This window comes from Pseudochaenichthys georgianus, chromosome 13 (assembly GCF_902827115.2).
Source record: "Pseudochaenichthys georgianus chromosome 13, fPseGeo1.2, whole genome shotgun sequence".
In the NCBI taxonomy this organism is placed as follows: Eukaryota; Metazoa; Chordata; class Actinopteri; order Perciformes; family Channichthyidae; genus Pseudochaenichthys; species Pseudochaenichthys georgianus.
In genome coordinates, this window is record NC_047515.1 from 18311303 (window position 1) to 18382922 (window position 71620).

The following is a 71620-nucleotide window of genomic DNA, read 5'->3' on the forward strand; positions in this document are numbered from 1 at the left end:
ACAGACAGTGGACGGCGATATTTCATCTATACAAACTGAAGTCAATATGTCAGCTGGCACAGGGGTCCCTGTCTGTCTTCAAAAGAAAGCGATTATAGCCGAGCCTTGATCTGTCCGCTGCTCAGGGTCCCGCTGGCAGGGCAGTCCTCATATTTCTGTGGAAATGGTGGAGCCAATTATTACCGCGGCGGATTCCACTTGATGTGCAGCTTTCATCTCCAAAAGCCATCTCTTAGGGAAACAATAACCAGTCCTTCCCTTCCTTTTGAACTCACATGGTTGGGGCAGCGGTGCCGATATGACCTGAACAGGTGACTGGGGGGGGGGGGGGTTTGCATTATCTGTTCATGCTCCCAGAGGCTGGTCTGTCAATACATATGGTAAATCTGGTGTCAGCTGGTTTAATGCATATGCAAAAGAGCCAGCCATGGAGGCTTCTTTTACATTTTAATGGAAAAGCTGGAAATGACAGATAAAGCCATTAACTGAAAAAAGAAAAGCAGCTTCTGTCACAAACCGGAAACCAAATGAGACATCTTCAGGCTATTGGATCCAGACTGCCCTTTGGAAACCAATCTCTTCAGACCCACTTAGCTTCACACAAGCACAAACTGCCAGGATATAAAAAGACCACAAGAAAACCAGGTATGATATGTTCACATTTATTGTGTAGTGACTTTTATATACATACATTTTATACACACAATTTCCATGAACAGAAATAAATTAATCTGCTAATGTTCTTAAACTCGTGTTGCCACTGACTGGGAAAAAGCAAACGTAACTCCAGGTGACACAGGAGTGACATGGCAGTAATGTGAGGCAATGAGACTACGTTTCATTAGTGTTATATCTTACACATTTAAAGAAGCAGTTGGTAAGAGATTTTGGGTTTTAGTGTTTAGTGAATATTTCTAAAATATTTAGAAAGTGGGTATCTATTTCATTTGTTTCCAATCAATATGTTTCAAACATAAGTTTATACAAGTACCAGACATGTTACTCTTTTAAGCACAATTTTGATTTCAGCTTTGTTTTAATATAAAATAATATCAAATGAGTGTTTTTTCAAACAAAACATTGTGAAAGTTTAAAGGTTGTGAACAATTCAAATGCTGACTGATGTTAGTTGAGACTAAAAATGTATTTTTTAAAAAGACTAGACTCCTACTTTAGACCATAGATGTATCATTATGCACCACTTACACTCATTTAACAAGACGTGTCACTTCTTAACATTCATAAATGCTTGTTTGTTTTTTTAAATACAACACTGTATTTTCTATGCATGTAAATACATTCCTTTCCATAATATGTGTTTTAATTGAGTGATGTGGTTTTGTGTCTTCTGTAGAGGTATTTGTATCTATGTAGTGGAGTCAGCTAGCCTGAGGAGTAAGTAGCTAACAAATGTCTAACAAACTGCATCTTTAATATTAGAGATGACTATTACTATTGTGCTACATACAGTATCGATCACTGACGGACACATAAAGATAGCATACAACTTGGTTAATTAGTGTTTTCTTTATAAAAAAGTAAATCTAACAAATTAATGTTTATATCATCTTAATCGTGTACGTTGTAATGTGTGGACACAATAAAAAATACATTAGATCAAGTGGCCCGGGGCCAAAATGTGGCCAAGGAAATACAAATAAAAATGTAAACCAGTGGAGAAATAATCTCTAGGTCTGCCATATACACAAACTGTAAATACAAACATTATAACCTGCTCTCATCTTTTCAGTCTGAAGGATCTGACAGGAAGTCTAACTTTCTACCGCTAGCTTATGATAAACACTGACACTTACTAGAGTGACATGCCTATGAAACACGAAACAACACGTCAACTCCAGCCTCCTCCTACCGTACGGAAACACAGAAGGAATTTACAGGATACATTGATGGGTCTTAAGCACTAAACTGCTGCGAGCAGTGAGAACTCTAAGCTATCAAAAACATGCAGCTTGTGGTGAGTTTCTACAGTACTATTCAGTAGTTGTTGATGGTAAACGGCTGTGTGAAAACCATGAGGTTGTATTTTTTACATCACTATTATTTCTAGCACACAATAATGGTTTTCGACATGGCTCTTTTGTTCCGTTGGCCTCACGCTCAATATGGCCAGACTCTCATTTAAAGTGAACAAATTAATCGCAAGGCAGCCGTCATGTCACCACACACCATACAGGAACATCTGATTATTGCACACTAGCACTGAACTTGCAAATGTCCATGCAGAATGTATGGGGAACACACTACACTCAGTGGCTGCTCACTATGTGACAGATGACCATACAGTTCTTTGGAAGACTAAAACACATAGTTTGGGAGGGTCAGGGTCATACTACCTACAGCGCTTGTATTACAACCTAGGGTGGTGGAGAGAGCGGTGCAATGGTGTTTTAGGAAATCATTATTAGGGTACTGACAACGACTTTGTGACAGTAGTAAAAAAATAGGAGTGTTGGAGATGAAAGTTGCACCAAGGAGGAAAAGGGAACGATTTCTGTGAGAGAATCTAGCAACCTCATTTTCAAGCAAATTCTAGCATCTGCATGTATATATATATATATATATATATATATATATATTACATCCATAATCCAACATTCATAGCATTGTTTCTGTTAAAACACAAAAATAGTTAAGACTCACAGAAAGAATCCCAGGAAAGAAAAAACAAAAGATGCTTGGGTTTCATCTGTTTGGAAACGGGAGTTCAAAACAGCCAATAAATGCAATCTTTTAACACACATATTTTCCCAACAAACTACTCCACGCACTAGACTAGTGACTAGACAAGTGAAACGCTCGTAAGGCGAAACTGTGGTAGAAGGGTGAGAGAGGGAGAGTGAGAAGGGGCTGTGGTGATGGACCTTGTGTTTGGATCCTCTTCACTCCAACTCAGGGGGACTGGGGGCCTGACCTGTAGCTCTTAAAGCTGCCCAGCAGACTTTGGACCCCCTTCTTCACCCGGCGGGCCACCGAGTCAGCAGGGGGAGGGGGGAGGCAATAGGCCAGGCTGGGCGGACGGGCATCCAAGCATTTCTGGTAACGAAGCTATGGAAAGAAAACACACTCAGCATCAGAGATGGGGTCGTTACTAAAAAAAAGTAATATATTACATATTACATATTACTTCAAAAAAAAGTAATATATTACACTACTTCGTTACTATCTACATAAAGTAATTCGTTACTTTACTCGTTACTTTACTCGCAGGGCCGGCCCGCCCCTCCCTACAGGCAGATCACGCAGACTGCTAAAGTTTCAAATGTTCTCTTTAGTTCAGTTTCCATTGTCGCATAAGACTGATCCAGATAGCTCCTGAATGTTTTCCTATCTGACCATGGCTGTCCTCTGTCTCCTGCTATCTGACCGTGGCTGTCCTCTGTCTCCTGCTATCTGACCGTGGCTGTCCTCTGTCTCCTGCTATCTGACCGTGGCTGTCCTCTGTCTCCTGCTATCTGACCGTGGCTGTCCTCTGTCTCCTGCTATCTGACCGTGGCTGTCCTCTGTCTCCTGTTATCTGACCGTGGCTGTCCTCTGTCTCCTGCTATCTGTATATTTTGCGCAGTCTATCTCTGCTCACGCTGTTGCGTCAGCGTGTTCTCCTGCGTGTTGGCCATGTGTTGCACTGGAGCCAGACTTCAGCCGAGCACCTACGAACTGCGCATGCGTGAGTGGCAATAACTCTCCTTACCAGCAGGCAGCGGTAGTGTGTATTCGTCATTCAAAACAAGCAACAACCGGAAAACAGAGAAGAAGAACTACGTGTGTGTGTGTGTGTGTGTGTGTGTGTGTGTGTGTGTGTGTGTGTGTGTGTGTGTGTGTGTGTGTGTGTGTGTGTGTGTGTGTGTGTGATATAAATAAACAACAGCTATGTGCGTTAGCTTCACCTAGCATGTGTTCTTTGCAGGTGTTTGTTGAGGTTTGATTATGACTGATTTTAGAAAGTAACGAAGTAACGCGTGTCGGGGAAATGTTAGTAACTGTAGTGTGATTACTGGATTATAAAAGTAGCGCGTTACACTACTCCGTTACCGACAAAGTAATATTATTACAGTAACGCGTTACAAAGTAACGCGTTACACCCAACTCTGCTCAGCATGAATGGTGTGCGTTCACAATGGTGATTCACATGTCAGCCAGTGTTGAAAGAATTCAACCTTTTTTACATCTCCATGTCATCTCTCCACCTGTACGGTTCATGTTTTTGTTTGGAACTCACCATGCAGGCAGCCTGTACGGACTCACTCAGACTGGCCGCGTTGGGTTCGCACCAAAACATGTGGATGGTGTAATCTCCGGGACCCTCGGCCATGATGAAAGCAAAGCTGTGGACGTCCTTTCCCACACCCATGAAGGAGAGGAAACGCACCCTGCACTCTGACAGCACGTCCTCAGTCTGCAGGTAGACATACAAATGACAGTAAATTATTTTAATTATAAATTAGATTGTTCCAGGTTATTCGCAGACATTAAAAAAAAAGATATCAGTAATGATAAACCGATTACAATCAATAACACAATATTACCGTTTAAAGGTCTCCTATTGTGCAATTTTTAGGAATACATTATGGGTCTCAGATACAAATATATAAAAAACATGTCTATGATGTGTTTTGCTCAAAATACCAAACACATCATGCATTTTAGACATCCCTCATATTCCTCTATTCCAGCCCTGTTAGAGAACTACAGGTTCGGGGTCCTTAGCTTGAAAAAAGATAAAAAAGAAGGTGGAGCTTGTGCCTGCTCAGATTTCTACGAGGTACAGCTAAATGCTGCCGTGATTAAACGCCATATCATGTTCCAAACCACTTCAAGGATTATTTCTGAAACAGTATGGAGCTCAAATGCTTTTACTCTTGCGGGTTTAACACAAGGGGAGTTACTTTTTTTTTTTTTCCTGCTTTTTTACACATACTCTCTCTCTCAGTACAGCTTAGCTCCGAGTGTTAGCGATGCTTGCTAATGTAAACAAAGACCATATTACTTCCAAAACACATCGCGCATTGATTCTGATCGGGCCGTGGGTCCACATGTCCGATATGACGTCATTTACGTCATATCGGACGCAGATCTAGATCAGCTCTGTTGTACCTGCGTTTTTAGAGATTTGGGTACGGAGGAAAAGAGAGGGTTTTGTTTTCTGACACTTTGTGAGTTCCCTGACACACCGGGGACACATATTTATGTATAAAGGACATTACAAAAAAAGTGGTTAAACATAAAAGACAGGCTTATTTCCACCTCCATTTAAAAATATTAGGTTTTGAGTTTATTAAGTGTTAATGCCCTAAAGCAAATCATCATGACAGATTAGCTCCTTATTAAAAAAACTAATAAATAATGTCAGTTACCTGTTTTGAAAGTATCGTGAGCGTGGCTGGTGCGATATTCACAGAGACAGCAGTCCACTCATTTTTATCTTTTCCAATAACTGCTGCCTCGAGCGAGTCATTAATTATATCCATACCTGAGGGACGTGATCATGAGACATACCCAAAGCACATAACAAAATCACATTAGAGATTAGGACACACAAATTACAGTCATGATTTAAAGATAGCTGAAGTAATAAAATAATCATTAAATGTGTTTCTTACCAACTGGCTTTGCCACAAAGTGACAACCAAGGTAATAAACATGGAAGCGCTGGAAGAGCTCGTTTTTCGGAGCAGGAAACTCTGATGAGTAAGATGGAAAGATTAGAGATCTATTTCTACACTCTGATTTATATCAAAGTGTGAAAACCCTAAAGGTTCTTTACCTTCAATGGGGATGACAGGTTGATTCGGGTCAGAGCTCAGCCGGCTCAGCCCCGGTTTGTTCGCCTTTCTCTCCAGCATTATCTAAAAATGAAGGCAAGGAAAATATGTGAATTCCAAGTACAGAATTCATGGTTGACATTGCACTGAATTCACCATGGTCCAAAATGATATGAGATGGTGGCTGACCTTTGAACACATCTCATGCAGGCTGGTGGCGATGTTCTTGGCAGGTGAGTCGCAGCGGAAAACATGACACTTCAGAACCTGAGTCAGGTTGTCTCGAGCCACATAGGCAAAATCCCTGCAGGTGATATCAGATGGAAAAGGTCACATTTACACAGGGAATCATTAACACAGCAGACGTGTAGAAATATATGCTTTTGAACAGATACAGCACACACAACAGGACTAAACTATAAATATTATAAAGATTTCAAAATAGTAATTGTTGACGTGTACCTTTCCCTGTTCATGGTGGAAAATGCAGCATGAAAGAAAAAACACCATTGTTAGAGAACAGAGACAGAAAGCAGGCAGAAACAGTCAGGTAAGCTTTGGCTGCAATGCTCTTATCGATCCAGCAGAGGGCAGCAGCGAGCAACAGAAAGAGTGCACGAAGGAGAACAAAGTGCACGTTATGCAGGATCAGGAATACCTCTGGGACATGAGTCATGATTACAAAAGGCGTTGTATTAGTTTAAACAGGAATAAACCATCCCAACAGGATAAAAGCAGAACATTCAACTGAGGGAGAAATGTATGTGGTCCAAACATAAGAAGTCAGAAGCCATCAAAATTATCCTAAAATCATCATATGAAACTACTTCCTATAGTTCATCCTATATTTTGATTTTAAAAAGGGTCCCTTGACGTCTCACCAGAATATTTGAATGAAAATGTAGTTCATGGATAGCCACTTTAATGTCCCCTTCATACACACACATGTCCTCTTTATGCTAATCCCATGTAATTTGGGACAAAAACATGACCGTGCAGTTAATTGTAAGCAAAAGGGTTAAGGGCCATTTGTTTTCTAATTTAAGTAAACTTATTTGATATATGTTTTCTGTTAGCTGAGCATTTTAAAACAAATGAAAAATGTGAACTGCAGTATGAGTAGAACCTTTTTTCCGCCCCAATTCAAATAAAAAATATATGAATTATGTAAAAGTATTCGAAATGACATAAAACAGGTTTTAAAAAGCAGTTGTTCAAAGTTAGACAAATAAGCTGTGTGTAGTTGGGGCATCTTCATTCTGTCCTGTGTTTACTGACCTGCCGTTGTCTCTGCCAACACCCCACACACGGATGCTACCGATGGGCTGAGTGTGAAGCAGAGTCTGGCCCAGAGGGTCGATCAAGTTCATCGTGTCGTTCTCCAGAACCATCAGCATGTCCTTACCCTGAGACCACACACACAACCTCTTAGTATGAGCAGCCTGGCTTAGAAACATTTCAACTATCAAGAGTCATTTCGCACTGCTATTAAAGAGTGACTGATGTTTTCCAACATGGACCCCATTTACCCGTGTTTTTTTGTCTAAATGACTAATGGAGACAGCAATTTGAGAAATTGCACCGGTATCGAGCGAGAAAGCTTTTGACAGCAGCCGCTAAACCAGCTGCGATGCAATTTCTCGGGGCAATTGCACGTCATCAAAGTCCCTCCACTTAAGGGCTGGTTTGGTCACTCACAGGCTCAGATTGTTATTATCATGTCTGAAAACATTATGGAAAGGACCCTCCGGAGTAATACCATTTCTTTATCTCTCACTTGATACGGTCTGACACAACATGTGAAAATGCCTTTTTCTGATTTGAGTTATTTTGCTTCAATTCCACTATGGATTTATCAAAGAAAACGTTAACGACTCAAAAGCACCTGAGAGGAAATAACGTCAATTTGTTTAGCAATCACTACTAAATACAAATAGTTTTTGATGTAGACATCCTACTCATATCAAATGTAGAGAGTTTGATGAGTAAATGTCATTTTCAAAACCATCTACATCACAGTGGACATCACAGGAATAGTAACATCCCCTCACCTCTCCCCAGATCCCAGCAGTGTCATGGAGGTTGTGTTTGTGATAGGAGAGCTGCCTGATGCAGTTGTTGACAGCAACACTGCTCTTTCCAGGCACCATGTCCTCTTCTGACATCTCCACCCAGCCCAGGGAACGCACTGCAAAACACTGACAATACACAAATGCAGCACGTTAGCAAAATCAGGACAGAATACTGGCCTTTTGTTGAGTTCATGCTGCTTATTTCCACATGTTTACAACTCTTCAGTCTTGTTGGTTACTTCATTGACAAAAATATCCTTGCTTGGCTACAAACATACAAAAGCAAGAAAAAAGGCCTCATTTGGTCTTAAGTTTAATGTGCCCAAAAGTGTAAAAATGTCATGTGTTTTTGCTTTTTTTAAGTTCCTGATGAGAAAGAATTAATGTGTTAAGTCATACTACAAAACCCTGTGGAAGAATTGCCACCTTTGTATTTGACCAATCGTAAATGTTTTAGAGCCGTTTTAAAAACCAGGTCTGTGAACAGTCTTTTGTATCAAGAGCAACAACACAAACACATATTTACCTTAGTTTCTAAATCTGTGCAGAGTGGAGCGAGCCTCTCTTCTTCCTCAGACATGGAGCAATTGTAACTATCAAGAGAAAGAAGGACATAAGGATCAGAAAGATAATATTAAAAACAGAACAGGCAATAAAATACTAACTATTATTTATCAAAAAATGTTATCAGCCCATACTTCAGGTTGATGGATGCATAGCGTAGAGTGGCCCCTTCAAACTCCTTCAGGCTCTGATCAGATGCAACCTCTCCCTCCTCCTGAAAACACAGAAACAACAAAAACGAGTTACCAATGGACATATTTTATTAACAATCCAATCCAACTACACTAAAAACGACACTATATTAAATTCTTGCCACAACTTACATTCCACAGTTCCCCCTCACCGACTCCATCAGTGCTGGAAAGGTGAGCCCAGGATTCCTGGAATATTAAAAGGAGATATTATTGTCTGTAGGCTCTCGTGCCATTTCCCCTATCCAAGCAAAGTTAGCGTGAGACCTCACCTCAGTCTCCTCGCAGGGTGTAGTCTCCAGGGACATAGTGGAGGACATCGTGGAGTCGCCAACTTTACCCAGGGGGGAAGGAGGCTCCCACTGGGTTGTGCCTGTGGGGATGTGCCAGTAGTATGTGCCCGATGTGTCTCGCACCCTCATCCATCCTGAAGGCAGGTCCGTGTCAGTCTCAAAGGCACTGGAGTCCCAAAAGGGATCTGAAAGGTGGGGAGCAAAGAGAAGCACGAGAGGGGAACAGTGTTCAATGTCTGGTTGAAAAAGATGGAAACATAACGAGGACAAAACAAAGATTCTGAAAAATAAATGTATGTATACAAACAAACAGCATTGAAATTGCTTATGTTTAAAATGTGAGATATGATGTCTGCAAAACACAGGGATAACGATTCACTGTGGCCAGCAGTCCTCCACCAACAATTAAGAACCACAGCTATATTTTGTTGCTACTAAATATATTTCAGGGTATTGAGTTAAACAACATTACCGAATAAACAGATAAAATACTGATGATTATATCATTACTACCATTGTACATTGTTATATTCAACTAATAACAGTACTATATACACAATCATAATGAATAATGAATACTAACAGAATTCACTCCAATGCAGATGTCAATGTTAAACCCAGTCCACCACATGGATGAAAAGGCAATATATCAGTTTAAAGACATTGCAATTAAATTGGGTGAAATGAGGGCCTATGGCTCAATATAGAAACTATGCCTATATATTGCACATAAAACCCAAAAGTGTTTTTGATCCTAAAGAATGCAATGCATTTGATGCACGCAACCCAATGTAGCATTTATTAGTGGTTTACAAACATTTAATAATTGGTTTCCTTCACATTGTTATGTGGTCTTTAACAGTAATAAAGACATCAAGGTCTTTCTTAGTAATACAGTGTTAATTTGTCAAAAATTAAAACTCCTCTGGTGTGTGCTACACCACAAGAGGAGTTGTAGTTGTTTTAAAGTACATTAATAATATACGCGTACTGTATATATGCTTAAAGGTGGGGTAGGTAAGTTTGAGAAACCGGCTCGAGATACACTCTTTGTTATATTCCATGGAATGCTCTTAAGCTGGTTTCTCCAAAATTACCTACCCCACCTTTAAGTTATAGTTTAATAAACCATGTAAATATGATATAATGCTTAGAAATGCTATAAAGGTGAACTGAAAGGTAAGTGTTGCCCATTTTTTTAACCTGTGTAATCTATGTGATGCTCAGTGCATACTTTTGTGTTATCAAAGCCCATAGTTAAGTTTTCACTGTGTGCTCTTGGTCTCTAATGGGAGGTTGTTTCCATACATCTTGTTGTATGTGCAAGCTCACATACAACTGCTAATTTGGGCATGTCAAATGTTGTATATGTGGCCTAAACTTCAACACATGTACTTCTATTTACCCTTGTTGCCATTTGGCGTGCTGTCAGTGGTGTTGTCCTGAGACAGTGGAGGCCAGCTGGCCTCTTCCTCATTGGGTGTCCCATTCATGTTGGAGAACAGGAGGCAGGGATTTCTCCCCACAACAGAGGCCTCTCTCTCAGACTCCACATCTTCTGTCTCCAGCTCTTCTCTGGTATCACCTGATTTATCTTCGTCTTCCTCTGATGTCTTCTCTTTATCATCTTCTTCTCTCTTTTTGTCTTTCTCTTCTGTAGACTCTGCAGTATCGATGAGCAGCGGCTTCTTGGACTCCTCCTGACTGAGCCCAGGGGTCATTGATATTTTGGGAGACTTGTTCTGCTCCTCGTTTCCTTGCTGTTCTTCCTGAGTGGTGTTCTGATGCGGGAAGTCCTCATTGTTCCCATTCTGGCTGATGTTGCAGTTGTGGTCCTGGTCCTGATGGTTCTCGGCTACTTTCCGCAGCTGGTTCTGGCCTTCTTTAACCCACTTAGCATTGTTGCCAGTAGACTCCTGTTCGCACCAGTGACTGCTGTCATTCAGCTTGTTCTTTAGCTCTTCGTCGTGTTTTTGTTTATTCACAACATATGGCATATCTTCATCATCATGGCCCCCCATGTTAACTTCTCATGTAACGTAGTAAAGTGCTGATGGAGGAAGAGGTTGAGATGTATTAGCATTACCGTTAGCATGCTAGCGAGCAGGCTAAAACGGGCACGATTCAGACAGAGTTACTCGTCAAAGTTCAAGGAAATGAATATTTTAAATGCGTTTACAACATCACTATCGCTTAAATGTGCGAGTTACACTGGCTGTGAAACAACTAGCAAGCAACATTAGGGTCTGGAAATTAAAGTCTGTTTCTGTTTCGACTATTCCGGGTAGGCCAACACTGCGGTTACTTTCACTGTAGAATTTTCCCAACGAATATCAAACGTACTTCTGCAGCTTCACCTTTCATTTGCCAACACGACCTCTTATCAAAACGATAGTAAGAAGCTAAGTGCATTATCTGTTAGATGATTTTTAACTGAATACAGTTTTAATAGCAGACTGCATATTGAAATACAGCAATAGTATTCTGATGCCATCGCCGCAGCTGGATATAACGGGATCCATCGGCCATCATCACCGTCGTCACCTAGGCTAGGCTAATGTTAGCCCTAATGCTAAATCACAGCAAAACGCAATGACAGTTATGTATCAACCTTATGTTAAGAATGTGTACTTACCAGCTCCACCAAACCCCCAGTTGTCGAAATATGCTTAACTGTGAGCTTACTACATATTTCCGTAACTCGCTAGGCCTCGCGTCGTTTCTAGGTGGTGTTTTCTGTCAGTGGGCTCGACCAGGGATGGAGGCTGAACCTGCGTCACGGAAACGTCACCGACCGTCTCACTGCTGCCTCTCAGGCACAGAGCAGGAGCGGGAATTCATGGAATGAAAGTTACTGTATGTTTTTGGACATTATTCCGGTGCTGCATGTATCATCATCATCCACCAAGCCCAATGCATTTCTTTCATAATACCATAGCATAATACATCATTACATTAGGCTACTACATTTTATATACCATTACATTTAGCAAAAATAATATCACAAATACATTTAGGCAATAATGAATTGATTAAATGGTATAAACATTGATATAACTGTTTTAACTTGCTTCTTTTTTAATAAACCTTTGTATAACTTCCCTTTGTTATGTTTCTTTGCCACTATTGGTTTATGCATTTGCTGTGTTTCATTTCAGAGGGAAAACTTGCACTTTTTACTACACTATACTTGTATGGCATCTTAAATTACTGGTTACTTATGTAAAATAGTAATTTAAATAGGCCGAATATATATAAAATATATTAGATTATATGTTATTGTTAACCCGTATTGCCATAAATCAGTGATTATTCATATTTCCTAAATATATCAGAAAAGCACTATTCCATGTTGAAGGAAATATCAAGGGCCTAGTTACATTTCATTGGCCTGATATTGTGTTTCTATTTTTAAAATGTGATGTTATATCCAATTATTCATGTGTTGGTTCACCTTTGCCAAACTTCTCAAAATCATCAGATTTACAATATGAATTCACACAATCAAGTTGCCCATATTTTTCCTTTTTAATATACTTATATATAAATACATACATTTGTGAAAGTCATTCTTGATTTTGGCTTCAACCTGTGATTCAGCACAAATAAGCAAGCTGGTGTAGGCACATGGACGATGCAGGTAGAACAAAAACCCACAAGATTGAAAGAAAGTCAGAAGTAATGTAGAGGACCAAAGAAATAAAAACACGTGAGAAAACAAAATGAAGGTTTGCAGGATGTTAGCACCCCCGCTCCTTGTCCCAGTCACATTCTGTTGGCAGCTTCTTCTGATGTCGCCGTAAAGTTTGTAAGAAAGGCAGTCCATTGCTCGAAAGCACAACATACTGTATCTTTGATATCTACGAATAAATTATCTCAGTTGCAGAATTCATTCCTAACGACACAGCCAGATTTCAGCAAGAAAAAAAAACACTTGTGAGTTGAGCACAAACACTTTTAGACATTTTGAGGAGATTATACTCGGTGTGAAAAAAGTACAGCCAACAGTATTTGATCGTATAAAAACGTTAAGATTTTGAAGGGAGTGAAATGAGAATAAGTAGATAACCTTTGAGTCTTCTAGTTAATTACATTACATGATAGCAATCAACAAGAAAATTAGCAATCTTGCAATCCATATAAAAGTAATCTGCCCAAAATTGCCATTTTTCCTGCATGAAAACAAAGTTTCTATGGGCAGTTTTACATCACTGTCAGCAGTTTACGGTCAGGCTTAAACACATCACAACACAGCCAAGCTGAAAGGTATCACTGATAAGTACTTTCACAGGCATCAGTCTTTCATAAACATTTTTATAATCTGATATATTGTTTAAATGCTTGGTTTCAGACATGTGTCATGCTTGCCCAGTTGCATACAGTTTGTAGCCAACACAACTACTTTTTCCCACAAGACAAGCTTTGAGTTAATATGTTATCTGATTTATTAGGGGCCAACATTATAGAGGAGCAGTTTCCTTACAAGGCAAGCCCACAGGTAAGAAAAACAAGGCCTTACATCCACCGAAGGAGTGCTGCAGTCTGTCATGCTGACCTCCACAGGTTATTCAGTCTATAAGAGGATATAACTCTGTCACATGATTACAGTTAGGGGATGAACAGTCAACACAAAGCTCCTGTGAAGACAGCAAATCAGTGACAAAGATGTAGACAGTGATAATAAAAACTTGATATCACATTGGAAAAAAAAGGAAAGAACAAAGGCGCACAAGACGTGACTGCTGCTGAATTCATCTCAGAAGCTGAAGCTACAGTGGTGTTGAATGCAGCAGAAAGCGAGAGTTTAAGGCAATACTGGCAAGCACCACACCAATATATCAGAGGGACATTTGGGACAAGATATCCTCTAATGAAACAGGTCAATACAAGAGGGCAGAGGAGGAGTTTCACTTGTCCTGCATTTTCTCCAGAATTGGCACAATCATGTCAAATTTGGGCCTCTTTGCTGGGTCCTCGTTCATGCATATCTTCATGAGCTTGCAAATGTGGGGCGAAATGCCGGGGGGGATAGTGGGCCTCAAACCCTCCAAGGCAACCTGATAGTAAAACAGACAAAATGTTTGGTTAAGCATAACATATATTCCTAATGGTATTAAAGCTATGAGTTATTCTACTCAGCTGGTAATATAATGAGTTGGAGAAAGATCTGCTAACCTTCATGCCAATCTCCATGTTGGAGAGGTCAGCGTACGGCACTTCTCTGGTCACCAGCTCCCACAACAGGATGGCAAAGCTCCACATGTCTGATGACCGACGGTTGATCTCTTCTGGCTTCTTCTGCAGGGCTGGGTATCACAAAAGGGCAACAAATGAACATCAGGCAAACACACTGAACTACACAACAGGAGCTGCATTCTCTACACTTCGATTCAGGTGAACACAGGTTTGTTAAAATTGGGTTGAAATGCAGAAATTCTACTGGAAAGTGAATGAAAACACAACTGGTTTAACATTTGTTAGGTTTAAAATGCAAACATCTGAAAAAGAGTACTTGTGATACTGCCATTATTATGAGCTAAGGAGGCTATGCGTTTGGCTCCGTTTGTTTGTCAGCAGGGAAATCTCCTTGCGAGATATTCATTATACTTGGTGGAAGGGTGTAGCACGGTGAACGGAAAAACCCATTATATTTTGTTCATCATAAAGCGTTACAAAGAAATGGCTTTACAATTTGTACATTCTTCAGTAACCTATATACAGTATATCTTGGTTACTGAGGAGGTGATCTAAGAAGTGGCAAATAACCACACTATCCACATGAGTTGGTTCTGTAGGCTTACCAAATTAAAATTAAGATTTTTAAATGCCATCGGCTATACAAAAAGAAATATTATGTTGTTGGCGCAGCAATACAAGTGACTGACAGACCTCAGTATCTTTGTATCAACATTGAATCTCAAGCTCCTTTTCCTGTAAAACTATGATTTCATCCCAGTAGGTGATATAAAAAAAATTCTATCATAGAACAATTTTGTTGGAATAATATATTGTTGCAATCTGTATAACTGTTACAAAGACATTCATGCTGAAGATAAGGCCTACAGAAAGTCTTCATATCAGCCAAAAATGTACATGTGTCTTATCAATACCACCACTCTCGGGCTCTCAATTTCACGGATCACTACCTACTATACCTAGACTGTATGTAGGTGTTGCTATGGTAACAAGACTCCTATATCTCATGCAGGAAGCGCCATCATGTTCCATGCACTGTTTTGTGAACATAAAACCTTTTCTGTGGATCCCTGGTTATTTTCACGTACTGTGATCAGTTCATGTCTCTTGGATTTCCCCGTATCTTGGGGGGAAATCTGCTGTATATTATATTTAGTTCTGAGAGTCTAGAGTATCCTGCATCCATCATACACCCTTGTGTCTTCAGCTGCCACTCTGGATCTGTGCTGTATGAAAGATGCCTACCCTCGGGGGCTACCCATGCAGGCAAGTACATCCTGCCAGGACACTGGAAGGAGAACTTGACATCTGCCATGCTGATCCTGGCTGTCATGTCTTCATCTATCTGTGGAAACAAGAACACAGATATCACTTTGAAGAGAAACAGAATTATGAGGGGGTTTTTTGGGAACACAATTGTTCTTTGAAAGGGCAGTTTATACATTTATGATAAAAAAAAAAAAACACCACTTCTTACCATAACACTTTTGCTGTTGAGATAGTGGCGAGGGATCATGGGTTCGAGTGTATGCAAGAAGGCCATTCCACAAGCAATGTCCAGCCCAAACTTCACCGCCTGTGTCTGGTCCACCACAAAGTCTGACAGCACAGTGAGGGACAAATCATAACAGATATTAGCGACCCTTACTTCAACAACTCAACAATATGTAATTGTTGGTACTACTGTACCAAAGTGATGGTGACACAATGACAAATGCTCAATAAATCACAAAAACCTAGTACAGGTATTGTGACCAGAGCAGGAATACTCACTGGTGCCTTCATGCAGCACGTTGTAGAGGGAGCCATAAGGCATCCAGTGTGTGATGATGATGGGGTGAGGGGCGGGAGGAGACTGACATGCTCCCAACATAGGAAGGACATTCGGGTGGGAAAATATCCTGGGATGGAGCCCAAGAGGGAGGGACAGACAGACAGACAGACAGACAGACAGACAGAAAGAAACCCAGAGGATTTGACATAAACAGACGTCTTGTGTGAGATGCAAGCCCTCCAAAATATAAGACATAACGGTCAGATCAACACAATGAAAACAGACAAATGAGTGGCCACAACATGTAGTCTGCACAAAATTCAGGATTAGATAATAACCTGAGTTTTGGATATTCCTCGTTGAAGTCTCTGCTTTTTCTTGTGGTCCAGTCACGAACTTTAAGCACTTTAACAACAATCTCATTTCCTTGCCAGCGTCCCTGCCACAGCTACAGACAAGAATTAAATAAAGAAAAGGTGAAATGAATGCTTGTACCTTGGCATAACAATTCAGGATAGTAAAATAATAAGATCAGAAGTACCTCTCCAGACTGGTTCTCGTTCACTTTAGCCAGGAGAGAGAGCTGTTTGTAGTCAATGCCTGCTTGTTTGTTCAGGGTGCCATTGCCTAAAAACACACAATCGATGTGAAATGTGAAACAGCACAATACAGACAAAAAGCAGTGGACATTTCAAACACCACATGTATATTGACAGTTAAAGAACAGGTTTGTGTGGTGGACTCACGGGGTCGAGTTCTGGTGGTGCCTTTCCAGAACGTGTCCTTGAAGGGAATCTTAGCCAAGTTCTGTCCCATTTTCTCAGCTTTTTCTGGTTGATAAAGGAATAGTGTGCAATGAGAAAATTGAACACAAAGACAATCAAAAAGAAAGCTGAAATTGTTGAAATGAGGGAGGTGGTAAAGAGGGGTCAGTATACCTCTGAGGAGTTCATGCAGGTGTGGTTTGGCTTTGTCCAGGGGCGTTTCCCCATATTTGTTACAGATGCTCACCTGAGCCCCATTAGTCACAAGGTCCTACGTGAAAGGAGGAATTGTTGTTAGCTACATTTTAATAGTTTGTTATTAGTTATTAAACATAACGTTTATTTAATTCCACCAGGGGGCACACTCACCTCAGCCACTTGGTCTTGGCCCCAGAAGCAGGCATAATGCAGTGGTGTGTTCCCGTGCTCATTGGCTGAATTAGTGTCTGCTTTGCACTGAATCAGCTGAAAGGGAAGCAGAACAAAGGATTAAAAGCAAAACAAGGCTGGTCAGATCTTGTTTGGGCTGTATACAGGGACGAGTGTTAATGCTGGCAACAACAATCCTGGAAGTTTGTCTCGCCTGTGGACAAATACCAGAGGTATTGAGACATACCTAACATTAAACTCAATACCTGAGTGTCAGCAAATCTAAATCAGACACCCCAGAGCAGAGGCTTCACATTCTGGCATACAAAACGCTTCATTACAATATCTCTTCATATTCTTTTTGGAGACTGAAGTCAATGTCTTCAAATACAAAAGTCTGGCAGGAAGCTGCGTTCAATGCACTGCATGTTGCATGGTTAAAAAGCCTTTCAACAGGTCATACGGTATACCAATGTGGAGCATGTTAAAAGGAGTCGTGCAGCTTGTGCAAACACAGAGCATCAGGGAATGGATCACCATATTGATTGTAAGAGTAAGTGGCTACTGCCTGAGATCGAATGCTGTGGTTTTATTAAATGTGCCAACTGCTAGGACTGTCTTAGGGAAGACAGCTTTTAGATGCGCAGCTCCTCTGTCTTGGAATAGTTTGCAAATTAAATGGAAACTAAACAATCTGGTGCCACTAAATGTTTTTAAAGCTCGGTTGGATGCTAGTCAATCAGAAGCTATTGGTACCTGTTTATGTGGATAATTATGTAAATGATGCTGGATGATGTCCTTTTGTTGTTCCGTTTATGCTTTTATGTTTCATGTGGAACTACTTGAACAGGTCTCCCTTGGAAAAGAGATCAATGATCTCAATGGGATTTTATCTGTATAAATAAAGGTTTGAAATGAAATGAATATTGCAGCTAATGTGCACAAATGCTGTTAAATGGTGAACTATTTAAACTTATCTTGGCGAATCAAGACTAGCCACAAAATCAGCTATAGATAACGTCTTCTCTTTATAAATAACTTGTTGACAGGGGTAAAAGTAAACTGTAGTTGCAGACACTGAAACATCAACACTGAAACATTGCTAAATCTCCCTCATCCCTGCAGTTTCACATTTCTTATGGTGGAACTGCAAGAACAGACAAGACCTCTGCATCTGCAATTGCTCTTGGGATGACATCATCTGAGGTTTCATAATATCCTGGGTTTATGAAGCAAACTTGAACAGTTATAAGAGCATTTTAAAGGATGACCAAAGGAGCGTGCCCCAGTGTGTACATGAACCCCACCTTTCCCACGATTTCGCGATGTCCGTGACTGGAGGCCAGGTGTAGGGGCGTGTCGTCCCCCCGGTTCATGACGTTAATGCGAGCCCCTCTCATGATGAGCATGTCCACCACGCTGGAGCGGCCCTCCCTGCAAGCCCAGTGCAGCGGGCTGAAGCCGTGGTCATCCCTACAGAGAGAACATTTATATTCAGCACAGGTTTCACCGACAAAAATACTTTTTACATAGAAAGGACTTTTCATCTTTATTCGCCTGTTCTGAAGTTCTTCCAAGTATGTCATGAGTCAGCAATAAGTACTTTTATTAGGTCTCCTCAGCATTTAATCCTATGCGCCATACAGCCACCAGATCAACATAGAGTTAAATCAGCACAAATGTTATAACTTTAAGGAAATAAGTATAAGACCGTATTAATAGTAAGCTAGATGTTCCTTAGATACTATCAGTTGCCAGTTTATATCTAGAACTACAGCATTATGTTGTTTTGCATTCATTTAAGAGGGACTCGGCTTTGAGATCACAAAATGAGGAATTTGTTCATTTGGTATCCTCCTCAGAAAAGAAGTTGATGCAACTCAGACTGAAACAGCACATAAACCATCAGTCCTCTTTGCCTCAGGACACAGGCAGCAACACAATAAAGGCTGAGTGAAAGAGAAACAATCGGACAAAAAAAAGTAAATGAGATAAAAACAGTAGGTTGAATATTTGCAGCAGGCCCAGTAAGACCTCCTTCAGCAGCGTTGCACACACGCAGGCTGCTGTGTGCGATGGTGTCATTTTACTCTGACTTCCTGTGGACACTCCCTTATCCAACTCCTTTATTCTCTCATTCATCCTTTCCATCTCAGTGTCACTGCAATGATGACATATTCCACTTTCCATACACCTTCCGTTTCCATATGGGCCCTATTGTTTGTGCTACACAGCATAAACCCTAAAAATAAAGTTATGCATCTACTCAGCAATGATGACTAGGCGTATAGCATAATAATGTGATCTGAGAACTAAGGGAGTATTATGAATCTGCAGGAATCTGAACCCTTTGCCCCCACCATCAATTCAATGGCTTGTATTCAAACTTCCTGCAAAGCTCTGCTCAAAGCAGCATCAAGAGCCCCACAGAGACCCTCAGTCCCACAACACACATCTGGCTGTGCATCTGGGTGACCTGCTGCAGTCACATCCGATTTGCCCTCTGAGCAATTTCCTCTCAGACAAAAAGGCCAAATCCCCAAAACTGAATTAGTGTAAGTTTATGAGAGGAACACTCCCCAGAGCCTCACTTCTCTCATGTTATTAGAGTTCTGTGTTGAGCTGAACACTGTTTAAGAAAGGACGTGACGTAAAGTTATGAAGTCAACATAAACAAAAGTACCATCCTGCTCATCTGTATGACAACCACAACGTGATAAACAATCTTGTATCAATCCCAGCCTCCAGTAGTTGTCTGGTTTCAGCTCCTTTGAATTGAGGATTCGATGGCTTACTATTTTATGTCATTGTTAACTTATATCCGATAACTAGTGTTGGTGTGGTGGTTGGACCAAATAACACATTTGATATCATCTTGGACTAGAGATGTCCCGATCCGATCACGTGATCGGGGATCGGAGCCGATCACGTGATCGGGGATCGGAGCCGATCACGTGATTTTCAAAATATCGGTGATCGGGAGAAAAAAAATCGGGGATCGGGATTTTCTTTTTTTTTTATAAATTTTTTTTTTTTAACTTAATGTTACAAAACAAAAATGACCATGTTCACGTCTTAAAGTCATCCTGAGGACTTAGTTTTGGTTTAAAATGACACAACATCATGTATGTGTTGCTTCTTTTGGGCTTGTTTTCAGACCTGGTTGCTTAGTTCTCTCAAATCTGGCAACAGAGTGGGCAGGGCGCAGTGTCTAATAGTAGCAGTAAGCTAACGAGAGGCTACGTTCAGCTGGTGACTCGGGAGTCGGGACAGAGAAAATGTCAGGAGTTTGGAAGTATTATAAAATTGAAAGCAAAGGCAGTGTAACAGCCAGATGCAATGTTTGCAAGGCAGAGGTTCCGTGTGGTGGAAAGAACAGAGCTACGTTCAACACGACCAATCTAATACGCTACCTGAGAAACAAACACCAACAACAACACGACGAGTACACAGCGGCCACTCAGGTAACGGCACTGAAACAACCGACACTTTCAGAGACTTTTAAAAGGAAAGAGAAACAGTGAAAAGGCCAACACAATAACAGCCAAGATAGCTGAATTCATCGCGTTGGATGACCAGCCATTATCTGTTACCTTTTTTTTCTCTTAATGCATTGCATAAAGATCGGATCGGGAAAAATCGGTATCGGCAGATTGTCAAAATCAAATGATCGGAATCGGATCGGGAGCAAAAAAAGGTGATCGGGACATCCCTATCTTGGACTCTTGGGGAACTTATGCTGATATTCATTCACCATCTGATGTATAGACCAATCAATTGCACATTAATACGTAAAATAATAATAAAAAGGTATGATGTGCCTGAAACATCATCAGCATTTTGTTATGCCTGTGTCTTTATATTTTGAGAAATTATGTAACCATTTTTCACTATTTCACTTTTTTTTTTACTATTTTTCTTTTGTATTTACTTGCACTATTTTTCTCTGTTTTATTGTGTTTCACTGTTGGAGGAGCCTGTGACCTAAGATTTCCATCGTCATAACTACACTGTAGCTATGTACGTATGACAATAAAAGCCTTGAACGACAATGTTTTTTGCAAATGATAAAAAAAGTGCATAATTTCTTTATCCGCTAATGACTAACAATACAAGTGCTCCAATCCACATTCAAGTGCTGCAAATGTACTTCCAACACATCATCTGTGGCCTGAGTGTATTTTCATTGGGAGACCCTTTTTATAGGATATAGGATTTTCCCTCTAAGCTAGCTTCATCCCCACACCCCAGAGGCTCTGGAGTGCCAGGCTTTCCTCCTGCTCTCCCCTCCACACTAGCTGTGGTCATTTATTTCAGGCACTTCCACCTGCCAACAGTGCTCAGTTTGGCAGACAGAGATCCAGAGGAAGAGCCCCTGTCTGGACCCTGTTTGTCTCTGCCCAGACTTCCCCCCCTCCGCTCCATAGCACGCCTGAGGGAGGGTAAACTAAATTCACACCAACATCTGACAACTAAAAAGAAAACAATGGCACAATAATTTTACTTCAGAGAAATAAAATATCACAGGCCTTCTATTATTTATTCTGTCACCTCTGGAAAAATCTATGAAACATTTTATGTTCTATATAAAATCCTGCAAAATCTGATCTTGTTGCTAGTGTTTCATTGCTTTCCTTTGCCTTAGACAAAGATCATTTCTAAGGGATCCTGTATTGAGGAATTTAAGAAAAATAAGGTTTGTCAGATTAAGTAGCACACCAGCTGTTGTTTCAGCGTGCCAGATGCAGTAAAAACTCATTATTTAATAAATAAAAGTATGGCATTGGACTCGATATTCACAGATGCCCAAAATGAAAAGGCTGATCGGGGCCTGAAGTGTTATTAATTAGCACATCCATACACATCATATTAATGTGTGGCCAATATATTATTCTCAGACAAACACTTGTTATTGTTATGATGATAATTCAATTTAATAATTATATCTGATAATGTTGCTTTTTCTTTTGCTCCAGACTACAGATACCCGTTATGAATAATGACAGATTTAAGTTTAGTCAATTCTTCTATAAGGACTGTAGAAATAGGAGAGAGATTAGAGAGCGTGGAAAGCATATCTGATAATCTGTTGTTTTTTCTTCACATAGTGCTAACACTGATACTTCTGAGAACACGACTACCTGCTCCAACAAGCCTCTCTCAACTGTCGGCTTGCAGTAGTTCTCACTGCAGGGCAACATACTGCTGCTCCCAGCAAAGAGTATAGATTAAATCTGCATTCACACTGTAAATCTACCTCTTTCCCAGAAAAGGAGCCTGCATGGTAAACTCCATACAAAATAAGTGCTGTCCTACGGCCCAAAGACATGAGTGAAAAGGAAAGTCTTCTGCTCCAACTATTATTCACACATGTGCAGGGCTTATTTTGGATGCAAATGTAAACGGAGGCTAAATACAGAACCATCAAAGCCATAATGACACACTTGTAAGCCAAAGAAATCACAAGAGCATTGACCCCAGTCCTCTCCGGAGATTAAACGCAACACAAACGGGGCACTCAGGAATAGACGTCGGGCGCACTATTATTATTATTCAAATGGTGCAGCAACAGGAAATTATTTTCAGTATGTATTCAAATGCAAACCAATTTTTCATTTGTTCAAATGTTAAGCATCGTAAATTCAGGGAGTCCAAGTTGACAATTTGTGTTGCATTACTGTCTGCCCAACAGTCTAAAAAACTTGAGGATACTGTATTCAATGTATTATACTGTAAATAGGGCTGCTCAATTAATCGTATTTTAAATCGCAATTACGATTATGGCTTGCAACGATTACGAAAACAACGTAATCGAAATATAACGATTATCTTTTAATATTATTATTAATTTTTTTTCTTTATTTTTTTTCCTTATTGGTTTTTCAGTTGAATTATACTTAAAGTTCAGGGTAATCAACTGTTCAAAAAAAAAATTATGTTTTCAAAGTAAATGGATAATCGTTTTTATATTCTTGTTTTGTATTCTATTTATGAATTTGTACATACATATATATATATATATATATAGAGACCATTCTCCTAACTTGCCTGTATATATTATATGAATGATTATATAAATTATTCAAGATTATAAGTATACATTTATATTGTATGTTAACATATATTAAGATGTAAAAAAAAAAGAAGAAAAAAAGGGAGAAGGGGTCGGATTAAATAAATGTAAACTTCTTCCGACCACTTTTCGGACGTGTAATTAGCTAAAGCTTTGTTGTTTATTGATATTAGACAATGATACTACAGATTATTCAATTATTAATCAAATATTTCGTTTTGTTATTGCATTCATTTGTATAGTACTGTATCATCTTTTGTTTCATTTGTATTTTCTTTGGTTTTACACGCTCGAAAAAATAATAATAAGCTAAACTAATAATCGTGATATCAATTATTGACCCAAATAATCGAGATTATGATTTTTGCCATAATCGAGCAGCCCTAACTGTAAGACAAGGAGAAACAGCAAGTCTGCACATTTGAAAGGCTGGAACATATATTGAAACTATTTATAATGTTTTGGAAAATGTGCATATCAATATTCAGTTATTCAACACATTTATAAATCAAGAAACTATTTTTGAAATGCATCGAGCATTAAGTCCATGTTGTGCAAACAAAATGTTATGCATTCTCTGAATCTAAACTTCAAACGATAGGGATTTGCTGCACTCTTTTGTTTATGCGACAGCAAACTGAATATCTACAGGTTTGGGCTCAATGTTCGGACAAAAGAAGGGAACCTGAAAGCATCGTCTTGGACTAGGAAAGCAAAATGGACTATTATCTAACATTTAAAAGACAAAATGATTCATGGTCAGTTGCAGCCCCAGCCTTAGGGTTTCAGCTTTACAAATGTATTCAATTTGAAACCATGGGTTACCCTCCATGCAACGCAAAACTATATCATATACTAACATTACTATATTTTGTACCAACATTACTCACAATTGGGGTTGAAATATATTCAGAGAAGACCAGAAGAGAGAATAACTACATTGTAAACATTTATGAGAAACTTTGCAATCATCTCTTGTGAACTTGGGAGGAAATGGCGAGCGGAAATGAGCGGAGTTATCTAATACCACTGGGAGAAGAATAACAGAAACATAAGTGGAGGAGGGGAACGTGATGTCCTCTGCTATGGCTTACTCTGCATTTCTGTTTTGAAAAATTCACAATTTGCCCCCCACACACTCACAATGATCCTCTGTCTCGTCACACATAATTCTTCGAGCCCGGCGCTACTACAAGAATCTCCTCCCCCTCTCCCTCAGTTTTGGTAGGTGGTAGAAGGTTCCCTCGAGGCCTGTGTGTTATTCCTTGTAAGGAGATTCAGCATTCCACTACTACTCTCTGTCAGGGAGTAACATCAGCGTAAACACACCATCATCGAGGAGCACAGCAAATATCACAGTGATATCTGATAGGCTGAGATACAGGGGGTTTACTGAAATATAACAAGGGAATGAGTAGAAGTTCTGGAGGGAAATTAAATGGCAAGAATAAATGTGTTTCACCCACTGGCGGAGATATATCAACCGGAAAAGGGAACTTGACATGCAATCAGCTAATGGACGAGTCACATGTTGGGAATGCATGGATACACACTGGCTTGATGCAATCATACCGTCTAAACAGTGGGGGAATTGAATGAAAGGAAAGGGGAAATTGAGCACACAATGTCAATACAGACATTAAAAAGGCGAACAAATATTTCTTAATATCTGTATCAATAAATTAAAATTGGACAAAAGTGCTCCAAAAAGGGCTATTTGGTATCTTGCCATGGCTGACTTCTTGCATGTTTATATTTTTTATTATAAAAAGGTATGAATCCTTCTTTAATCTTTACAGCCCTAAACATGAAAAACAACTGGCAAGCTCTGCCAAGTGTTTCTTTACAGAGTCAGCTGAGGATACAGAAGGACTGATCTGTTACCATCAGACAGATATTTTGTATAACAAACAAGTCACATCTTACAGAAGCCTGCAGATCTGTGTGAGGGTATGTTTACTCTTTATTTTAATTCCTCCAAGGGTCTCAATTCAAATGAAAGCGTGACTATCTCTACCATGACAGCAGGCTTCCTGTCCAACATCACGTTTCTGAATGACTCTGGACATAAACATGTGCCAAAAAGAAAATGAGTTCAATCATAGGCCACCATCTCGCTAGGGACTGAAAAGGCGGGCTCTCAGCCTGCACCAGAAATATAGGCTTAAAATTAAACATTCAAAGTGAGAAACGACACTACGGTGTAACTAAATCAACTTTGGCTCACCCTTGATTGAGGTCGTTCTCTGTATTGTCCAACCATAATCGAACTGCAACCGCATTGCCTTCCCGGCACTGCGTGAAGATATCATCCATTTTAGTTAGTGTATTCTCCTCTTCTTAAGCAGCACCCGTGGGAGTAGATGCAGAAAGGAGCTGGGACAGATGAGAGGCGACCCGAGGGGTTCAGCAGGGGCCTGGGCAGCATCAGTCCCTCATCTGGGAGACTGAGGGACACAAGAAGCTCAATGGCGCTCCAGCAACCCCGTGAAGGGGGACACAAACAAGGAAGTTGCTCTGATAATGCATACTAAACCCATTTGATTCCAGATGATAAAGGCTATGTGGTATGTACTGTTGTACAAACTTAAAATATAAGATAGCAGCAACTTAGAAACCTAGTGTTGAGTAATCTTATCCGCCCTAAATACTGGCTGGATGTGTAGTTTACAGCAAAGTGACTCACAACACTGTTTTGTTAGTGTGAAAAGAATCCATGGTGAACACCATGGTGAATACATATTTGTATCCACAATACTTTTATTAGCACCAACAAGGTATTGTGGTTGATCAATTAGTTGATTGACAGAAAATCTATCTGTAACTGGTTTCAATAATCACTTAGTTGTTTAAGACATTTATCATAAACAAATAGAAAACATCAACTGGTTACAGTTTCCTTATTTCTGATGATTTACTGCTTTTCTCTGTCTTATGTTGCAAATTAGTTTTGGAACATTGAGGAAAAAAACAAGCTATGCGAGTATGTCATCTTTCTTACATTTCAACAGGCATTTGTAATAAACAATGTAGATGTTGTAGTAGAGGGTGTGAATGATACACTTCCTTATATTCCACACAACCTGGACCATGATATGCTTGCTAAATATAAAGCATAGCCTAATATCAAGACATTACTGAAGACACCAGATTGTAAAGGGTTTAAAAAGTTGGAATGACACTAGCACAGTACTGGGATCACAATTGTCCATGTACAATTAATATGAAGAAAGACATACATTTCTAACTTAATGTTTGAATAAGCCCATCACTCAAACTTAAAAAAGGTAAGGCGGATGCCAAAACTTTATATGTTAGTGCAATTTAACACCACTTTTAGGTTGACTTTGTGATTTGTTCATATAAGTTAACACAGAAATAGCAACAATCTGGTGTCAGAGTAATGACTTCACCCCACCGAGCAGTGTGACTAGCTGCTCTGCTACTAGCTAACAGAGAGGAATAGCTCATTAAACAAGCTGGTTATGCTTTCAGCTCCTGTCAGGAACACAATGTGGTTTTATTACATCGGACTAAACCAAAAGTGAGTGTATAAACTCCACGCATTAGCTAGCATCCTCAGGTTAACTACATGAGACACAGGCTAACAAGCTAACAAACTATCTATACGCCTCGTACTGTCTCCCTTTCTCTCAATTCACGCTGATTTGACTGAGATAAACACACAACGATGTAAGTTGGTGGTTTGAAGAGAGCAAATAGAAATGACATATGCCTCCAATGAGATAAACTTACCGGGTGTATTCGCCTGTTGCGGTGTAACGCGGTTAGTATTTATTAGCAGCGTTATGTTTCTGGATTGAATGCTGCGGGTCGTCCACACCCTCACCGCCGCCGTACGTGGTAATGTCCAGAGCAAGAGAGGCCCGCCCCCTACAGGCGGGATGGGGCACTGCAGGGAGGACAAATCCACTGCCTCGGGTCATGGTTTTTAAAAATACAAAGGCATCAATACCTGATCAATACCAGGCAGTTGTAACAGTGGAAGAAGTACTCAGATCTTGTACTTTAGTAAAAGTAGAACTGCCAAAGTGTAGGAATGCTCTTTTACAAGTAAAAGTCCTGCAATCAAAATTACAAAAAAAAAGTACAAAAGTATTTTGATCAAAATATACTTGGAGTACCAAAAGTAAAGGTAGACTTATGCAGATTGGTCCATTTCAAACTAATATATATGATATGTTTTGATTAAAATTATTGTTGCATTTAAGTGTTAACAAAGCAGGCAAAGTTGGAGCTAGTTTTAATTATTGTAATGCTGCAGGGTAGCTTGTGAATGTTAATCCTTGTGTAATTACAGTCTTTTTTAAGCGTTGATTATTATTCAAATGATTAATCAAAATCGGAAAAATAACTAAAGATATTTAATAAATGTGGTGGAGTTAAAGTACACCATTTATATTTGAACTGAAGAACTAAAGAAGGTCCCTCAAAATTATACCTGAGTACAGAACTTGAGTAGATCTACTTAGTTACTTTACACCACTGACCCCAGGTTGTGTACAGAGTTGGCAAAACATATTTTGCTTTTGTTTGAGTCACCAATATTTGGTAACAAGTTGAGGTTCTGCATTTTAATATCACTTGATCTAAAAATGTTTTACATATTTTACATCAGTGACGTACTAATACATTAATATTAATATAATTTACTGCTGAAGTTGTAAAGGTATATGGCTTATTAGACAAATGATAACGAAGTAGAGGTAAAGAGTTGCATTAAATGGAAATACTCAACCAATACAGTAATTGAGTAAAGTTAGTTACTTCCCACCACAGGTTATTTGGACATCCCTAAGGGAAAATCTAGCGCCAAAAGACAACATCATTTATATTGTAATATATGATACTATGGCTGTTTCTTTTTTTTGTAAAGTGAACATGTTAAAACCATGGACTGTTTACTTTCTAGTTTGAAGTTTAGGTATTATTTTTTATTCCAACTATAATATAAAATCATTATTAAAATATAAAAACATTAAAACAAATTGTTTCAAATAATGACAAAATGTTGGATAAAACTGATTAAAAGAAACATACATTTTTACATTGCTAAATGGACAATTATCTTTGAGCGAGTGGCGGGGCGAAACTCCCGGAAGTAATTTCAAAGCAAAAGACTTCACAGTCTGGTGAAATTTAAAAAACAAAAATCCCATAGAAGAAACAAATGAAAATAAAAGAAAGAAAAACAAATGAGACGAAGATACACTGACTTTTCTTCGTACACAATTGCACATTTATTACAATAGGCCTATATCTTGATATGTTTTGTTGATATCATTATTTAAGTCAAGTCAGTATTTATTTAGGGTGTAGAATCACATACATAGTTCATGAATACTTTAGAGTAGATAAGAGTTGTATTAAAATATCTGGTAAGGTACTGGCATGGATGTATAATGAGAAGTGGGCACTGGACTACATATCCCATAAATCCCCGCCTGTGTCTTTACGTCATCAACATGCGCATATAGTTCTGTTTTGCTTCCTTCAAGCACATGAGACAAACCAACGTGGCTTTTGCTTTTGACAAGATATTTCTGAAGCAACTTCATGTAGTTACATGGTTATTAAATTAAACGTTTTTGTGCCATCACCGACTTTAACAAAACCAGCCGATTGACAAGTAACATATCTCGCTGTTCTGCTTTAGAGACAAACTGGTGAGTGACTGAATTAGCAGAGTTAGCACATCGATAGAGAAGAAGTGACACCCGCAGACGTTTTCTCCTCTCTTTTACATTTTTGGTTTTGATTTTACAGTCCTCGGGAATCATGTTTAATGAGGAAGAAGAATGGAGTGATGAACAAGACGCTAAAGTCCTAACCGAAACCGTCCTCAGAAACAACCAGAAGGCGAACAGCAGCACAAATGCCAAGGTACATGTAAATGCATAAGCAACCTGTTGTAAACGCAGTTATTTCCATTATGATGGCTGTATGTTACCTTGAGTTGTGTAAGTGTATCATACAAAGCAGAAAATGGTGCAACATAATGAATGTATGATAGCCAGGCAACTTACCTGCACATGTTCTAAAGTGTGTTTGGTTTTTGTTTAAATTATGTTCCTTGAAACATGCCAGACGGATGGATTTGAATAGGAAAAAAACATAAATTAACAAAAAAAGTCAAAGTAATGATTGTTTTGCTATCATGCCACATTTGGTAACAGAAGGACAAATATTATGCTGACATAATTCTTCCCTCTTTCCTAATAAAACAATTTCAAAACACATTTTTCATTCAGGCAATTTGTTACAAAGGAAGCTATTAATATTGTGGTTTTCACACTGTTTTGAAAGAATACTGAGTATTTAGGTTAAAGGGCTAATTACGATATCTGAAATGTATCCTCTGATCAGGCTAAGCTGGTTGGAAAGAAGAGCCTGATGCGGACCCTTCAGACCCTGGGGTCGGTACCAGAGTGGAAGAACGAAGACAAAGAGCAGGGAAGTGACAGTGAGGCAGAAGTGGTCCCGACACACCCCAAGAGAAAGAGAAAGAAGAAGAGAAGTAAAAGGCGAAAGAAAGCAGAGGACGCAGACCAGACTGCTAATGAGGAGAAACCTGTACCAAACAAAAGGAACAAATATAAAAAAATTGGTGAGTAATTACATGCATTCCATCATTTAATTTATATTTTTGTGTGGATAAGTATTTAAGCATTGAATATGTTCTGAAACAGGACATTTTGATATTAACTATATAAAAATGTATTTCTCTCCCTTAGTGACCCCGGAGGCAGAAACCACATCTGTGGGCAAGACGGAAGAGATAAAAGTGACCCAATCCGACACAGTAAATGGAAATAAACCAGAGGACAATGAGCAACTAAGCAGAAAACAGTGGAAAATCAAAATGAAGAACAAGAGGAAATCTAATAATAAATTCAGAGAGAATAAGCAAAAGGAAGTAGTCAATAAAGAATCTGCAGAGCCAGACAAGCCAAAGGAAGACGTCAAAATAATTCCAAATACCAAGAGTCAAACTCCAGCAAAGAAAAAGGTAAAGCAACCTAAACCACAGAAAAGGAAAAACCCTGAACAGGAAACTGTTGTAGCCGCTACAACAGAGAAGCCGCAAATTGGTGGCAATGTTGAAAAAGCTGAAAAAGAATCTCCTGCTGGTGGATCAAAACAAAAAGCAGAGGAACCTATAGTGGAGATCACAGAGGATCATCACCCATCTCCCAGCAAAAGACTGAAACCTGAGCTGAGCAAAGCAGAGATTTTGAAAAGAGAGAAGCTGCGCAAAATGCTGCTCAGCCAGGAGCAGGTCCAACAGGAGAAGGTCCAACAGGAGGGACCTGCGGAGACGGAAGAGGAGCCTGTGGTACCAGAAGAAGAGGGGCAGCAGGACCGCTCGTCCTCCCTCCGGTCCCGCATGGAGCAGCGTCTGGAGTCAGCTCGTTTCCGCTACATTAATGAAGTTTTGTACAGCACTACCAGTGGAGAAGCAAAGCGTATGTTCAAACAGGACCCGGAGGCTTTCGGGATCTACCACAGAGGATACACTGCACAGGTCCAGAGATGGCCGGCTAATCCAGTGCAAGCCATCATCGCTTACATTCAACTAAAGTGAGTTTAAAGGCAATGTAATGTAATGTTTTGCATGTAGTACAGCATTTTGAGGTTTGTCAAATCTAACCAGGTTTGTAATTTGGACATGGAAGTTCATACTTGACCTTTGACAACAAAGTGTATTTATCTAAGTAGCTTTTCTGAGCTTTCAACTAATAATAATAATAATGGGTTCCATTTATAAAGCACTTCATATTTGAATTCAAATCCCGAAGTGCTACAAGTAGTGAGCATGAACAGTATAAATAAACATTACACAACACGGTAGAATTAATAAAAAAGCAATAAAAAAAAAAAACTGAATCACATAGCCGCCTTCAGCAACTGGCACTAGCTCGATTGTCCTCATGTGACCTGAGGGGCAAAATATTGGTTACTTAATTACAAGGAGACCCTTACACAACACTTTGACAAAGTTTTGGGGACACTTGAGCTCCATTCGCCAAACAAGACTGAAGGATGCATTTTAAAGCTGCAAAAAAATAATTAGTTGACATAGGATTTTAAATATATTCTTACACATTCTTCAAAGGGTCTACACATATTTCTCAGCTCAGCCCTGTGGAAAAATCAATTAGGTTTCTGACCTCTACGGAGGCTGGTATCACATGTATCATATACACTGAGAGAAGTATAATTTTGTCATAAAATCCTTAGTTTAGTTCAATATATGCTGATGAAGTGACAGTAAATACCATTTTATTATAGCAAAAATAAACTGCAGCTCAAGTCTTTCCAAACAATTTAAGCAGACCACAGATTCTATCTTTCCAGATCAAAACACGCACCAGTTTCAGCCTTTTCTCAAGACGTTGGCACCACCTTTTTACACCCTCAATAGAATGAAAACAATTCAATAGCATTTTTGTTTCTTCCAAAACTCCCATTATCTGCTGTACACAGTATTTCTAACCCTGCTGACTTTTTATCATCTATTTCAGGCCTCCCACTCTGGTGGTCGCAGACTTTGGTTGTGGCGACTGTAAAATAGCAAGCAGTGTGAAGAACAAAGTGCACAGCTTCGACTTGGTGGCTACATGTGAGCTTGTCACAGTCTGCGACATGGCCAACGTGAGTGTCATTGTGTCATTTTTCTGCACGCTTATAAACGTATAATCTGTGAGATTGTTAGAAAATAAAACACCTTTTCTCTTTGCAGGTCCCTCTTCCTGACAGATCTGTGGACATCGCTGTGTTTTGCCTTTCTCTCATGGGGACCAACCTGGCAGACTTTCTAGCAGAGGCCAATCGTGTCTTAAAGATTGGGTAAAGTGTTTGGTGTTATTTATTAGATGTATGGCAGATAAATGTATGAATACTATGTGTGTATAACCATTTTGCACCATCATTGTAGGGGTGTCCTCAAAATAGCAGAAGTGGCGAGCAGGTTCGAGAACGTGCGGAACTTCGTCACCGGGCTGGCAAGCCTGGGATTCAAGCTGTTGTCCAAGGTGAGGCAAGAAACTAAATAAGAGGACAGAAACACTTTTATGTTTGTCTACTTTCACTAGTGCGATTAATATCAATCGATTAGGCGCATGGTTTGGCACAATTGTTTGAAACCCAAAATGGTTGTAGCCTTTCCTCCTTTATAAAAACCTTGATTAATATACAATTATAATTAGTTTTGCATGTAAACATCCACATTAAGATGTTTTTCGCCAACTGTACAGTAGGGCTGTGCATCTTCACTGGTCTCACGATTCGATTACGATTATCCTATCTTCGATTCAATTCGATATCCCGATGCATCACGATTCATACCAATGCGTTGCATCCTCAATTTTCTATATTACTGCACATGGCTTATTTTTCATCAATGCATACATGCAGTAAATACATATGAACTCTCTTTTTATTTAGAAAGTGCTTCAGAAATCAATAACATAAATGTCTTGACATTAATTTATAAACCAAAATAAATGAATCGTATAGGTCTAGCCTCCCTATATCTGTGTGTGAAATTGTTCCATCCTCAAAAACAAAAAAATAATGCTTCTGGAGTCTAGCTGCAGCTTCTAGCAACAGTCTTCTGTTAAAGAAAGGACACTGAATGTCCTGAATGAGGCATCACACACAGGACTTGAGTCTGAACACAGCAGACAACAGGAGTATTTACAATAGCATATACAAACAAAAATACTGCATGTGGGTGCACACTTACATTCTCTGTCTTACTGTTACATAAATCCCATGAATGTATGAGACTAAGTTAGCTTCATTACATCTCAGTGATTAAGTGAATAATAAAGTTTCTATCGGGTCACTATCAGCCTGTCACTCATTATTTTCAGGGAGGGGGCGGGGTTTGGAGGAACGGAGAGGAGACGGTGATCGCGGAAGCTTTTTTCCTCCTGCCTTCACAAACTTTACACACGTATATATCGTCTGAAAATTGCTAGAGGACATTCATACTCTGCAATCCAAGACTTAATTAAATCCACCAAAAACCTGACCTGATTGTAACGCGATTATTTTTGAAAAACATAAATCCCTGTGCCGCAGCGACACGGAGTGATTCAGAGCGGGTCCTTCTGCTGTTGGTTCTGGACTGGTGGTGTTGTGTTGGTGGATAAAGCAGACTGCTCCATGTTTGGTGTTGCTGTGCCGCTGTCACGTCTGTTCCCTGATCTCTACGTCACTAACCGATTTGATATAAAGTGACAGAAAAAACAAAACGTTATAGTAAAGCCGCGGCCGGAAAATCAGGAAGCAACGTTACTACGCTATAACCGATTATCTTCCGTCACTGCATCGATACCGAATCGTCCACGTCCGCATCGCAATGCATCGTAGAAACGATTATTTTCAACACCCCTACTGTACAGTCCTAATTAAACCTTCAAAAGTCAATAAAAGTATCATAATTGTATTTTTGCTTTTGGGTAGTCAATAAGAGGGAGTAAGTAGCTGGAAGCTGCACCTTTCAAACGTCATAGTGTGAGGCTATGGTAATGTGGGCAAAAATACATTAGGTAGAAAATATTCCATGCACTCTGTGACAGAGGGACCTGGCTAAATATATCAAAGGTAGATTAACATATACAGTGGGGCAAAAAAGTATTTAGTCTGCCACAAATTGTCCAAGTTCTCCCACTTAAAAAGATGAGAGAGGCCTGTAATTTTCATCCTAGGTACACTTCAACTATGAGAGACAGAATGGGGGGAAAGAATCCAGGAAATCACATTGTAGGATTTTTAATGAATTAATTGGTAAATTCCTCGGTAAAATAAGTATTTGGTCACCTACAAACAAACAAGATTTCTGGCTCTCACAGACCTGTAACTTCTTCTTTAAGAGCCTCCTCTGTCCTCCACTTGTTAACTGTATTAATTTTTTGAACTCAGTATAAAAGACACCTGTCCACAACCTCAAACAGTCACACTCCAAACTCCACTATGGCCAAGACCAAAGAGCTGTCAAAGGACACCAGAAACAAAATTGTAGACCTGCACCAGGCTGGGAAGACTGAATCTGCAATAGGTAAGCAGCTTGGTGTGAAGAAATCAACTGTGGGAGCAATTATTAGAAAATGGAAGACATACAAGACCACTGATAATGTCCCTCGATCTGGGGCTCCACGCAAGATCTCACCCCTTGGGGTCAACATGATCACAAGAACGGTGAGCAAAAATCCCAGAACCACACAGGGGGGACCTAGTCAATGACCTGCAGAGAGCTGGGACCAAAGTAACAAAGGCTACCATCAGTAACACACTATGCCGCCAGGGACTCAAATCCTGCAGTGCCAGACGTGTCCCCCCTGCTTAAGCCAGGCCCGTCTGAAGTTGGCTAGAGAGCATTTAGATGATCCAGAAGAGGATTGGGAGAATGTCATATGGTCAGATGAAACCAAAATAGAACTTTTTGGTAAAAACTCAACTAGACGTGTTTGGAGGAGAAAGAATGCTGAGTTGCATCCAAAGAACACCATACCTACTGTGAAACATGGGGGTGGAAACATCATGCTTTGGGGCTGTTTTTCTGCAAAGGGACCAGGACGACTGATCCGTGTAAAGGAAAGAATGAATGGGGCCATGTATCGTGAGATTTTGAGTGACAACCTCCTTCCATCAGCAAGGGCATTGAAGATGAAATGTGGCTGGGTCTTTCAGCATGACAATGATCCCAAACACACCGCCCGGGCAACGAAGGAGTGACTTCGTAAGAAGCATTTCAAGGTCCTGGAGTGGCCTAGCCAGTCTCCAGATCTCAACCCCATAGAAAATCTTTGGAGGGAGTTGAAAGTCTGTGTTGCCCAGCCACAGCCCCAAAACATCACTGCTCAAGAGGAGATCTGCATGGAGGAATGGGCCAAAAATACCAGCAACAGGGTGTGAAACCTTGTGAAGACTTACAGAAAAGTCTGACCTCTGTCATTGCCAACAAAGGGTATATAACAAAGTTGTAGGAGCCAATTAATTGTGGGTATAAAGGTAGGAACCTGTGTGTTGGTGAGAGGTTCCGCCGGAAGGCCATACAGTTTTTGACCACACACGGAGAGCACACACGGAGAGCACACACGGAGAACACACACACAAACACGGGATTACAAGCAAAGGAACGGTATTGTGTAAACGGTAATATCGTGTGGTGAACATGAAAAGAAGCAAATAAATGGACTGTTTCAAACTGGAAACTTGGTTTCTAACATTTATTCAGCAGCAAACTTGTGTGCGTCAATTACACCCACCAAGCGGATCCTCAGAGGCTTAAAGCGTTGGCTTAGCCTCTACAAATAGTCAAAAACTTGCCTTTTTTGGAGTAACACAAGAGGACATTTTTTCGTTGCGTTTATGGAACGCTGAGAGCGGCTGCTCACCTTCTACCGGACGCCGAGAGGAGGAAAACAACACGCCGGCTGCTCAGCTGGTAGCAGCCACCTGACGCCGAGAGGAGGACGGCTACAACTCGTTTGCTCATCTGCTGCACAGGAAGGCGACAGAAGCAACGCGCTGAATGGTGCCGGGAAGCTTTTCGCCGCTTGGCACGGAACTACGTTCATCTAAGGAGGTATGTGTAGCGCGCTACAACCGGTTTAAATGGCCATAGGAATTAAGTTGTGTGCACACATAAGGGGCGTAATTCCAATGCATTGGTTGTGAAAGGGATGAACAATAAGCGCTTGTATTGTACTGATTGATTTGTGACAATCCGTTTGACTTTAAGACATTCAAATATGGAGGAGCGCTCTGCGGACATACCAGCAGCTGACAGCGCGTCAGATTACATGCTGCCAGCAGCTGGCAAGCTGGATAGCATGGCCAGCTGTAGTGATGCGCAAAGCACTAAGCGGGTAGTTAAACTCTCTGCCAAAGCACTTGCGGAAAAACTTGAGAGGTTGCAAAATGGCAGAAAAGGCTAAGCTAAATAAAGCTAGCAAATTAAGAACAAATATAAAAGATTTGATGTCAAGTGCTGAACATGCTAAGGTTCAAAATGCTCTTGATGGTTATATTGAATTGTGTGTTGAAGCCAGGTCTATGCATGACACTTTAATGGGTTTATTGCCACATGATGAAAGGGAAAGACATGAAACATGGTTTAAAGCCAAAATGATGTTCAATGATGAATTTATTGTCCAAATCAAGGTGTGGGTTTGTGAAACCAAAGGTACTGGTGATAATGATATCAATCCTGATGACAGTGTTTCTAATGTTGGTAAATGTTCAAACAAAAGTGACAGCAGTACAAAGTCAAGTACAACTTCATCGGCACAAATTATAGCAGCAGCAGAAAAGGCTGCAATTGTTGCTCGCATGGCAGGCTTAACTGAGAGGCATGCACTGGAGGAACAGGAGCCACAATTAAAGCGGAAAAAGGAAAAGCTTGATTTGGAAACTGAGCTAGCTGTATCTACTGCTAGGCTAGCAGTTTTACAGGGTTCACATTCACGACGTTCCTCGCTTGCACCAACAAATGGAATGAACTCATACCTGGAAAAGGAAAAAAGGAAACTGGCATCGTTAAACATACTTAACCCCCTGGCAAAGGAGTATGATTCCACATCATGGAAAATATCCTCCAGCAAACCAACAAAGGTGGACATGGGACCAAAGCAAGCTGAAAGGCAGTTTGCATGTAAGGAAGATGCGTATGTACAAAAGCAACATTATCTGGGAACATCACATGGGTTGATAACTGGTGAATCAACTGCATGGGAAAGTCAACAGGAAAATCACCATCAGCAAATCAATCGAATTCCACCTGAAGGTTTATTCACGATAATGCAAAAGCAAAATGAAATAACAGCTGCACTGGTTCACCAGCAACGTTTACTGTCCCTACCAGCAAGAGACATTCCTATCTTTGATGGAGACCTGTTTCAGTACAAGGCTTTCATTAAAGCATTTGAACAAGGAGTGGAAAACAAAGCCAGCAAAGCCGACTGCTTGTACTATTTAGAACAGTTCACAAAAGGACAGCCACAGGAACTGGTTCGTAGCTGCCAGCACATGGCTCCAGAACGTGGCTACATTGTGGCAAAGGGTCTTTTGCAAGAACATTTTGGGAACGAGTACAAGATCGCTGCTGCTTACATAGGAAAGGCTCTAGCTTGGCCAACAATAATAAAGGCAGAAGACATTAAAGCACTACAAGCCTATGCTTTTATTTCTGCGTGGATGTGCTAATGTGATGGAAGAACTTCAGTACATGCAGGAGTTGGATATGCCTTCCAATATGAAAATGGTTGTCTTCAAGTTGCCATACAAACTAAGGGAACAATGGAGAAACAAAGCTCATAACATCATGGAAGCCTCAAACAACAGAGCTCATTTCATTGACTTGGTCAAATTCATTGAGAGGCATGTACGAGTCCTTTCTGATCCGATCTTTGGAGACATCGAGGATTCAGGACATAAATCAGTTGCTATAAAATCTTCCAACATGTTTCAGCCACAATCAAAGAACAGAATGAAAGGAAGTAGTTTCGCCGCTACAGTATTCCCAGTGAGTGAGGTCGGAATTAAAACGACAAATAACTCAAAACCACAGGAGAGCTTGGTGTGTCATTGTTGTGATCACAACACTCACGTTTTGGACAGATGTAAGCAGTTCAGCAAAAGGAAGCACAGAGACAAAATTCAATTTCTAAAGGAGAAAGGAATTTGCTTTGGATGCTTGTGTATTGGACACATAAGCCGGGACTGTAAACAACGCTTGATCTGTGAGGTTTGTGAAAAGCAACATCCTACTGCGCTCCACATAAATACATCTAATGTGGAATTGGGACAAACCGCTCAATCACAAACCCCCCCTCAGACATGTGGACGTACAGGGGCCGGAAATGATGGCTGCATTCTTTCAATTATTCCAGCGCAGGTCAAGTCCACAAAGGGAAGTGAGATTATACAGACCTATGCATTTTTAGATCCTGGAAGCACAGCCACATTCTGCTCAGAAGATCTCATGCACAGATTAAACATCACAGGAAAAAGAACTAATTTTCTTTTGAAGACTATGGGACAGAAAAAGGTCGTTCCAGCGTACTCCTTATTTGGGATGGAGGTATCTGGTCTTGAGGGAAATAACTTTTATTCTCTTCCAGAAGTCCTCACACAGAAGCAAATGCCAGTAACCAAAGAACACATTGCTACAGCCGCAGATGTGAAGAGGTGGAATCATTTGTCAAAAGTTCATATCCCCAGCATAAATGCCAATGTTGACATGTTGATTGGAACCAACGCTCCCAAGATATTGGAACCTTGGGAAATTGTCAACAGTTGTGGAAATGGCCCATACGCTATAATAACAGTGTTGGGATGGGCCATCAATGGTCCTTTACATGGAAGCAGCAATGGCAGCGTTGTTGACATGGAGCAAGCTTCTGTTGTGGTGAATAGGATTTCTATTTCCAAATTGGAGCTCATGCTTAGCAGTCAGTATAATCATGACTTTAATGAAAAGCCCTCGGAGGAAAAAGAGATGTCAAGGGAAGACCAAACATTTATGGAAATCATGAATACATCTGCAACACTACAGGACAACAGGTACAGCCTGAAGTTGCCCCTTAAGACACCTGACGTCCTTCTTCCAAACAACTTTGCAGTGGCAAAGCAAAGGCTACTTGGATTGAGGAAAAGATTTGTGAGTAACCCAATATTGCATAAGGAATATGCCAGCTTTCTGAATGGAGTGATTGAAAAGGGTTATGCTGAACAGGTACCAACACAGCAGCACTGTGGCAGTGGAAAATTATGGTACATCCCACACCACAGTGTTTACCATCCACGAAAAGGTTCTCTCCGAGTGGTGTTTGATTGTGGTGCCACATTTAAAGGAACATCATTAAATAATGTACTTTATCAAGGTCCCAATCTCACCAGTTCACTGCTTGGAGTTCTCACTCGTTTCAGGCAGGAACCTGTGGCATTCATGGGCGACATACAGGCTATGTTTCACCAGGTCAAAGTCACAGAAGAAGACCGAGACTTCCTTCGTTTTCTCTGGTGGCCAGAGGGAGACTTCACCAGAGAGATCCAGGAATACAGAATGACGGTCCATCTGTTTGGGGCTGTCTCTTCTCCCAGTTGCGCTAGCTATGCGCTAAGGAAAACTGCTGACGACAACAAGTCTGACTTTTCTGCTGAGACTGTTGAAGCAGTTAAGCGAAATTTCTATGTGGACGACTGTTTGATGGGTTTGGGCTCAGAGAAGGCAGCAATACAAATGGTTGAAGATCTTAATGCTCTCTGTAAAAGAGGAGGTTTTGTGCTGGAAAAATGGATCAGCAATAGTCGGGCAGTTTTGGAGACAATCTCGGAAGAGCAGAAGGCTAAAGAGCTAAAGGACCTGGATCTGGATAGAGACAATCTTCCTCTTGAGAGAGCTTTGGGACTACTCTGGTGCGTCGAGTCAGATTCCTTTAAATTCAAGATGGAAGTGAAACAGCAGGCTCTAACCAGACGTGGCATGCTATCCACAACAAGCTCGGTGTATGATCCTTTGGGTATTTTGGCACCAGTCACTTTGCCAGCCAAGATAATGCAACAAGAGCTTTGCAGGAGAAGCTGTGGATGGGATGATGCTATTCCACCAGATATCGTACACCAGTGGAGACGGTGGTTGGAGGACATTAAGCTGTTGGCATCACTCAAAGTGGACAGGTGTATGAAGCCAAAGGACTTCGGTGAACCCATACACTCTCAACTACATCACTTTGCTGATGCCAGTGAAAATGGCTACGGGACTGTAACTTACATCAGGCCAATGAACTGCAAAGGTGATGTTCATGTTGCTTTCCTATTAGGAAAGGCTAGAGTTACACCCATAAAAATGGTGACCATTCCACGACTGGAACTAACAGCTGCTGTTCTGGCTGCCAGAGTGGATATGATGTTAAAATCAGAGCTTCAACTTCATTTGGATAAGTCTGTGTTTTGGACAGACAGTACTTCAGTTCTGAAGTACATTAACAACGAGGACAAGCGTTTCCACACATTTGTGGCAAATAGGATCACAAGCATAAGAGAGGTTTCAAGACCATGTCAATGGAAGCATGTAGGAACCAAAGACAACCCAGCTGATGCTGCATCCAGAGGAATGAAGATCCCTGACTTTCTGAAGAGCCGCAGTTGGCTTGAGGGTCCCACGTTTCTTGTCAAATCTGAAGAGGAATGGCCTACATATTATGGCGGTGATGTCATATTGGATTTGGTTGACCCAGAAGTCAGAAAAGATATCTCGGTTAATATCAGTCAATGGATCACTTGATGCAACAGACCAGCTCATGACTTACTTCTCAGACTGGAAAAAGCTCAAAGTGTCGGTGGCCTGGTTTATCAGGCTGAAGACAATTCTGTTGGAGTTGTGTCGTAAAATAAAGGATTTGAATCCCTCTGCACAAGCTGGTCAAGTGAAAAGACCTAAACTATGTTTAGTACAGGAAGTGTAGGATGTGCATTTCTATGTATTGAAATATGATTTTTACATTTGGCTCCTTAATTGTTTTCAATTGATACCTGTACTATCAATTAGGGGCTGGTGTGTAGGAGCCAATTAATTGTGGGTATAAAGGTAGGAACCTGTGTGTTGGTGAGAGGTTCCGCCGGAAGGCCATACAGTTTTTGACCACACACGGAGAGCACACACGGAGAACACACACACAAACACGGGATTACAAGCAAAGGAACGGTATTGTGTAAACGGTAATATCGTGTGGTGAACATGAAAAGAAGCAAATAAATGGACTGTTTCAAACTGGAAACTTGGTTTCTAACATTTATTCAGCAGCAAACTTGTGTGCGTCAATTACACCCACCAAGCGGATCCTCAGAGGCTTAAAGCGTTGGCTTAGCCTCTACAAAAGTATTGAGATGAACTTTTGTTATTGACCAAATACTTATTTTCCACCATAATTTGCAAATAAGTTCTTTAAATGTGATTTTCTGGATTGATTTTTTTTTCTCATTTTGTCTCATAGTTGAGGTATACATAGGATGAAAATTACAGGCCTCTCATCTTTTTAAGTGGGAGAACTTGCACAATTGGTGGCTGACTAAATGCTTTTTTGCCCCACTGTATATGTTGATGTGAATAAGAGTGTACCCACATGATGGCTTGTAACTTTTACTCAAGCTTATATATAGAGTAACACCTCCACTCAGTGACTGACCGTTTAAAGATAAATAATATTTTGTTTCTTTTTTTCCCCCTTAAGGAATCAGAGAACAAAAACACTCATTTCTACTCCTTTGAACTATTGAAGACAGCAGACGCTCCAGAAAATATAAAAACATTTGGACTGCAGTTGAGGCCCTGTGTCTACAAGAAAAGATAAATGAATGTGAAAGGACATCTGTGTATGTCATATTTTACTTGCGCAGTTCAGTTCCTAAAGCAATAGTTGTACATTTGTATCAAACTGTTTTGATTGTATTGCTAAATTTTGAAGACTCTGTAATTCACAGTTTTCAGCTGTTTAATTATCTTCATTATTTGTACATGTTTTCTCATGTAATACAGTGCTCTGTCATCATATGCCGTCATTATCTGAGATCATGCTGGTTCCCTACCCTTGTCTCTGGTTTAAGATGTGCTGATCAGTGAAATAACCGTGTGGTGTTTTGTTGGAATAAAACCTACATACAGTTTGTTTGTCCTAATATAATTGATGTCCATCCAATCCAGTTTTTACATTTTTTATTTAAAGGAAAGTCATGATAATTGTGACTATGGTAAAAGTAAAACATAATATTTTAATCTGTGTGTAGTGACAAATGACATCACTGTCAAATTATATTTTATGTCAATTATATTGAGTCATTTTTTAAAAACCTTTTATACAAAATATCGTTTAAGTTTGATTACTTCAAGAAACTTTGTTTTACTAGCAAATACTTTGAAGAGTTCTGAGTAAAAACTTAAAAAGAAAACAGGTTTTTGTGGCTGTGACTAAAACCACACTCACTCAGCTGTGTGTGTACTCATTTGCCACAAGAGGGTGTAGCAACACAGCGACCTGATGTGGGCGGGTGAGCTGAGGATGAGTGTGTCTGCATCTGGATCCTGCACTGGCAAGAGGATTTATTTTGAGAGTTTCTTCGTCACAGCAGATGGTCCTCACTGATTTAGTTGACCAAGTTTACCACAGGGGCAGATGGTGTGAAGCTAAAGTAAAAGTCTTCTAAATCTGGAGATGTGATGGTTGTTGTTAAGTCGTATTGGTAACACGTAAACAAAAAAGAAGATATATTATGGGTTATTTTATTCAGAAATACAAAAAAATACAATCTGCATTAAAAAAAACATACAAAATTCAAGTAAGTTGAAAAAGTGCAAAAGTAATGCGTTGAGTCAATAATACAAATTGGTTTTTTTTAAAAAAAAACGATCTCACAATTAATGCTCATAAAAATACACTGAAATCATGAACAATGTGGCAGTTGCTGTAAGCCTTATAGTTTGTGCAGAATATGTAATCCGAAGCTGATTTTATCTTTACACTGTGCTCTTGAGATCGATGACTATGGAGAAATTGACCAGCTGATCGTATTCCTTACTGTCGTTTTCTGTCACTGCTGGCTTCTTCACCTCAGGAGAGCCGGGCTCCTGCATCATAGAGGTCAAGGCCGAGAGAGACTCCTTCTTCTGAAGTATTATGAGAGACAGTAAGACAAAATGAACAGTTTGAGATAATTATTTTTAAAGTTTTAAATCTGCATCATAAGTTAATAAAACCAGAAAAACACTTTGTCCATGTTAACTGAATCCAAACATACCTTATATTGTGTCTTGCTGTATCCTGTGCTGTAGAACAAAAAACAGATTGTATGAATCATGAGAAATCCTGTGTACACACTTCTGAGGAACTCGTAGGGCTGAACGACACCACTAGATGGCCCTGTGACTCAATCTGGCACACTGACTTCAGTTCAGATGAACATGTTGCAGGTGTGATGCATTATGCCAGAGGAGGGTCAATGAGACAGACAGCGAGGGGTGACCCGAGGCCTCATCATTCTCTCTCATGTCAGAGGCAGCAGCTCACTTTGTACATTCATAACCTCAGTGACAACCCAATGAAGACTGCTGGGGTCAAAATGTGTCCCCAGCACTGGAAGGGGGGGGGGGTCAGGGGGTTTAACATTGGTCCCAAAATAGTTTTTCTCCCGGGGAGTCATGTTTTCTTGGTGTACGCTGTGTGACTGACCTTCCCAAATTAGCCTGACAGGACCCTCCTACTGGAGCAGCGAATCTGTCAACCAATGGCACCTTGACCAAATGTTCTGACCACAGAGCCTATTGAAAATGCTTCTGAACCGCTGTTGTGCCGCACAGTGCAGATTTATTCCCGGCAAGTTCTGATCCTGATAAACGGTCCTGAGAGAAGTTAGATCTGGCAGTGAATTTGAAAATGTGGAAACTTCTGCAGGCAGAAACCATAAACAGTTTGTGACAGATATCCCACATCAGTCGTAAAAGACGAGTGATTCACTGTTTCTTATTCTCAAAAGCAAAGATTACAGTTGGATTTGTGGAGTTTTCTCATTGGTGAATGGGGGCTCAAATGTCATTATACTAATAACTTCCTGAAGATGTGGACTTTTTAGCTTCCCTTTTGCATTTTGTTAGTGATAATGGGCCAACGAGGAAAATGTAAAATTGCTCAGATTTTCTCACTGACAAAGGGAACATTTTCTACCTGTCTACAGACGGGGCTGTGGTGGCAGAGGCACCTGTCTGCTTCAGCCACACTGCTTCCTGTTTGTGAATAACAGCCTGATGCTGGTGTTAGTGGGTTGGTTGGGTATGCGATCCGCGCATCCTGTTTGTCTCGTATAGTGTGCCACAGACAGAGTTGCCCTAATTTGCTCGTCAGCACATCACCCCTCTCCCCCCTGTAACCTGTGCAGCCATTTAACTTACCAGCAGACCCACAGGGTGACAGCGAGGATGAGGAGGATAGCCAAAGCCGAAGACATGCAGATTATGGCTGTAATTGCTGAAACACATACATAGACACAGTTGTATTAACCACAAATATTAAACAAAAGTCTCAGAAAAGCTCATATTTATATTTGAAACACACATCAGGATATTGATATGCTCAGAAAGCCTTTTTTTTTTATTCAAAAGATGACAGCTTACCTAGATGTTTTTCCACGCTCGTGACCTCCACCTGTATGTTGACTGTGGCTGTGTGGTGGTAGAAGGATGCCTGGCAGCTGTAGAGGCCTTCATCCTGCTCTGTGAGCTCTGACGGGAACACCATGGCATCACCGTCCATTTGGACAAATGAGCCGTCACTCCTGAAACACAAGAGATTTTTAACTGAATATGTCTAAAAATCGATTGTCTTTGTTCCTATATCACTTGAAAAGACCAAAACCATCAATGTGTTCGGTCATCTTTCAAATGTTACTGACTTCCTTACTCAATGCTGTCTCCCCCCATAAGTGCTTACTAAATTCATTGTTGAACATTTATCCCAACCAATGTGAAGTTTAACTTGTAGTAGTAAGTTTATAAATGACTCCGGCACTTATGTTACAGGAGTAAATGTGAATAAGTTGTGGGCTTTTTTCAGCCCTGAATACATGTGTGCTCTCGTGATTATTAAGGCTGCAGGGTGTGTTTGGGGAACTGCCCAGGTGTTTTGGACAACAAAAGGACTGTGGAACAAGCTGTATCAGGCCATTGCTACACTGACCATTCATTTTGTCTTTTCGTGCAATGTGTTAAAAAGAAAAAACAAGAAAAAAGGAATATCTTCAAACCAACTCTTTAGTGTTGAAATGATCCTGGCTGATGTCCATGTCGTGCAAACAATCCAGTTAACATTTTAAGGTTGGTAATTCTTAACTCTCATCAATGGGGGAAACATTTATTTTGTGTTGCATGCAGGTGCTTCCTACTGATGGTTTTCTGAGATAACAGAGGATACACCACCTTTTACAGTTGAGGTTGTACTCTGGTATATTTCCCTCGACTCGGAGCAGTATTCTCTGGTTGTGATGATCCTCCTGGAGAGCCAGTCTGTGTGCAAAGGGTCCATCACCGTAGCGGCTTTGCAGAGGAGTGGTGTGGTTAAGGACTGTCACAGCGGAGATATCTGCAGGAAAGTCAGGTAAACCATCGCTGAATGCATCACTGTGAATTATTGGGAGTTCAGAAGTTCTTAAAAGCCTTTTTTGTGTTAAACTCACAGTATCTGGGGATGGGAAGGGTCTTTGTCTCTGTAGCTCCATGTTCAGACTGATAGACACAGGTCAGCTCCTGCCCCTCATGAAGGGCCAGAGGGAACAGATAAGTCAGCCGGGCTTTCCGGACACACCCTTCAGACTCTGAGTGCAGGGATGTCAGGCCTTTGGCGTTTTCGGGAAGGACCCATTCGAGGTTGGTCCCCACACCCTCCCCTGTGCAGTCACACACTGCCTGCCAGAGGGGAGAGTCCTGCTGTCTCACCACTGACACACTCATCAGAGGGGCTTCTGAAAGAGAAAACAAGGAGTGACAGGAAGGGGGTGAGCAGCTGTGTGAGTCACAGAGAGAAATATCTCGAAGAAAGAAATAACATACTCGGCCCAAGAATGTGTATTGTTTTTGTTTCTGGTGCCTCCAGGCTCAGATGCTCCACCGTGCACGTCACATTCTGACCAGAATACAAAGAAGACAAGAAGCGTGCAGAGCTGCGGGCTGATACCAGACCATCAGCCTGGACCTGGGTCTCAGACAGATAACTGATGCTGTTGTCACTGTTTCCAACTTGCCAGGTTATTGTTGCTGCGGGGGCAACACTCTCCACATAGCAGTCCACCTCTGTGTACTCCACACCATCTCTCCTCTCAGTGCTGGAGTTGATGGTGATGTTTGGGCGAGCTGAGTGGGAAAGAGAAGTGAAACTAAAGGAAGTGGTTTTGAGTAAAAATATAAAATATATGGCACTTCTACAGCCAAATGTGTCCAGTACTCAGACAAAATCATCCATTGCATGATTTGTCGAACATACCACAAAGAGGGAGAGTTATGCTTCTGTTTTCTGGCTCCTCAAACGCAGGGTGATTTATCACACACTTTGCAGTGAGCTCCCAAGGCGAGCAGGCAGGGAGGAGTAAAACTCCTCTGACAGAGTGGCTTCCATTATGAGAAGTGAAATTGAACCAAGAGACTCCAGACACACCCTCTGGTAGAAGCCAGGACATGTTAGCAACGGGAACAGCATCAGCTGCTGAGCACTCAATCACCCTGTGTCCATCTTCAGTCCGCAAATCAACCCGTATTGTTGGAGGCACTGAGAAGATAGAAGGATCCACATCAATAATTTATAGAGGAATAATACAGACATTTCAAAATGTAGTCATGGAAAGAAACATATGCAGAGACTTTCACTTACCAGGCTGTATAACTTGAGGTTTCACTGTGACGTTAAACTTCAGCGTTGCTTTAAGATGGTGATATGAGAAGGAACATTCATACAGGCCGGCGTGCCACTGCTCCACAGGACCCTGAACTGTGAGGCTGCTGCCAACCAGCTCCACACCCTCAGGCAAAGGGCCATCATCTCTAAAAGGCAACACAAGCAATAACACAAGGAGGAATTCTTTCTTCATTTTAATGTTTTACCAACATTAAAATATGAGTGTTTTTTCATTCAGGAAACATTTCTAAATCTGCTTCCTGCAGTCTATCGCTTGTGGTTTGGTGCCAACAGACGTGTTAGCACATACTCTAGTTGTTTCGGTCTATGCGTACAGGAGGAAAAAAGGAGCATTGATGTTGTTTTTGTCAATATGTCACCCTGTATTTTCTTTTCTTTGCACGAGACTGCAAAACAAAACATTCAAAACCTAAATAAACAGTTACCAGTTTCACATGAATATTTCTTACTTCTTGCAGGTGACGTTGTAATGTGGCACATTTCCCGTGACCTGCAGTCTGATGACGGTGTCACTCTGTCCGTCCTTTAGCTCTAAAGATGCAGTGCCTTGAGAGCCATCACTGTTGTTTCTCATCTCTGAGAACAATAACTGAACTCCAGACAAATCTGCAGAATAAAAAGCACATATACTCTCTGTGACTTCTACATCACGAGCATCAGCAGTTTTTCAGAAGCAGAATGCTGATAACACTCACAAAAAGACGGCAGTGTTAGGACTCGTGACACTTTGTCTGTAAATGTAGGATGGTCAAACACACAGGTGACATTGATCCCCTCGTACACAGCTGCAGGGAGGAGCACTGAGCTGGTCTTTGTGTCTGAGTCTGAGTGCTCCTCTCTCTGCAGATCTTCGTCAGTGTTCAAAGCCAAGGCGATGTCGGTGTCAGGTCTCCCTCCAGACGAAATGCACGAGACCACCCAGAACTCACTTCCTCCGTTTTGTACCATCTCTGCTTTAATAGTCACATTTGGACTTGCTAAAAGAGCAGGAAGAAAGGCAAGAAGAGTTATTTTTTAATGTTTTTTCCAGCAAATTAAAAAGTCAGATATCAAGTTGAGGCTCAGGGTGTTTTTGTTGAATAGGAAGCCGGTGGCCGGATGAGCTGAATGTTAGCTAAACACGAGCCATGAGGGGCTTCTGCTTGGGTTCTGGAAAGTGCTGACTTAAGATTATCACCTGTCCCATCTGTTGGCCGGGCTGCAGCTGAGAGCAGATGTCTGGCCCATCTGCTGTCCAACCAACGCTGAGAGAACCACAGGATTTAATATGGGTAGTAAGGGAATCAGCAGAGATCACAGGCTATTAGCAAATATATAAATGTTGTGGCGCTGTACAATAGCCAGCCATTCCTAATGAGTTGAGGAAGGGTGTGTGTGATTAAAGTGAGTTAAGCACTTTAATCGCTTTAATCTGTTAACACCTACGTTATGTGTAGATTTAACCACTGCAGTTGGAGAATTACCTATAAGATGCATTACTTCAGTGGGGTGTGAAAGTATTATGGATAAATGAGCCTGTCCTATCATGCTGCAGGTCTCCCTTGAAAAAGAGATAATTGATCTCAATGGGATTTTACCTGGATAAATACAGGTTTTGAATTCAATTTGAATTGAAATGCTGATGAGAGCAAAGCAGCCAAAATGCAGCATGTGACCAGTAGGGAGCATCTCAGTTTGAAACCGGTGTTGTGTCAAATTATGCACCCCCGTCGTGAAATGCACCCCTTGACACAGGTACGCGCATTTTAATGTATAGTCCGCTATTCTATGTTGTCTTTTTGATGGTTGGGTTGTCGAATCCTGGATTTTGCATTCATTCGTCACTTATTTTTCAGTTAATTTTTTATTTAATATATGTTTTTATTTAATTGTGACGTCCTGTCTGTATACTTTTGCTTGTACTTGTGCTTTACAATGTATAGTTTATTTTTACATCAAGTGCTTGAGGGTGGGATTAATATAATTTATTTTATTTTGGATGGTGCTTTTTATGAATAGCCTGGTTGCCACGATATGCACCCCTTGCTATCTCTGACAATAAACGTGTCACATGAAACTTGCTCCATCTATTGGTACTGGTCCTACAACTATACCCTCCAAAGTGCTTGAGGGTGGGATTAATAGAAGCATCTTTTTTTGGGGGGTGCTTTTTACGGCAGGCCAGGGGGTGCATTTCATGACGGGGGTAGAGGGAGGAGTATTAGTGAAAGCTTTTAAAGATTGATGACCACATTTAAAAGGTTCTCATGAGCAACATTATACTGCACCAGGTACATTTGCTAAGATTGGGCCAACTGATTTGTCTGATGTTGGCCTCCAGCTGCCCTGCACCCAATGTCACTACGTGACGGATAAAGAGGAATTCAATTGAATCCTTCATTTCAATTTAACATAAGGCAGGATCCTAAATGTGTGCTGTAAAATTAAACATTGCTGGTTTAGTTGAGGTGACAAGAAATCCACGCTTTTGAGTGTTTTAGTATCTTTACTACTAGCTCCTTGTACTTGCTTTAAAGTTGTACATGAATCGGGTTAGACTTCTAGATGCTAGTGCCATCTGAAGATGAATTATTTGAAAATAAATATGATTTTGTCTAAATAAAGCAAATGTCCTTGTTTTCTACATGTTTACATTCATACCTTATGGTGTGCAAAAACTTTGTTGGTGTTGAAAGTGGGAACTTTGGAAAATAAATGTCACCCCTCAACTAGAAATGTTTTTTTTTTGTAATCAATATGTGAGTTAAAAAAAATGGTTGATTAAAATAAGCAATTGAATTGCTTACCGCACTGTGGTGTGTTAATAATTAGTTACTGGGCTGTTGCTGCATTATGTTGTTCCATATGCTCGAAGCCAGTGAAAAGAGTGCATTCCCACATGAATGCATTGCAATGTGATTTATGGTCTGTCACTGTGTATGTCTATAGAGTGGGAAGGAAGGGCCAGTGTGAAAAATCAGCAGGAAAATGTTATTGTGTTGTGAGATGCTGAGTCATGATGCACGTTTACAAAAAGAGCCTGACTGGTGATGCAATACAATATGTCACATCCTGGCAGCACGGACGGAGAAACACAGCAACACTGAAAACATTGAGCTTACTGAAAGTTTCCACCCTCACAGTGGTGAGAGTGGGCTTTGGGAGGGTCGGATGTTGGACCACGCATGTCACGCTGTTCTCGTCTTGCAGGTGGGTGGGGAAGCGCAGGATGCTGCTCAGGGTGGAGGTTCCGTTTGAGTGAAGGGTTTCACTCACGTTCACAGTGAAAGGGTAATTTGAAGGAGGGCGGCTGTCGACCAACCAGCTGATCTGAGGTACAGGTCGGCCACCGAGCGCAGAGCACGACACCGCCTGGTAGTGAGAGCCGTTTATAGTCTCTGAGTTCACCTCGACCTGAATATCCGGCCGAGCTGAGAAGAAAAAGTCACATTGTCAGTGTTTTTAAAGGTCCCCTATTATACTGTTTTTCATCAATATAGTTTAGGTCCCAGATATATACAGAACATGTCTTTGAAGAGTTTGGCTCGAAATACCAAACATAGCATGCATTGTAGCATCCCATAAGCCCCTCTGTTTCAGCCCTGTTTCAAAAGTGCTGATTCCCTATCTTTTAGTTTAGATGAAAATAAGGAGCCACTCCCCACGCCCCTCTGCGAGATATTTAGTTAAAAAGAACACAATGGTGCTCTAGGTAGGAGGAGATTCAGGTGATAAGGTGGGGGGTGTTACCTTGGTTGGTTATTGGCTAATGGTTACACATCATAAAGTTGCCAAAATCTGATCAGATCAGTTTTTATATAAATGGATCAGGACAAAAAGAGAGTGAATCTTTTATCATGAAATGTTCAGAATCTCTTTACACAGAGGGGACACAGGTTTATCTATAAGACATGAAAAAGTGGATTTTGCACAACAGGTTACATTTAATGACTAAAAAATTATACCCAGCTTTGCTTACCTACTACAGTGAGGAATACACTGTCGAAATCATACTCTTCCTCTGATCTGAACTCACAGATGTATTCTCCCTCTACTTCCACGCTGGACACCTGCATGTGAACTGTGAGGTTGGTGAGAGAGACTGGGTTTGAGACGTTATCACGGCTAAACGGTTTGCCATCAAAAAATCCCGCCAGTCTCTTAAATTTTATTTTGGAGTTTGTCCGGCGTTTCCACTCGGCGCTCTGGATCTGGCTCTCTCCCAGATATATACATCTCAGGTGCACGTCCTCTCCCAGCACTGCTGTGATGTTGTGTGTGATCTCAATAATGGACTCTTCGACTGGACCTGAGACACATAACAACAAAAAGTTCAATAACAGTCAGAGGTCAAAAGTTTACCTGAGCAGTCCCACAATTGCAAATACTAGGGAAACAGGAATTATGTGGGTGGGGGGGGGGGGGGGGGTAGATAGATGTCTGTTGTTGTGCTTATGAAAGGGGTTTCTGCAGCTCCTATTGTCTTTTACTAGTTAGGTGAACCAGTGATTAATGAGAATAACCGGGTCATTGGTTATGAGGATCATTTTATCATAATTACAACATGCCAATGACTAATCAATACAAACAAGACTAAGATCCTGTCAACATGCTATGCAGCTCACATGGGGAAATGCTAACATGGCAATGTTTAGCTGTAAGGTTTATCATGTTCACTATCTTATTTTACAGTATTTACATTGTATAATTAGTAATTTAGCAATTAACACAAAGTACAGCTGAGGTTGATGTGTTTAGTTTTGCAGACATAAGGTCATAAACACACAGGTTGGGTTGGGCCAGAGGTCATCTGGAGATTGGAAAAAAAAAAAAAATTTGACCTGGCAATCCATCCAATAGTTGTTGATGTAGAGAAAAAGTCAAGGGGTGACTTAAGTTAGCAGGATACATCCCCTGGTGACCATGAATGTCTGTTCAATATTTCATAGAAAACTATTCTTCTTAACTTCAGACTCCAGACCAAAGTGATGGACCAACCCAACACAAATCAAATGAAGTGCATTTATGCAGCACTGTTCTAGTCTTGGTGGCTGCTTAAGTGCTTGACAACACAAGCCAGCATTCACCAATTCACACACTCATGTATATACTGTGACAGAGGCTAAACTTCCACATGTAGCCTGCAGAGATGAAACCACAAACCTCTCTGATTTGCAACCCAAAACTGATATGATAGTATAAGTCAAAGATAAAGTTGCCCTCTTATAATTGAGGGGCTGAAGACAGGGAATGGACATTGTGCACAAAATGACATTTGGCTAATGCAACGCTGTCCCCTCAGAGTATATTCAATGGAGGACTCCATTATGTTAATGAAATGAAAACAGTCCAAAAGGTACGCCTTGATCCATACCCAGACAGCAGCGGCCGATCAGCCGCGGTTAGGGGAGGATTCAGAGGAAAGGACATTTAATTTGAGCTAACAGGTTTTAACACTAAGGACAGTGTGTTGTGCAGACTCAATGCATACAAAGTCCCTTTCATCCTGCTTCCTCTGCTGACTTTATCCAAGTGCACCTGAGGACACAGTTTGCCCCATCAGCCATCTGAAGCCAAGAACCTCTATTCAGCTTTAGAGACATGATGAGTAAAAGTGTGCTGCCGCATTGCTTCATAGTTAAAAACAGAGCAAACAGCCAGCTGCTGCAGTCTAAACTTAAATGTTTGCATCAAATGCTGTGAAAGCTGAAACTCTGCGTGTCTTACTATACATCACAGCAAAATGGAAACAATGTGGAGACCCTCCAAAGCCTTTTAAAAGGACAGGGAGAGAAATAACTATGCTGGATCAGTTCAATTATGCCTTGGGTTTATAATTTATGTGTCCTTGCAGGTTACTGCCAACATTTTAGGATACAAACAAAGTAATAACTAAAAGAAAAAAATCAGTTATTCATGCACTGCAGCATATTTCCTGAGCTGCAGGGCTTCTTTTTCTCACCAAACAGCAACCATTCACCAGTTGTACACAGCAGCTCTTCATCGCAGACTGGGGATGTGGTAAACAACTAAGGTTTTCGACTTTAAAAAACACTTGCTTAAACTTTAATCTCCAGCTACAAGTCCTAGTGACTCTGCAGAAACAAAGACTTCATAGTGAAACTGTACAGTAGGATCTCTACATAACTGTAGGCTGCCAAGGGTTTCCCCCTTACACAAAGAAAAACCTTAACGACCATAATATATTAACTTTTAAGGGCTGTAAGGAAACGTATGTCAATAGTAATAAACTGACTGCTGGAGTGCCAATGCCAAAATGCCATCAGCAACATATTGCAGAAATAGTTATTATTTAGTGTGTTCAAGATGCATTCAGCATGTGGCTTTATTGCCTTTGTGCATTTGTAATTGGACTAATCACATAGGAAAGCCACAACAGCGCTGCTTGGTGTGAATGCCACAGGTTAAACAAGCCCTTAAGGACCAGTAAAATAAGCCTATAAACAGCTGACAGTCACAGATGGATTGTAGCCCTGCAGACTCACCCAGAATGTCCGAGCAGTGAGCAACATTTAGGACAAAACCCAGAAAAAGCAGCCCTAAGCGTCCCATGATGGTGTCATCAGAGGTGGATCCGCATCAACTGACTGTATGTGAGGCATAAGAGTATTTAAATTGTGTCTGTGTTTGTGTGTGTGTGTGTGTGTGCGTGCGTGTGTGTGTGTGTGGGGTTTATGGTTAGAGGTGTACACCCTCTACAGCTGACATGAGGATGTTTGTGCCTTTAGGTGTGCATGTTTGCTGCCACTCAAACACCCATATGTGTACAAGCACATACACACAGTATTTTAGATGTGCATAATGCCGCTTCTCCTTTCTTGCTTTCTTAAACAGAAAGGGGGCTTTTGTGTATCATTTACGTAGATTTACATGTCTATCACGGTTTTCACTTCAGTATTTTGAGGCACATGCACTATGTGTGTGTTCAGTGACTCTGCAACCTCTTGTAGCAATGCGCCTTGGGAGGTGGTAAATCCATTCATCATTCATAACATCATGTCCCAGCGTGGGCACTCAAAGACTGCCTGTGTGCAAGTTTGGGAAATCATTCACTTCTGGATATTGTTTTCTAGCGAATGCCACTCTTATTCACTTGGAGATTTTTTTTTTCTACCTTAAGACTTATTTGCTCTGTGCAATTAGTCACCCTGCGACAGAAAACTGCAAACAGAAACAATGTGGGTAAGAAAGGTAAAGATGTTTCCACAGAGCTGCACTGCATTTCAGGCTGGTCTTTGTGTGAGGTTGACAATTTCTATTTCCTGTTAAAGTTGATCAACTTTAGTGTTGAGTCATCAAAGATCACAGGGGGATGGCAGTGAATGAAATGACCTGACAAAAGGAAGAAAAAATTTGCTGCCAACACATTTAGATTATGTGTGGTTTGTAACAGCTTTTTAAATCTGGTATGAAACTAGCGAATCATTTTGCAGCCTGTGAAAGTTGGTTTTACAACAAAAACAAAAGTTGACTCATCCTTTCTCAGCAGCACACACATGAGCCTTGTACCGTTTTGTTTCAATATATTTGAGAGAAGGCAGACTCCATGCCTGATATCTCCAACACTATAGGCAACTTCCACCAAAACTATCTGGATTGTTAAATAGCACGATGAGTATGGATAAAATGTGTATATGTGATTTTAGGGGTGAATTATTCCTTAAAAGCCTAATTTGTATCCTTTTATTTTGCATGGCAAGAGACTGCATCCTTTATCACCTGAATCATGAATCTAAGACCAGAGGAAAGAGCTTAAGCCTGATCCAGGGCCTGCCCATCTGCTCAGGGTCACAGTTAGTTGTTTAATCCCTAAAATATCCTAAAAGTGTTTTTATATCGTCATGCCTTCAAAGGGTTTGGTATCAAAGTGTTAGTTTATCCTGCATGTTGAGTTATCTAGTTTTAAAGGCAGATTGAAAGAAGGTGTTTATAATCAATATTTCTGTATCAGCTTCTGAGCCAGTTAGATGAGAGGTTTTGTCTGTAAGAAATAATCAATATTAAGCTCTTTTTACAGCCAGTGTTGCTCTGTGACTTGATTCTGGCGATGATCATATCTCCGGAAGGTAAAACACAGTCCGGTCTCTTACTGAAGTTTCATGCAACATTTGATCTTTCAGGGTAAACACTTGACATGGAATCCAGTCTGTTTCTGAAATCCAGTGTAATCCCATGAAAATAAAGCCAGTGGTCATGTTTTCCGGCTGATTTAGTTAGTTGAAGTTCTTATTCCCTGAAGTTTAAAAAAGGAGTCTGGAAACCTTCAATATTTTTCCTATACTGTCTGTGAGCTAATGCATTTTACTGACAGTGGATTATTAACATTTCACAGACAAGGTACTTATAGACTTCACAGATGTACACCTGGAAACCTTTTCACCTTGATGGCTTTCTCTTTATCAAACTCTCTTTGAACACATGGGCGGAAATTCGGCTGGATAAAAAAAGGTTGTTGGTGATCAGCCAGTAATAATGTGTGCGGTAAAGCACCGGCAAGGCTTTCCTGTGAAGGGTTGTGTGCTAACCTACTTAACTCTGTGGAGCCTTATCATCACTTTCTACAGAGGAGGAAAATCACTGATCATTTGCAACATCTCCTCCTGCTGTTCTTCATTTACAGATAAATTATCACCAAAACCTCCAAGCGTGCACACACACACACACACACACACACACACACACACACACACACACACACACACACACACACACACACACACACACACACACACACACACACACACACACACACACACACACACACACACACACACACACACACCCACACACACACACACACACACACCCACACACACACACACACACACACACACACACACACACACACACACACACACACACACACACACACACACACACACACACACACACACACACACACACACACACACACACACACACACACACGCACTGATGCAACACTTGATTAATTTCCTCTCAATCTGAGTCATATAACAACTGTGGCGTGTGACACTGCTGGCATTTGTGCACAAAGTAAAGTACAAAAGATGTGAATTAGATATATCAGTACCATCAGCATGCACCAATGTCTCGGCTTTATCTGAAACCAAAATGTAGTCCCACTCACCTTGACAAAGACATGTGTGGTCTGCAGAGGAAGGAAACACAATCTGTTTGGTAACGTTGTTTTTTTCAGAGCATATGTCGGTAAAAAAAAGATTGTTTTTAATTGTGGTTTTTGTGTTCAATTTGTTGAAAGAGTCAAGGAGACATCTTTAATTGTAAACTGTACACCCAGCTTTTTAGCCTGGCTTTAGTTTAAAAAGGTTATATGCAGTAGTAAAAAAAAGTATAGATGTATTGACAGCCACATTCAAGCGTACTTCAAATAATATTTTTTATTTAGGTTTTTTTGCACTGAAACATGTTACATATTATTTTTGCTTGATGTGTATAAAATAAAGTGTAAAAAACTAAAGTTGTAGTTTTACAGGGACATATTTTTCCACTTTTGGAGAGAACCAAGCTAATGTTAGCCGTTTGCTCCTCTTTCCAGTTATTGAACGTTTTACTAAACTAAGCTAACTGTCTGCTGGTGGTTACTTCTTATTATTGAAAATAATTAAAGTAATATTGGTGTTCTCATCAAACTCTTAGAAAAATCAAATACGTGCAACTCCGAAAACATAATAATGCTTTAAAAATGCACCTTTAATCCAGGCTTTGATTTATTGTTATACAGTAGTCGAAGCAGTAACATTAGGACAACTGAGACCTTTTATTTTGAGTATAAGTACCCATACCTTAATGCAAAAAATATTCAGGAATTCAAAGCATTCAAAACTATAATTAGGTAAAAGCAAACTAGTATTATCAGCCAAATGTATTTGTGGAATCAAAAGTAATTCCTTACGGAGCACAATAGCATGTCATTGGATTATTGCTAATGTTGCATTACCTTAAAAGCAGCATTTTATTGGAGCATAAAAAGACACCGGAAACTTAAACATTCATTCACAAAACATCCTGACCTTGTTTTTAAGGGCACATAATGGTTACTGATGCATGTTATCAGCTCCCATACATCCATAATTAATCCGTAATCTCCTCATAAATGTTTATGTCTTGTTGTCTGACAAACTTCTAAAGTCACAATACTTTTTATACTTTTCAAATGCATCACTCAACAGTACGAGAGCTCAGTGATAACAGTTATTCTGTATGAATCAGTGTTTTCGATGAGCATTCTGTTTACTTTATTAGCGTGAAGTGACTCATACTGAAAAAGTGATTTTTACTGTCAGGAACAACTAAGTCATTAAGAACATGCAGGGTTGCACTTGCTGTGGTGCAATAGGAAGCTTCCTGAAACTGCAAGCACATCAAGCAAGTACAAATCTAATAAACGCAGTTTTTTCAGGATATAAGGCTTTCAAATGTCAGGACAATTTCCTTTTCTCTATAAGTCATAACTTCTCTGATCAATCTTTAATTCATCCTCCAGTGTGCGTTAACAGTTGACTGGTTAATGGTTATTTAGTTCATAGAAATCACTCTAACAATAATGCTGCCAGCTTGAAGACCATGCAGCTGACGTTTACATCACAAGCCATTTATGTACTTCAACTGTTGAGGTCGGACTGCTGAGTGCTTAATGGTCATTTGGTTGATGGAAATTACTCAAACTCGCTCATGAAGAGTGGAGAGGCAGATCTGTCCATTACAGTAAGTAGAGGATGGAGTTTGGAAGAGTGTTTGTGATAAATGATACAGCTTTGAAATGCATTTCAGGGAAGTGTAGCCCTTTGTTTTCTCAGGCAAAAATCAGAAGAGTGTTTCCTGCCAGATGAACCCGATACTTTGGTGGCTTGTGTGAGGACGGGAGGATTAGTATCGTTCCAGGGGTGAAAGAGTGAGCTGCTGGCAGAGCATCAAGTGAGAATGTAAGTGAAATGGACAGCAGATGGCTCTGGTTCGTGCACCGGTTGTTTGGGACGTGCTGAGCTGGGCCTGTGCTCCCCTCCAGACCTGGCACCCGTCCTGGCTTCCCCCACCACAGGACCTTTCAACCAGCAGGCTGCAGGTCTGTGCTAATGCAACCTGTACAACTCCTATCAGGGCTGAATTACTAAAGCCCATCCAATAAGTGGAGCAAGTTATAATGAAAGAAAGTCTTCATGAAGCCCAAAATCAACCCCCCTTGAAGGTTGATGCAGTTTTTCTGTCACAATACATTCATCCATTTCAGTAACATTTAGGTCTTGTATATTACTTATCTTGTTGTGATGCATAAACCACAGAGATTGTGTTGTTGAAGACCACGCCCTAACCACTTCCAGTAGGGGCTGTAAGGTTGATCAGCTTTGCATGGTTTTAACTATGGTTTCAAAGACTGTTATTTTGATTTGGAAATGCTTGTTAGGTGTAATTAGGCAGCTCCAAATGGACATGTTTTAAGTTGAAACATTGCAAACATTTACAAATCCGTAGAGGTCTCTTTGTTTTACACAGCTAGTCAAAAAGTCATGATGCAACACTGTTGTGTCCCGTCAATTATGTTAGTTTGTTATGTATTTGTCACGTTCATGTTTGTTTTGTTTGTTTCACTTCCTGTTTTATTTTGTACTCCTTGTCTCATTCCAGGTGCCTTTACTTCCTTGGTTCTTGTTTCCCGCCATCGTCAGCGTCTGCCCCGCCCCTGATTGTTTCCACCTGTTCCCACTTACTTCTTGTATATATGTGACCTGCTCTATCGAAATCAGTCGCATGGAAAGAGGATATGCCTAGCTTTCTAATTATATCAGGATTGTTTTTGTACTCCAAATATTAAGCGAAATATGTCACATTATATAATGACTGTCACCGAGTCATCATTTTGAGAAAAAGGCCTTCAAAGTTTTTTCTTCTCTGGAATCAGATTGCGAATGAGAGGTGCCTGTCTTCGTCCCTTCACAAGCTTCAAACATGTATTTATCGTGTGATTTTGGAAATAAAAGTTTCATATTCTGAAAGCCAAGACTTTGTTTATTTAAAATCAAACAAAACACCCGAACCCCTAAAAAATAGTTTTTTACGCAAATCCACGTTTATTTTGAAATGAGCCGTTGCGACTTCCGACTGATTTCGATAGAGCGGGTCACATATTGTCCTGTCTCCCCTTGTCTGTTGTCAGTTCGTCTTGTTCGTCATGCCAAGAAGTCAGATCCAAGCAGCCATAGAGAGAGACCAAGTTTTTGATATCCTCCATGAGAGCGTTTTGTTTTGTGACCGTTTTGTCACTCCCTCTGTAAAGAGTGTTTCTTTGTTTTTTGATTCATTAAAGTTTATTTTTCTTCAAACCTTTTCGTCTCCGGGTTGTGCAATTGATTCCTCATATCAGTGAGTCACGGTTCCTAACAGAACGAACTGACCAAAATATGGACTCAGCCAACCCCAAGACCCTGCAGACCGCCCTGTCCGTACAGGGTAACGTCCTCCATCAACACCAGGAGCAGCTAAAGAATATTAGCCATGGAGTTAAGGAGCTTTCAGATCGCCAGGAGCGTTTCCAGACCTCCGTCACTTCACAGGTGAACCATCTGGCAACACAGCTCCACGGGCTTCTCTCTCATCTGGAGGCAGCTCCCACAGCTCCGATTCCTGCTAATCCACCTGATGCAAATTCTGCTGTGAATCATGCCTTTCCTGTTCCACTGCGGTTGGCAGCACCGGAGAAATACTCAGGAGATTCGAGCAACTGCAGAGTCTTCTTAGTCCAGTGTGATTTACATTACCAACTTAATCCAGCAGCTTTTGTATCTGATGAGGCTAAGATAGCGTTTATGGTCTCCCACTTAACCGGCAGAGCTGCCGCATGGGCCACTGCGGAGTGGTCTAGAAATTCCAATATCTGTAGATCCTTCATAGCGTTCAAAGACACTATGAGCCGCATATTTGATATTACCTCACCTACCGGTGACGCCACTCGGGCTCTCATACAGCTCAAACAGCACTCAAGGCCCGTAGTAGATTATGCCATAGAGTTCCGTACCTTAGCCATAGACAGTGGCTGGAACACTCCAGCATTAATAGATGCCTTCCGCAATGGACTCTCAGAGACGATTAAAGATCACCTGGCTCCATTAGAGTTACCACAAGACCTTGAATCACTCATTTCCACGTCTCTCCGAATTGACAATCGCATCAGGGAAAGAGAGAGAACAACGCCGAGTCGCAACAAAACCTCCCAGCCACCAGGGGTGCTCTCTGGGTAGGCAGTCCTCATGGGATTCCTTGTTCGCCTCTTCATCAGGCCCAGCAGTGACAGCGCTACCACAGGCACCGGAGGACCCTATGCAGCTCGGGAGAACGAGGATTTCTCCAGAGGAACGACGGTGCCGCCTGCAGGAGGGATGCTGCTTCTACTGTGGTCACATGGGACACCAGCAGGCGAAATGTCCGGGAAAAGGGCATGCTCACCAACCATGAGGAGGGCGTTGGTGAGCAAATTTTCATCTGATTATCCTCCTCGCACACTCACCAAGGTAGTTCTGATGGCCGGCCATGAGAAAAGAGGTCTCTGAATATGTGGCGGCCTGTCCAGCGTGCGCCCGGAATAAGACTTCTTCCCAGGCCCAGGTGGGTCTGCTCCAGCCTCTCCCAGTGCCTCAACGACCATGGTCGCATATCTCCATGGACTTTGTGACTGGATTTCCACCTTCCAAAGGTAACACTACCGTCCTTACAGTGGTGGATCGGTTCTCAAAGATGGTACATTTCATTCCTCTGCTCAAACTTCCCTCTGCCAAGAAAACGGCAGAGGTCATGCTTACTCATGTGTTCAGAATTCATGGTTTTCCCAGCGACATAGTTTCAGACAGAGGTTCTCAGTTCACTTCCATCTTCTGGAAGGAGTTTTGCCAGCTCCTCGGCGCCACCGTCAGCTTGTCCTCCGGTTATCACCCGCAGTCCAACGGTCAGACAGAACGCCTGAATCAGGACCTCGAAACCTGCCTCAGGTGTCTCGTGTCCCAGAAGCAATCCACTTGGAGCGATCATCTGACCTGGGTAGAGTACGCTCACAACACTCTTCTATCGGCTGTCACTGGTCTCTCCCCGTTCCAGTGTGCGAACGGATATCAGCCCCCTCTCTTCCCTGCCAATGAAGAAGAAGTCAAGGTGCCATCCGCGCACGCTATGGTTCGACGCTGTCAGCGGGTCTGGGCCGGTGCTCGACAGGCGCTACTCCGGACCTCGACCCGGATGAAGTCAGCGGCGGATCGTCACAGACGTGCGGCCCCCCTCTACAAGCCGGGACAGAAAGTCTGGTTCTCTACCAAGGACCTACCTCTTTATGTTCATTCCAAGAAGTTGGCACCGAGGTTTGTGGGTCCTTTCCCAGTCTCAAAAATCATACTCTGTGCGCCTCAAACTCCCCAGGTCCTTGAAGGTTCATCCTACGTTCCATGTCAGCAAACGCAAGCCAGTTCAAGAGAGCACTCTGGTTCTCCCCTCCAAACCCCCACCTCCACCCCGGATCATTGATGGTGGCCCGGTGTACACGGTCAGGAAACTTCTGTCGGTCCGCAAACGGGGCCGAGGACGCCAATTCTTGGTCGATTGGGAGGGATACGGGCCTGAGGAACGTTGCTGGGTCTCCTCGACTTTCGTGGTGGATAAAAGACTCATAAATGACTTCTATGATCGCCACCCTGAGCAGCCTGGGCCGTCGGGAGTCGGCCCTAGAAGGGGGGGTACTGTTGTGTCCCGTCAATTATGTTAGTTTGTTATGTATTTGTCACGTTCATGTTTGTTTTACTTCCTGTTTTATTTTGTACTCCTTGTCTCATTCCAGGTGCCTTTACTTCCTTGGTTCTTGTTTCCCGTCAGCGTCTGCCCCGCCCCTGATTGTTTCCACCTGTTCCCACTTACCTCTCGTATATATTGTCCTGTCTCCCCTTGTCTGTTGTCAGTTCGTCTTGTTCGCCATGCCAAGAAGTCAATTCCAAGCAGCCATAGAGAGACCAAGTACCTTTTTTGATATCCTCCATGAGAGCGTTTTGTTTTGTGACCGTTTTGTCACTCCCTCTGTAAAGAGTGTTTCTTTGTTTTTTGATCCATTAAAGTTTATTTTTCTTCAAACCTTTTCGTCTCCGGGTTGTGCAATTGAGTCCTCATATCAGTGAGTCACGGTTCCTAACAAACACTAATGCCAGATCAACTCTCCATGACATCATGGATGTGATGTGTTGGCAGGGCCGATTCTAGGGTCTGTGGGGGCCCTAGGCAAATATTCACTGGGGGCCCCTCGAACCAGCTTTCACCACCATTGTGTTATAAATAATCTGACACCAACAAAAAAATTGCTAAATGTAAACAGTTTTTTATTTAACAACTTCGCATTTTTGTTATATTCAAAGTTAGTTATTACACTGTAAAATATTACCATGATTTCACAATGTTTCGCTGTAATATTTTACAATAAATTGCTGTTTTACCACTTTACACTTGTAATTTAGAATTTCACAGTGAAATCAATACATTCACAGTTAATTACTGTGAATGTACAGGATTAATGATTACCAGGATTTCACAACATGTTACTGTATTATTTCATAGTAAAATACTGTATTCAGACCTCCTCTGTGATAACACAAAACATTAAGTGATTTTCTTGCTTTTATCACTCTTGCTTGGCTTTAAATACTAATTTCTTTCTTTGGTGCAGGTTTTACTTAAAGGGGACCTATCATGCAAAATGCACTTTTGTACGTCTTTTATACATGAATATGTGTCCCCGGTGTTCCAGGGAACTCAAGTGTCAAAAAACACAACCCTCTCTATTTTCCTCCATACCCAAATCTCTAAAAAAGGGGCTGCAACGGATCTGATACAGACTGATCCAGATTTGAACACTTTACTGATGTCAGTAAAGTGGCACTACGGCTATTGGTCAATTCTCCACCTATCAGGGGAATGAGAGGTTGGGCCACGGCCTGCCATTGCTGCTCGAAAGCGCTGGAGACGCTGTAGTACATATGCCAGGCCTGTAAGTGGCGCAGTAGTCTGCCACAAAAGCAGCGAAGAAGACTTCCTGTGCATGGTTGCCATGGTTGCCCTTCTGTTTATTCTCCGCTGTGGCTCTTTTTCTCCCTCCCCGAGGCAAGCTTTTGCGCCTCCTGCTTTAAAATAAATGAATAATGACACTATAGAGGTTTCTCAATGCTCAAATTTCCCTTCCTCGACTCCTCGGTCCTCCGGTAGTGACCCGGAAATGAATTTCAGCGCACCATTTTGAAGGACATCTAATTTCTCTAAATGCACATCGAGGATCGAGCGTCGAGGAGGCTCTCTGGAGGAGCTATAACCGAGGATACACTGATAGTTCCTTCATGGCTCCTCTGCGGATGCATTTCCGGGAACGGTGGAGGCGTGGCGCACGGCCGGACTTATCTCAGCCAATGACAGCTCTGCATGCTTCCCCTGGATATTATTTTAGAAACTGCTTTCATCGCGTCGCGATGTTTCCAGAGAGAACAGCTGTGAGGTCCGTGCAGAAAGCAGAGCAGTGTGTATAATATATATCACTCAGTATAACAGGCCTACTCTCTTTATTTGCTTTAGTTTAGTAGATATCTACAAACAAAGAGTCGATATTTTTCTAAGACCATTTAGTGCTTCACATAATAAAATACACAACGGCTGTAGCCTGATTATGCTAGGAGCTGTAGGTGTGTGGTACAGTAGAGGTTTCTCAATACTCAAATTTCCCCTCCTCGACTCCTCGGTCCTCCGGTAGTGACCCGGAAATGAATTTCAGCGCGCCATGTTGAAGGACATCTCATTTCTCTAAATGTGTGTGTGTCCGCATCTGTAGCCTGTTATTGTCTCATTATACCGCACTGTCAATGAATCAAAGTAAATATATAAGTCATCATGAACACATCTGTCCATCAGACAGAGGGCCTCCTGTCATCATTAATGGACATCTCTTTAAAATGACCGCTCAGAGGAGAGGAGTTCTCATTTCTCTAACCGCCTGCTGCTTCCCGTCCTCTCTCCTCGGTTCCCCTCCTCACTCCTCCGCTCACATCTCCTGTGGGCGGGACTAAGTCTCGAGGAGGGAAGTCGAGGAGGGGACATTTAAGAATTGAGAAACCTCTTATATAATCATATGTAAGGGATAATGTGCAGCGACCGCAGCGACGCGGTCATTATGGGGAAAAGAACACCGAGAGGCTGATCAGGAGCCCGACGCGAAGCGGAGGGATCTAGACCTGTGCGTGGTTACCACCATGTGCCCATGCATCCCCTGGACGTCCCTAAGACAGCAGTGATAACGCCGTTTGGACTTTTCGAGTTCCTGCGGATGCCTTTTGGGCTCAAGAACGCCGCCCAAACGTTCCAGCGCCTGATGGATTCGGTGCTGCGGGACCTGCCGTTCGTGTTCGTCTACCTGGACGACATACTCGTCGCTAGCGCTTCGGTGGAAGAGCACCTATCACACCTCCGAGCCCTTTTCGCGAGGCTCAGCCAACACAGGTTGATCATCAATCCTGCAAAGTGCCAGTTCGGGGTCTTTGACATTGACTTCCTAGGATACCGCGTCACCAAAGGCGGGGCAGCACCCCTGCCGGCGAAGGTGGAGGCTGTTGCGGCTTTTCCTTGCCTCACAGCCCGGTCGCTCCGGGAGTTTCTGGGGATGGTGACTTTCTACCACCGTTTCATCGCCCGGGCCGCTCACATTATGCGGCCGCTGTATGAGGCTTTGCAAGGTACGACCCCCATCCAGGCGATCGACTGGACGGCGGAAGCTGCGTCTGCTTTCACGGAGGTCAAGACCGCATTGGCTCAGGCGGCCCTGTTGGCGCATCCATCATCCACGGCTCCCATCTCCATTACCACAGACGCATCGGACTACGCTGTTGGTGCGGTGCACGAGCAGTGGGTGGAGAGCGCTTGGCAGCCACTCGCCTTTTTCAGCCGCCAGCTGACGCCCAGAGAATGCCCATTTCTGGACTCTCACACCCCGGTGTTAAGCCTTCGGTGCACTTGGTGGCCGCGAAGTTCGTCTGGCATGGGCTGAAGAAGGACGTGAGGACTTGGGCTGGTGAGTGCGTGGCTTGTCAGCGCGCTAAGGTGCACCGCCACACGAAGGCCCCTTTGGAGCGTTTCCTGGTGCCTGAGAGGAGGTTTGACCATGTGAATATCGACCTAGTTGGTCCATTGCCCTCCTCTCAGGGCTTTTCCTACCTCCTCACCATGGTGGACAGGACGACCCGTTGGCCGGAGGCGGTTCCTCTCGTGTCAACATCAGCCGCAGACATTGCCCGGGCTTTCATTGCGACGTGGGTGTGTCGTTTTGGCACCCCGTCAGACATTTCCTCGGACAGGGGCTCACAGTTCACGTCCGAGCTCTGGAACGCCGTGGCGAGTGGTCTGGGGGTTAAGCTGCTTATCACCCTCAGGCTAACGGCCTTCGTGAGCGGTTCCATCACTCCATGAAGGCGGCCCTCAAGGCCGGCGGCCCTCAAGGCCGGCCTTACGGACGGTAATTGGGTCGACAAGCTGCCTTGGTTGATGTTGGGCCTGAGGACTGCGCCTAAAAAGGATCTGCAGTGCTCTACGGCTGAGATGGTGTACGGTCAGCCGCTGAGGGTTCCTGGGGATTTCCTCCCTAATACATCGGCTCCCTGGTCGGCGACAGCCCAGCGGGCTTTCCTACAGGTTGTCGCTGGGTATTTTGCTCCGGTCCCTACTACTCAGCACGGTACCCAAGTGTGCCGGGTTCCCGCGGAGCTCTGCTCGGCAGGGCACGTGTTCATCCGGCACGACGAGCACAGAGGCCCCCTACAACCCCCTTACGATGGCCCCTTTCGGGTTTTGGAGCACGGGGACAAGCACCTGGTGGTCGACCTGGGTGTCAAAGCCGAGCACGTCTCGGTGGACCGGGTGAAGGCTGCTCACCTGGACTTGGGCCAGCCGGTGGTGCTGGCTCGACCTCCGCAATGGGGACGCCCCCCGGCTGTGACCCCGGTCACGGATTTAGGACCTGTTGTTCCGGTCCCTCCTCTTCCGGGGGCCGCACAGGCGGAAGTCGCTTTTCCGACTCCCGTGCTCAGGAGACGTGGGGGTCGGCGTGTCGTTCCTCCCCGCCGCACAGACTTTGTTTATATGTGAATTCTGGGGGGGCTTGTGTGGTGTCACGTGTGAGGACATAATTCACTGTGTGTTTGGTGTGTGTTGCAACCCGGACCCGTTAGCGAGGGCACCGGGTTGGTTGTTCATTCATGCTAGCTTCACATGCAGTAACAGCTAATGTATTACCTGTCTGATGTGTCAAGATAATAAAGTGTGGAGTTCTATACTGAACACCCTGCCTCCGACTCCCATTCATCGGCTCTACAGTACTTTAATTAAAATGGTGCGGTAATGTTACAAGCAGAGATATGGTTCAGAGAGAAAGAGAGGGGGAAGCTGCAGTTCCCTCTCGCAGTCGCTGCCGTGAAGAAAGAGCCTCCACTATATATATACCTGACTATTTGGCCCAATCTCAAACCACTCCCTCGACGCTACCCTTCCGTGATGGAGTGAACTCCGTCTGTAGCCACACTCGCAGCTCAACGAGGCTCCCTCCTGTCAGATGGAGGGAGTAAATACAGCAGCAAGCTTTGGGATGGCCTCCCCTCTCTCCGGCAGAAACAGGAAATGCCCTAACTGTATGTAACAACGGTTTCAAATCAGCATCTCTTAGACAAAAAGTTTAAATGAATAACTCAAATAAAACTCCAAACATCTTTCATTGTGTTTCAAAGCTCTTTTAGTTTTAAACCTGATGTTTATAAGCTTCTTAGTTTTTGCAACGGTCTGTAAATATACACAACTTTATAATAAAATGCACACATTTACCTTTTTCTAGACTAAACACAGGTATGATCCTAAGTTAAAAACATATGAGGTTATCATGAGGTTGTTAACATCGCAATTTATCAGTGGATGTTTGCTGGAACTACTTGTAAACAGCGTGTTTCCTGACGGACACACAGGTAGAGACCGGTCTCAAGTCAGCACCGCTGCAGACTCGCTGTTTGAGGGCTTGATGGCCCACTCCCCCTGCACACTCGTTGCTTTGGAACAGCCCTCAATAGAGAGGCGAAGTCACGCCCATCTACTTCCGGCCCATGGGACCCCGGAAGCGAAAAATGTCATTGAATTCAATGGAGAGAGAGAAAACGTATATTTTGATCCCGTTTGAATTGTGCCACGAACTACACATATGATGTTTGTCAATCAAGTTAAAAAAGTCACATTTTGTCGTAAAACTGTTGAAATATAAGACTATGAAAAATACGCGACTACAAAGACTACAAATCCCAAATCCCATTCTGGCTCGCGTAAGTGATGTCACAGGCGATAATGCTCCAAGTGGTTGCGACTCGTAATTAAAGCGAAGAAGAAGAAGAAGATCTCATAACTGATTTATTCCCTCCAATAAATAAGAGATTGCTCAAAATAAATTCACTTTTACAAGATGCCTGTGTGCTTTGTACCAGGTTGTAATCACACAAGTGATCATACCACTTGCTCGTTCTATCGCTTCCCGTCTGATGAAAGGACCAGGAGTCGTTGGACCAAACATATCAGGTAATACACATGTTGTGCATGGAACATAGTCAAGCTAGCTACATAGCTAGTAGCGAGCACGTTAGTTAGCATCACATTACTTAGCCTTGTCATTTGTATTAGCCTTAACATGAAATAAACACAAATGTTAAACAGTAAGAGTAGTCATGATGGTAAGTATTTTGTGAAACATTTGAAGAGGAGCCTATCGCCCCCTCCACCAGGTGCTAAGGGGGCGGGAGGTAGGCTAACGAGACATTAGCATCTGCGATCTTTTCTACTTAATGCGATCTGCTCAAATGGTTAACATTGAACATTAAAAGATCAGGCAGTTCAGGGAGAGTCGAAGGAAGGCAGGCAGGCAGCTTTGCATGACATGTATTTATTTATAGAAGGACCATGCATACAAAAACATTAATCTCAGCAAAGAGAAGAGATGCAATATGCCAGATTATAGCTAATAGCTCATTTCCATCTGTGGTCCATTCTTCTGGACGCGTTTCATTGTGATGATAGTGAGTCAATCTGTTTGTTGGAAAGACAGTAGTTGAGTGATTACTGATAGAACATTATTAAAAGAGATAATTATTCAAAGTGTTGTTACTTTAAAGTGTTGTTACTGACCTTTTTCTCTTTTATTTCCTTTCCCTCACCTGTAACTGCTGAGACCCTGAGGAACATGCACACTGACCTGCTCTGGCAACCTGATTTCCACTGTACGTAATAGTATTTGGTTATGGTATATTATTTATATACTTCAAAGGCACAATGCACCCCCCAGAGACACACATGTATTGAGTGTGATATTTTGCATAGGTCAAGTGAAATCATCTTTACATACTGTCGGAGCGGCAACTTGTTTTGAAATTGAATTTTTAATATCCGATAATAAAGTTGATCTGTTTTCTTTATTCTTCTCTCTTCCCAGCTCCATCCATCACCATGCTCTGTTCCTGCAGGTCCTGCTTGCTAATCAATGCTCATATGTTTTTACTAGGGCTGTCAGTCGATTAAAATATTTAATCGCGATTAATCGCATGATTGTCCATAGGTAATCGCGATTAATGGCAAATTTTGTATCTGTTCTAAATGTACCGTAGAGGAATATTTTTCAAGTTTTTAATACTCTTATCAACATATGAGTGGACAAATATGCTTTATGCTAATGTTTATTATCATTTGAACAATGACAAATATGCTCATGAATATTAAACACAACAACCTCTGAACATTACAAATATTCGTCTCAATTCAACCTGGAACCTCTCTCATACAATACAAATGGTGTGTGCGTGTGTATATGTGTGTGTGTGTGTGTGTGTGTGTGTGTGTGTGTGTGTGTGTGTGTGTGTGTGTGTGTGTGTGTGTGTGTGTGTGTGTGTGTGTGTGTGTGTGTGTGATCGTTGGAGCTATGTGCAACTCAAGGCATATGCTCGAACGGGAGCTGCCTGGACGCTGCAATCATGAATGTGCTGACTTTTCGTACAATGTCCCGCTGTCTGGCTTCCTGCATAAAGTCAAGTGCTCGGCGCAGTTGTGTGGATAGAGCGCTCCTCTGTTTTTATTTAAACAGCTCCTTATATCCGTTAGCGCAGCTAGCTAGCACAGATGCTAACAACAACAATGCACGTAAGGTCTCTCTCTCGCTCGCTCGGGCCACACACACACACACACACACACACACACACACACACACACACACACACACACACACACACACACACACACACACACACACACACACACACACACACACACACACACACACACACACACACACACACACACACACACACACACACACACACACACACACACACACACACACACACACACACACACACACACCCTCCCGGTCCTCCCGATGGCCAGTCGGTGCCTGCCGGTGAGCGTGGAAGTGTGGTCTGCCACAAGCGGGCGGCAGGAGCGGGGCTGTCAGCATCAGCTTGTAGATGTAGATGGTATTTTAAACTCGATGCGCTCTGAAACTACGGGGCGGCCGAGGAAAAAAAAATACACATGCGTTAATCGCGTTAAAATAATTAGTGGCGTTCATTTTTGTTTGCGTTAACGCGTTATTAACGCGTTAACTTGACAGCCCTAGTTTTTACACAATTACAAATAAAGTCAACGTATTGTATGACATGAAGTTAGGCTTCATTCTGAGTCAATAATAAATCCATTCTGCCTTCAACTGCACAATGACTGTGGACTGCACCGACATCCATGTAGCTGCCCCCCCAGTAAGATGAACCAAGCAAAGAGGGTCGCCATCATGCCTAAGGACATCCAGTTGGCCTGCTGCATCCGCGGAGAGAGGGCTTAGACTGACCTGAGACCAGCACACCCAAACACAACGGCTCTTTTAAGAGCCACCTACAGTTTCAAAGAGTTGCAATCCTACGTTATTATAATGATTAAACTGGTTCATGTATCACTTAGTTTACTGAACCGTGATGAATACAAAAAATGAGTGAGGTAGTGGTTTACTGAAGTTACAAAGACATTAATATATGAGTAACAGGTCAGTGTAAACATAAGCTTCTGTCAATTATGGATCATTCAAACTATATATATAAAAATATGTAATAAAGCTAAATAAATAAATATTCCTTGATAGCTTTTGGAGAAGGTTGTTTTTAAGTTTACTAAAATCTATCGTTTCAACTGTTTCACTTTATAAAAAGGGAACAGGTGAGTAGAGCATCATTGAGTTTCTTATTCTGTCAGTAAATTATCCAAATGAAATGTTTATCATTATTTTATTCAACCCTAAACAAATTGATTGTACCTTTTTAATAATGACCTTACAAGTTAAATTAACTTCAGAAAATCAAATCTGTTGAGAAAAAACTAATAAATGTTTAAAGATAGGAACTTGCCATCCCACTGAAAAACAGTCCGTAGAGATTTAAAGGCGTTGTTGTAGTTCAGTCCAACGTTTAATTTGGATTCATTTCGCCAACTATTTTCATAAAGAATATATATATTTTTCAAAGTCAACTTTATTGTCAATCTTACTCAGTTTGTGTTTATAGACAGAGATCAAAAAGACGTTTAAATAAAATTATACAATTTACAGATATGTAATGTATACAAATATATATATATCCTATACACACCATCATGTATAATGATGGTGTGTGATGTAGAAGGGAGTGTGGTAGATAACAAGTGAATATAGAGTTACATACAGATCCATGTTACAGCAAAAGATGGAATAACTAAGAAGCACGCAGTATAATAATAATTACATGCAACAATGAAATAACTGCTCAGCATCTCCACCACAATCCCAATCTGCTGTGTCCTGTTTTCCTCCCCTCTGCATAACACCCCATCACACATACGAAACACAACGCAGAGTCTGACGGTGTTAAGAGTATGTTTATTTAAATGTCCTCCTCTCTACTGGCCAACACAGGGAGCATATGCTGGGTGTAGAATTGTTCCAGGAGGAGGAGATTTCCATGCCATGCAGGGTCTTTGGGGATGGGGATGATGATCGCCTACTTCGTGGTCCACACAACAAAGTAGCAGAGGACCGGTCTGTGATGTGCAGCTGCCCTTGGACCTGGTGCCAGTATGGGTGATATATGACCAGTGTTGTGCTAGTTACTGAAAACCAGTAACTAGTTACCATTACTAGTTACTTCATTTCAAAAGTAACTCAGTTACTTTACTGATTACTTACACCAAAAAGTAATGCGTTACTGTGAAAAGTAACGTTTTAGTTACTTAAAAAAAAGGGCTCCCATTATATTAATGCCCTTAGAGCCTTCATTTCAGTACTGTTATTGCATTGGAGAATAATACAATCTGTTGATCAACTTGACATGCATTATATGCAATCTGGATAGCATCGATATTAGCTGGCTTTACATTTTTGTATATTCTTTCTCCAGGTAGTTGGAAAAAGTTTTCCGTTTCATATGCCGTGTGCCGCCCGGACATGCTATCATGCTAACTAGCTCCCTGAAAGCGGGTGACTCCACTGTAGCAATAGCCTGCATGTGTTCCACAACATACCGTGCAATGGCTTTATCGACTTTCCCCTGGCTAGCAGTCCCTCGGTTAAAATCCAGCCGCTGTTGCTTAGGTGCAGGTGGAGGTGGAGTGGCGTCGGCTGAGTCTCTGTGGTCTTAGCTACTAGCTTCGTCCCAGCATGTTGTTTTTGCAGATGTTTTAAGAGATTTGAATGATTGGTTTGGGCAGTAGATAGGCTCTTTGACCCGCCAGGACACAACTTACATTTAACTAAAACGTTCTTTTCTTTGTGCTCGACAAAAGTGAAATAGTGAGAATATCTCCAGGTGGAGAAACTAGACTTGAGCTCCGCCGCCGCCATGATAGTCTTGTTAGTAAACAACACAAACACGCCCACAGCCCGTCTCCGCATGTGAGACAGGAAGTATTTAAGTACATTTACTCAAGTACTGTACTTAAGTACAGTTCTCATCTCTGTTCACCTGGCT

General features: G+C 41.7%; 4 protein-coding genes across 4 annotated transcripts; 1 reads left to right on the forward strand and 3 right to left on the reverse strand.

The window, feature by feature from the left end:
- Window positions 1-646: 646 nt before the first annotated feature.
- On the reverse strand, window positions 647-11688 carry apbb1 (amyloid beta (A4) precursor protein-binding, family B, member 1 (Fe65)). Its single transcript, XM_034097116.1, has 14 exons — window positions 11536-11688; window positions 10306-10950; window positions 8880-9085; window positions 8740-8796; window positions 8551-8630; window positions 8379-8445; window positions 7832-7978; window positions 7059-7186; window positions 5970-6084; window positions 5783-5864; window positions 5619-5699; window positions 5373-5488; window positions 4238-4414; window positions 647-3066 (listed from the first exon to the last, which is right to left on the reverse strand). Exons 2-14 carry the CDS (start codon window positions 10919-10921, stop codon window positions 2911-2913), a joined length of 2028 nt encoding a protein of 675 aa, XP_033953007.1. The 5' UTR covers window positions 10922-10950; window positions 11536-11688; the 3' UTR covers window positions 647-2910.
- Window positions 11689-12413: 725 nt separating this feature from the next.
- LOC117457461 (scaffold protein ILK) lies at window positions 12414-26992 on the reverse strand. Its single transcript, XM_034097566.2, has 13 exons — window positions 26833-26992; window positions 25304-25523; window positions 18311-18476; window positions 17004-17099; window positions 16809-16905; window positions 16617-16700; window positions 16412-16497; window positions 16209-16318; window positions 15870-15997; window positions 15574-15695; window positions 15342-15441; window positions 14076-14206; window positions 12414-13957 (listed from the first exon to the last, which is right to left on the reverse strand). Exons 2-13 carry the CDS (start codon window positions 25390-25392, stop codon window positions 13808-13810), a joined length of 1359 nt encoding a protein of 452 aa, XP_033953457.1. The 5' UTR covers window positions 25393-25523; window positions 26833-26992; the 3' UTR covers window positions 12414-13807.
- Window positions 26993-28569: 1577 nt separating this feature from the next.
- On the forward strand, window positions 28570-41775 carry rrp8 (ribosomal RNA processing 8). The gene is made up of 8 exons (XM_034097948.1): window positions 28570-28763; window positions 28864-28980; window positions 29464-29704; window positions 29832-30678; window positions 31623-31752; window positions 31841-31947; window positions 32036-32132; window positions 41343-41775. Exons 2-8 carry the CDS (start codon window positions 28876-28878, stop codon window positions 41460-41462), a joined length of 1647 nt encoding a protein of 548 aa, XP_033953839.1. The 5' UTR covers window positions 28570-28763; window positions 28864-28875; the 3' UTR covers window positions 41463-41775.
- Window positions 41776-42391: 616 nt separating this feature from the next.
- Window positions 42392-53127, reverse strand: LOC117456966 (uncharacterized). Its single transcript, XM_034096843.1, has 14 exons — window positions 53048-53127; window positions 50521-50850; window positions 49664-49972; window positions 47258-47539; window positions 47012-47168; window positions 46518-46687; window positions 46134-46415; window positions 45704-46003; window positions 45331-45615; window positions 45074-45236; window positions 44273-44433; window positions 44051-44126; window positions 42904-42931; window positions 42392-42772 (listed from the first exon to the last, which is right to left on the reverse strand). The coding sequence occupies exons 1-14, from the start codon at window positions 53112-53114 to the stop codon at window positions 42623-42625; spliced, it is 2760 nt and encodes a 919-aa protein (XP_033952734.1). The 5' UTR covers window positions 53115-53127; the 3' UTR covers window positions 42392-42622.
- Between the last annotated feature and the right edge of the window lie 18493 nt (window positions 53128-71620).

Excerpts from the sequence above, each read along its gene's own strand:
- apbb1 (XM_034097116.1), bottom strand. The coding sequence starts at position 10,921 with ATGGGGGGCCATGATGATGAAGATATGCCATATGTTGTGAATAAACAA. Across the intron at positions 8,631-8,739 it reads GTGAGGGGGAACTGTGGAAT|GAGGAGGGAGAGGTTGCATC; the intron begins GTAAGTTGTGGC and ends CTGTGTTTTCAG. Across the intron at positions 8,446-8,550 it reads TATGCATCCATCAACCTGAA|TTACAATTGCTCCATGTCTG; the intron begins GTATGGGCTGAT and ends TTCTCTTGATAG.
- LOC117457461 (XM_034097566.2), bottom strand. The coding sequence starts at position 25,392 with ATGGATGATATCTTCACGCAGTGCCGGGAAGGCAATGCGGTTGCAGTT. Across the intron at positions 16,498-16,616 it reads CACCACCAGAACTCGACCCC|GCAATGGCACCCTGAACAAA; the intron begins GTGAGTCCACCA and ends GTGTGTTTTTAG. Across the intron at positions 15,442-15,573 it reads TCAACAGCAAAAGTGTTATG|ATAGATGAAGACATGACAGC; the intron begins GTAAGAAGTGGT and ends TTGTTTCCACAG.
- rrp8 (XM_034097948.1), top strand. The coding sequence starts at position 28,876 with ATGTTTAATGAGGAAGAAGAATGGAGTGATGAACAAGACGCTAAAGTC. Across the intron at positions 28,981-29,463 it reads ACAGCAGCACAAATGCCAAG|GCTAAGCTGGTTGGAAAGAA; the intron begins GTACATGTAAAT and ends TCCTCTGATCAG. Across the intron at positions 31,948-32,035 it reads AATCGTGTCTTAAAGATTGG|GGGTGTCCTCAAAATAGCAG; the intron begins GTAAAGTGTTTG and ends CCATCATTGTAG.
- LOC117456966 (XM_034096843.1), bottom strand. The coding sequence starts at position 53,114 with ATGGGACGCTTAGGGCTGCTTTTTCTGGGTTTTGTCCTAAATGTTGCT. Across the intron at positions 45,616-45,703 it reads AATACACATTCTTGGGCCGA|AAGCCCCTCTGATGAGTGTG; the intron begins GTATGTTATTTC and ends TTTCTCTTTCAG. Across the intron at positions 45,237-45,330 it reads CCTTCCCATCCCCAGATACT|ATATCTCCGCTGTGACAGTC; the intron begins GTGAGTTTAACA and ends ACTTTCCTGCAG.